The sequence below is a fragment of the Centruroides vittatus genome, unplaced genomic scaffold, assembly GCF_030686945.1.
Source record: "Centruroides vittatus isolate TY-2023 unplaced genomic scaffold, ASM3068694v2 contig_884, whole genome shotgun sequence".
In the NCBI taxonomy this organism is placed as follows: domain Eukaryota; kingdom Metazoa; phylum Arthropoda; class Arachnida; order Scorpiones; family Buthidae; genus Centruroides; species Centruroides vittatus.
Window position 1 is genome coordinate 1,433,854 of NW_027122576.1, and position 63,001 is coordinate 1,496,854.

General features: G+C 30.4%; 2 protein-coding genes across 3 annotated transcripts in view; one reads left to right on the forward strand and one right to left on the reverse strand.

The window, feature by feature from the left end:
- The window catches only part of LOC136983678 (putative methyltransferase DDB_G0268948), a 9,554-nt gene extending 1,836 nt beyond the window's left edge, over positions 1–7,718 (forward strand). Inside the window, exons 2-6 of the mRNA XM_067280489.1 lie at positions 4,449–4,609; positions 6,814–7,033; positions 7,142–7,239; positions 7,310–7,447; positions 7,513–7,718. Coding sequence (XP_067136590.1) covers positions 4,449–4,609; positions 6,814–7,033; positions 7,142–7,239; positions 7,310–7,447; positions 7,513–7,606 — 711 coding nt within the window. The 3' untranslated portion in view covers positions 7,607–7,718. The remainder of the gene's footprint in view (positions 1–4,448; positions 4,610–6,813; positions 7,034–7,141; positions 7,240–7,309; positions 7,448–7,512) is intronic.
- Positions 7,719–11,084: 3,366 nt separating this feature from the next.
- On the reverse strand, positions 11,085–58,411 carry LOC136983669 (apoptosis-stimulating of p53 protein 2-like). Of its 2 annotated transcripts, XM_067280477.1 has the most exons (12): positions 58,081–58,411; positions 56,074–56,353; positions 45,737–45,930; positions 44,975–45,664; positions 44,416–44,780; positions 40,527–40,568; positions 33,573–34,228; positions 31,906–32,111; positions 30,817–30,950; positions 30,567–30,736; positions 22,825–23,021; positions 11,085–12,630 (listed from the first exon to the last, which is right to left on the reverse strand). In XM_067280477.1, exons 1-12 carry the CDS (start codon positions 58,087–58,089, stop codon positions 12,595–12,597), a joined length of 2,979 nt encoding a protein of 992 aa, XP_067136578.1. In that variant the 5' UTR covers positions 58,090–58,411; the 3' UTR covers positions 11,085–12,594. The 2 variants fall into 2 exon arrangements, with proteins under 2 accessions (XP_067136578.1, XP_067136579.1); XM_067280478.1 differs by lacking the exon at positions 40,527–40,568.
- Between the last annotated feature and the right edge of the window lie 4,590 nt (positions 58,412–63,001).

Sequence of the window (63,001 nt, forward strand, 5' to 3'; positions counted from 1 at the left end):
TGTACAATTTACTCGAAGTCTAAAGTTATCGAGGAGGAAAGTTTGTCAATGGTAATTAACATGATAAACGTGTCATTAATGTGTTTAATGCGTGTTAAATGTCATAAAAGTGTATTAGAGGTGTGTTAACATTGTGTAAGTGAGGTAAAAATTTTTTAAAGGATTTATATGTGGTTCAAATTTGCGTTTAAAAGTGTGCAAATGTGTGTTAAACGTGTTTAAACGTGCGTTTATAGTGTGTAAATGTGTTTAAAAGTGCAAATGTGAGTTAAATGTGTTTAAACGTGGTTTAAATGTGCGTTTATAGTGTGCAAATGTGTTAAACGTGTTAAATTTGTCATAATCAAATATATGTAATAATGATTTCCGACACGAAAGACAACGTGAACGACACATGGAAGGCTAGGTGGCCGTGGATCGCAGGTGCCAACCTCTATGGGGACGCTGCCTATCGTAGATGAAAAGTCGAGAGATGTGAATCGTAAGACTGTAGTTTTTAATTAACAGGAGTAAAATTTATGTACAATACAGGCAAATTTTGTTCGAACCACTGATGTATAGAATCTCGTAATTCACTTCGTCCACGATCGATTGAATTTATAGGTAGTATGATGACTTTTTTATTTTTCGTTTCTGGTCCAAGAGTAGGAAAAGTAACCAAAAGCAGGGGAAAAAGTGAGTAGCAAATTTACGTTTTAAAAATGTTTTAGTTTTAAAAAATATTAAATATAGGCGCCTTTATGTTATTGTCGACGGTCGCCATCTTGTTTGCACATTTGCGTGTGCAAACAAGATGGCGACCGGAAGCGCCTCCATTTTGTATACCTAGGCTCACATTAACCGCAGATGGTTAGCTTTAATAATCAGATTTATGAAGAAAAACTTTATACTTGCATACTTCGTTTGTATCTTTGCCCAATTTGCACAATCCCATTGCGCATAATGCAGTTATTCAAGCTACTGAGCATGGTTAAAAATTAAGACAGGATCAGCGCAATTATTCGAAATATTACAGGTTCTGAAAAGTAAAGAATTTTCAGTCCTGCCACTAATAGACTTCGTATTGATTATTAACAATCTATAACATGCCATAACAAGCAAAAATTTAAAAACCAAATAAGTAGGCTTAAAATTAATAAATACAAATGTATTCTGACAGCTTATGAGTTGATTATACTTTGTATTTGCAAAATTTCCTCAACCTTGACACAAAATAAGAAAAAAGTGAACTTTTAAGAAATTTGCGGGATTTCCCGGGTTAAAAGCTGTGATCCCGGGATCTAGTTAGAGAAACCCTACTGTTGACTTTGCGGATTTGGTGCAATCCAGTTCATAGTGTAATCGAGATTAATTAAGAAATACTTAATTCTTATTGCAGTATTTATGAAACCGTGCCGGTACTTATTCTGCAACTTGAACACTAAGTTTACGAAGATCTGTGATTTGAAGGTATGTTTTATACAGCATAACCTTTTATTTTTTATATACAGTAGTGAACCGAAAATCGGAATCAATTGGGGACTGGGGTTGTTCAGATTAGGGATTTGTTCCGATTACGGTTTATGTACGAAAAAATATATTAACCTGTCCGATGTTCAAATTTTTCTCTGTTGCGTGTCGCTTCCTGTTGAATTTTTCTCCGTTGCGTGTCGCTTCGTGTTGAATTTTCGTCGATTTTAAGCCTAACGAAAATTTTTTATAATAATCGAGGCTATCGTATCGTTAAAAATTATTTCTGCATTTTGTACAAACAAAATAAATATATTGAAGAATATAAAAACATGAAAATTATACTTTAGAAGTAAATTTAGTATCAAAAACGTTCGATTCAGCACGACACAGTCCGACTGAAAATCGTGCCGATTACCGGCGATTCTGATTACCGGGGTGCCGATTTACGAGTCTCTACTGTATTTCAATTTGTAACCGTATACTTGTACTGTACTTTAGTTGGCTGAAGAGGGGCGTCAACAGCCCGAAACGTGTACAATCACTTAATACACGTATCAACTGAATAAAAAATAGTGATGAAATTTGCCACGTGTCCGAGTAAATACACTATATAGTTAGTGTTCAAGTTGCAAAATACTTAATTATTATTAAGCATGTATTGGCAAAGCCGTTTAAAACATTCCCGTAGATAAATACAGGCGCGTCTTGCTCTAATTGCTTTTCTTTAGAGTATTTCACTAATATCAAACTTTTCAATACCATCGTCTTTATTTTCTGCTTTTGCCCTGCTCTTAAGAGGACTTTTTTTTTTGGACAATTGCGACCATTTTTTAGACCTAATGGCTATTGCACTTAGGCATGTGCACTTAATAAATGGTAATGTAAATGTATTTTTAGGCTTATTCACGACTGAAATGAACTATAAATCGACCTTGCAACATGGCGGACGAAAATAAGTTTGCATTTAACATTGTATGCAGTCACTTGAATAGTTTTTGTATCTATTCATGGACAAAACAAAATCGAGTGATATATTTGCTTACGCAGGAGAAGAAACTAAGCGGCGTTTTATTAAAGAAGCTGTGTTTGATGGGAAAAGAGAATTAAATTTTGTGTGACCTTCGCAACGAGATAGAATAACAGAGTGTTAAACCGGTTACTAGAGCTGAGGCGAATTGAAGTGCGGCAGCCATGACAGTTTCGGTGGACTCCATCTATTGACTAAATTTAAGTTAATGATAACTGAAGATATTTTGCAACTTACAACTTACTTACTTACTTGTTAGATAAAATCAATGAAGTTGTTGTTTTTACATATACAATGTATCAAAATATATTGCGTAAAATTTATCATAATTCTATTATATTATTTCATAAAATTACAATTATTTATCAAAATTTTCTGGATTTTTAGAAAAATTTTACAAATAAAAAATTATAATTTTTATTAAGTGATAAAAATTTAATAAAAATTTTCTATTACTTAATAAATTAAATAATAAAAATTAATGTTAATATACACATATTGACATTATATTACATATTAAGCATAAAGTTTTACAGTGCAATGCAAAATATATTACACATATTGTATATCACATTTAAAAATTAATGATGTGTATCACTGTCCTTTAAATATAATCATTTTTGTAAACATTTATCTTAATATTTTACATTAGTTGACTGCAGTAACTAAAAATACAGTACTTATGTTGCCATGGGAGTATTATCAGCATTAAGATTTCCACAACCAAGATCAATATATCCTATTACTTCTTTCCTATCACAATCAACCTGTTTTTTGTCATTTCATCAATAATTAAGCAACATAATAGTGGATAGGTTGAAATTTTAGTTTCATCTCTGATTTTTATAAAAGAAAAGAATGTTCAGTAAAGCCAGAACTACCATCAATATAAGAAGACCATTTCTGTAGAGAAGGTAGCAGGTATTTTAATAAGCTGTCTTAGATACTCATGTGCTTTACTAGAATAAAAGTGAAGAGTTAAAGCCAACTTTTTAACTTCTTCTGATATTCGTTGTCTTCATTACCAAAAAGCTGATGTTTTAATAGATCACGAAGCAGTCCATTAACGTTATTTTCTATCATCATAGCATCGGATTTAGAAAGCATTTCTCTGAGCCTTTGAATAATGTTTTTGAATTGACAATCTTGTTTGAATTTTTTTTATTAGACTGTCTGCTACATTTAAGTTTCTTTTGTAGCTGTTCACATTTCTGTCTTGTTAAAATTAACATTTCACGCATCTTCTTTGTAGATGGCAAATATGTGTGATCATGAGAGACCGCTACTTCATATTCTATCTTTGCAATTTTTTTTTTACAGGCTTCTGAAATAGGGTCTTTAGATGTTCGTTTTCTTTCCGAACGTTTTATTGCAGGGATTTTTTGAAGATGTGGAGGAAATGAAAAAATTGTAGGAACAGAATTTGGTTGTAAATATCTTCTACCACTATTGTAACTGAAGCATGCTTCTTCAAAATGAGATGAACAAATTTTACTATTATTGTTTGATTTCCAACGATGGCGTCGCATTGGTATAAGCCATTTCTTAAGAAGAGATTCGTCAGCGAGTGGAAACCTGACAAAGAAAAAGCTTTATTTTAAATTTCATTATCACTCGAGAAATTATGAGGACTTATTAATTAAAATGAGAAATGTGTGTTCACTTGAATTCGCATCATTGACCGCGTATTCATGACACGATCCAATTGTTTGCGGTCTTAATTCTATTTTAGAAAGAAAATGTATCGTTCGTTGATTCTTATTATCGTATACCGAGCGTTATCACACATTTGCACTTTATCTACATGAATATCTTGTTTGTTTTTATTTTAAGAACTTTATACGATCTAACTTGCATAAAGTGTGCTGATTCTGTCGTAAATAGAAAGTACGCTGTAACCGATCCTCACTCAAAATTTAGTGAAGATAAATAATGTTTATTTTCCATAATGCATATTATTTTATTACAGATTACATCGCCTTATCGACACGTCTTGGACGTTGGATGCGGGAGCGGACAAAGTTCCCTTATCTGGAAACCGTATTTTCAAAGAATTACCGGATGTGATATCAGCGCTGCCCAAATAGAAGAGGCCAACAAGAGTAACACGTTTGACAACGTAAATTTTATGTTAGTTGTCCGTTAATTCTAATTTATTAGTCATTCTAATCATTCATTTCAATTCTAGAATCGAACTTTTAAATACAGTTTGAAATATATGTGTTATAGACTAAATGATTATGTCATTATGAATAATGACAAACAAAATCGGGCACTTTAATATATTCCAGGTTTTTTATCTCAGTATATCAAATTCAGAGGCGTAGCTACCTAGAACGTACTGTACAGCTCCAGGCTGACAAATCATCATGGCGCCAAGTTAGGAAGGGCGAAATAAAAACTTGTAAAAAGATTTATAAAAAAAATTTTGGATTTAATAATTAATCAATTAACTGTAGATTTGAATCCGTTCGACAATTATGTACACTTTTTAAGTGCTTATTACTTTCATATCTTGTCGCATCATCTGATAAAAATATTCTGGAAGGTTCAGAATTGTTACAATCGGCATATCCCTCCAACATTTCGCCTAGTTTTGGACCTCAACTATTTCGATTTAAAATGTGTTTATACTCAAGTAAGAGAGATTACTTCTACACGCGAAGTTGCCGAACTGCTATTAATTCACATCTCAGCCTCAAGTAGCTTTTCGACATTAGCGAGGTTGAGACTGAAGTATTAAACGCGAAAACGTGTACCGCTTTCCTGTGCGCCTAAAAGCCGCTTTCCTGTAAGCCTAAAAGTTTGACAATGACGTTTGGGATGTCGAGCACGATTTCACTGAATTTCCAAACACCATTGTCATACTTCTAGGCTTACAGGAAAGCGGCGCTGAACGTCCGACGTACACGTTTTCGCGTCTAAAACTTCGGCCTCAACATCGCTATTATTGCAGCATGCCTCATTTTTTTTTTTTTTTTTACTTTACCGGCGACGACAGTGACAACAGAACGAAGTTTTTCAGAACTAAAATTAATCAAAACGTATTTAATAAACAGCATGTCAGAATACCGTCTTAGCTCTGGCTACTTTATCAATTGAAAAAACAATAGCTTGTTAACTTGATCTGGAGAAAGTGATTGACCGATTTGCAAACGAAAGAGCGAGAAAACAATTTTGAAGTTTTTTATTTATATGTATTTGTTATGAAACTAAACTTGCATACATTTTGTCAATACAGTTTATTATTATTATTAGGTACTCCGTACTTAAAGAATTACATTTTGTTTTATTATTATTTTTGTATTTATTAAATTGAATATCTTATTGTTGAAATGCCTTGAATCTCAAAAAAAAAATTGTTATTAAGTAAGGTTTTAAATCGAAATAATTAGATATATTTTTTTAAAATTAAATGTTCAAAATAAATTTTGCGAGACCTTTTATGAGGAACAAGGGCGCAACCGACTCTACTTGCTCCAGGGCGCTGAATATGTAGCTACGCTATTGGTCACTATGAATACTGCTATCACTTGGTTGGCAAAGTGGTGATAATACCTTGAGGAGTGATTATTCAACATAAATTAGCCAATCAACACTCGCGTCTGAGTTGCGTGTGCGTATTGCGTTTAGTATTAAATTTTAAATCCGTGTGACTAATAGTTAACCTTGTGCGGCATTTTAATTTTACTTTTGTTTCTTAAAATAGTGTTTTCTTTGAAAAAGTAACGATCATGAAGCAGTTATTAAGTGATATGAAATAACTGCTTCAAAAATTGATTTAAACGAGTTAATAGCAGCAAAAGGTCAAAACAGTCAAATTTTTACAAAATCAGTGTATTTGACAATGATACAAAAAGTGAGAGATAAAAATGAAAGTGACTTCGAAGTTACCAGAAGGATATCAATGTTTATGTAGCTATGGCGTTGTCGGAGAAATAGAAAAATTAATTGTGCCTGTAAAAGAAGGCAATTTGATTAAATATTATGTTCTCACCGAAGAAATATTTCAGATATTGTATGATGACCATATTGCTACTGACCGGGGCAGCAGAAACGTATGGAAAAAGAATTAAGTACGAAATATACATATTACAAGGGATACGAGATATAATCATAATTTACTAGAACTTATGTGAAATTTGTCAGAAAAACAGCTAAAGCTAAATACAGGTGTTTTGTATAGAAAGTTCTCCCTGGTGGCAAACACAGTGCCAAAGTGTTGCATTGCTTTATTCGATTAACCAATAGAATTCAATCATTGCAATTCGTGTGCTATCCATGGGTGTCGAATTAAATTTTGCTATTAAAAACTTTTCATTCGATTTTTACAGTGTGTGCCCTTCAGAAGATATACCATTGGCCGATAATTCTGTAGACTTGTTATCCGTAGTTACCGCTTTACATTGGTTTGACATTGAAAATTTTTTTAAAGAAGCCAAAAGATTATTGATGAATAATGGAGTTTTAGCCGTTCAGTCTTACCACAGAATATTCAAAGTGATATTCGATACAGATGAGAAAACGGTGTTAGCAAACGATTTCATGAAAAAGGTTGAAAATTTTATTATTTTGATTTCACTAAATTTTAAATGTTTGCAAATAATATAAGAAACTTAATTTATGTATATTATTATAATTGTAATCTAATTTATACTGTAGTTATTTTTTGACAATTTACGAGACTATTGGTCTCCAAAGTTAGAGCTTTTAGATAATGAATATCGCTTGGTGAATTTTCCATTCGGTGATATTGTTAAGTAAGTAAACTCTTTTTAATTAAAGAAGTGTGTGATATTTGAAATTATATGTAAATGCATCCTCAAACAGACATTCCGGAATAAAAAATAGAAGTAAAGTTGCCGTGGATACACTTATTGGATTCCTTAACAGTTATTCTCCTTACCGAGCTTTCACAAATGATTATCCCGAGAAAGCAGAATGTTTAATGAAAGAATTAAAAGAAAAGTAAGAATTTGTTTATGATAGAATAAAATTTAATTTTATAATAAAATTTAAAAATAATTTTCTAGGCTTTGTGAACTGAATGGAGGAGAAAGTAAACCGCTGATAGTGGAACAAGACCATTTTTTGATTCTGTGCAGAAACTATAAAGATAATTCTTAATTATATTTCGTGTACTTGTTCACAATAATGTAATAAGATATACAAAATACAAAACATATCTCCTCGTTTATAGTTATTAATTAGAAAATAAACTTATGCAAGGTAAGCGTAATTTAAAGAAGAATGTATAAAAATAAGTGTAGCGGTCAAAATTTTTGTTGCCGTATCACGGGAAAATGCCTGAACGTATTTTAACCAAACTTCATATTTTGAATCTGTCTGTTCGGCAGAAGGTTTATAGGTACAGTACATATCATCTCAAAATATACATTAATTGAATTAAACTGTAACGGATTTCTGTTTATTTGTTTCTCTCTTCGCTAGATGGCGACACACGAATTAGTACTTCCTTTCAAGGGATTATCTAAAAGTTTTTGTTGGAGTTTACTATTATATTTGAAGCACTGTCATTAAAAAATAAATAATTAATTATAAAAATATTTGAGGCATTACAAAAGTGACGTCATTATGCTAGATGGCAGTACGTGAACATACGGGTAAATATGGCGGGGTTTTCGAGTAGTTACATTGTGTTCGTGATGCGTTAGGCGGTAAGCTTCTCCTTCGAACCTCTTCTATCACTATTAAATGGGACTCATCCTGACATTAAACATTTCTTAAAGAACATTAGGGGCGCGTTTGGAAATTGTAACCGGTGTTACCGGTAACACCGGTTACAATTTTCAAATGTGCCTTCTAAATGACAAGTTTTGGTGCCACTGAAATACTTGAAAGAAATTTCGGTAAATTTCGTGCCAACATTCAAAATTCGAGGACAGATATATCATTTAATAGCATACCATTATTCAACAAACTACTCATTCGAATTTAAATGCCTACAATTTCGTTAGTCTATGCTTTGCAATAACCATTAACAAGTCACGAGGCCAAAGTCTGAGAGTTGCAGGACTTGACTCAGATGCAATTGCTTTTCACAAGGCCAACTCTACGTTGCATGCTCATGTATTATTAGCTGCAAATCTCTGTTCATTTGTGTCCCTAATAGTAAAACACAAAATGTTGTATATCAGGAAGTTATTCAATAAGTTTATCTAGAAAATATTCCACATTTTTAATAGGTATATTATAAATCTGGCCTGAATCTGTAACAAATTCAATTCTCTGCAGATATATTCTTTAGGTAAGTAAATATAATTTTGCAAAATAAGTATCTCCCATCAACTATGGGTAACACAGCTAGTAATCAATAAAATTTGTGTGATTTATTTAAGGATTTTTAGGAAAATAATATTTTTAATAATCAGATTTTGATGTAAACTGAAGGATTAGTTTCAGATATATCAAATTCAGAATCAATCAATATTCATCTCGATTGATGTTCAGTTTATACAATAAATAATTAAAATTTTTACATGGTTATCCACATCAAAATTTTATCAGAGTTAAATAAATTTTAACAAATTGCAAAGAAAAACCTCAAGAATCCAAGCATTGGTGAGAGACAGCCAGATGGCCAAGACTTTATCTTACTGCTTTGGAATCCCTCTCTCCCCCTCCATCCTGTGGGCACTAAGAGGGTCTTTTTGGAAAGCCCATTATGGGTTGGCCAGGCCTACAATAGAGCGACTGGGTGTTGAGGAACAAAGCCTGACATATCCACACAGACCACTTCAAGAAATCCCTGGTGTCTCTCTTGACATGTCCTGATTCAATTCCAGGTCCTACAGCATGGTAGTCTGCCACCTCAACCACTCGGAAATCCAGCCCCTTTGTGGAATCTGCTATCGAGTCCAGTGAATAGTCACAGGAATTTTTTTATGGGCTATCTCTCCTGGATGTGTTCCCATCTCTTGTCACCTGGCTGCCTGTCACAACCACATAATGTTATTGTATGGTGCTCCAATTGTCATTGTAATTTAAATACATTTAATAAATTTTTTGTGTGTCAAGTAAATACAATTACTCACTTATTATATTTGCACATTTTCCTGTAGATTTTATTGGGCTGCAATTTGAAAAAATTGTAGACATAAATTTCCACTGTTATCCACCCATCTTTCCTTAATCTTGAGAATGGAGTTAGATACATGAAGGTTGAGACCAGATATGGAAACCTTAGAGGCAGGAAGTCCTGATTAACTATATACAAACTTCCAATGCAAATCAGAAGTGTTATTATTTCAATTCAAAAATTTTCCCCCAAAAGGTGTTTGTTAGATGACTGGCATGACTCTATTGTTATAGGAAAAGTATGACATATAGGGGCAAGCCACACATTCTCTGTTCTCAAGATTACAAGAACAAAGGATTGGATTTTCTTTTTAGTTATATTCATTGGCTGTAAGCATTATGTGTACGGCCAATAATAATTTCAAGATGGAGTAACATGTATCACTTGTGCTGTACCAGGTCAATATCCTTTCTATGGCTCTTCCTTTCATATTGTCTATAAATGTATTTATATACAGTATAAGTGCGTTAATTTCTCATTTTTATCGATAATTTACTAAATTGTTTTAATTTAAATAATCCAGTTGACAAAATGAGTAAAACTGAAATGATAATGGCAATTATATTTTTGTGTCCAAGAGTAAACAGCATTTTATAAATGACATTTATTGGGAAACTTTAAAAACATGGTATTTTATTGTAATTGTTAAAAATTATTTGAATCTATTGTTACAGGAGATAATTTAATTATATATTGTAATAATGTAATCTTTGATGGATTTAAGAGCAGCTAAAAAAAATCTGCTATTTTATAGAGTAGATAAAGACTATTTAATAATTTGATGATATATTTTTATTTTAAAATATTGAAATATGTCATTTTTAAATTGATTATACAGTATGATCCCCACTACATGCTCTATGTACAAGATAACCCAAAACTAAATTAACAGATATATATTTTAAGGTTATTTACCTTAACCTTAAAGTGTGTATCTTGTAGGTTTTGGAGCATCCTACACCTGTTAATGATTAGTAAATTTTTATAGCACCAGCTGATTTGGCTGAAATTTTTTTAAATTAAAGCAGTTTCAACTACAAAAAAGTAAGATTTTTAAATCCTTGTTTGTTCCTAGTTGTGGTTACCATTTTTATTTTATTTCCCATACATGGCTGTATGCTTCCTTCTGTCACTTGCTTATTGTTCTTCATTTTCTTGCCATATAAACCATATAGCCTTGCATTTTTAATAATCTACAGTAATACTTCTATTACTCCTAATAGAAACAATTAAGCTAGTAAAAAATGCAGTTACGTCTGCCAAATCTAACTTTGGTATATGACTAGTTTTGTCCTATTTGGTTGTTAATAGAAATTTTTTTTCATTGAAATAGTATTTGATTGAGGTCTTACTGTGATGTTTTGGCATCTCTTCAATATAAATAGAAAGGAAAAAAAACGAAAAATCATGAGATGAGAATCTTTAATTAAAGAAGGTAGGTGACAGCATTATTTCCAGGTGTACATAAGTTTATATATAGAGAGAACAAAATTAGAACAAAAAATGAACACTTTAAAAACTCAAATTAAGTTTTATTTTAATGACTAATTTTTACAATGCTTTGAACTCAATTTCGAAAAATACATGTTTAAACTGCGAGTCACTTCTTGGCAAATCGGTATGAAACACTAATGGAAAATACACTATTTACAGTAGAAATAATATGCTTCGGAATTATTCTATGTACACGATAAACAATAAATTACCGACATACCTAATAAGTGATAAAAATCTTCCTAAAATTTGCATAGCACAGTTAAATGTGATGTAACAGTATATCATTTTAAATGCAAATTTTCAGAAACAATATACACTTTGTATTCTGAACAATAAAGTAAATTGCAATAACACATTCATACTTTACCAACAAATTAATGCTTAATTAGATTTGGTTGTAATATAATTCTAAAATTTAAAATTATAATAAAGTTAGTTAATTTTTTACATGACTTATCTACATAATACCATTAATAGTAATAAAACATAATACAAGTAAATTACCCAAAATTATTGACATGTTTGATAATAATATTAAAAATACATTCTAGTTTTAAATGTAAATATATCATCAAATATTCTCAATAATTTTTATGTATTGTTTAATACAGTAGAATAGTTTTGTGTTATCAAATTGTTAGGCACATATATTTAATTAAATTTTAACATTTTAATAAAATTTTAGAATATTTATTCAATTGGAAAAAGTTCATTCACTCCCAGAATAATGCCAATTAAATTTCTGCACTCTTCTTATGGACGGATAAGAAACAATCACATATATTCACGTTCACTTTTTCAATCAAAACAATTGATCTTTTTTGTAAATTCTTCCAAGAAAAATGTAAATAATTTAACATCTTGCATATTGAGTACTTTGAATACATAGCTGCCATTTAAGTACACAATTGGTAATTATCAAAACATATTTCCAAATTATTTTACATGTCATAAATTTTCACATAACACTAGGTAAGTTTTGGTACTTGACTACTGATATTAGGTGTTGCAATATCGTGGCAACTTTTAACACAAATGAGTTGCATCAATGAGTATGTCTGGTAAAGAATACACAGCTGGAGCAAACTGAGACATATACTGTTTCATATGAAACAAGCGATGTCATTGGCTTACTTATCCAGGCAACTTCCCCAATGATCGTACTACATTTAATTAAACATAAAGAACTTTCTTGAACTGACATTACTACACCAACAACAGTCAAGTATCAAAACTTGTTACCTTTACAAAATATTAGTAATCTATTTACTAATATCTAAGTACTTAGAAGGGATGTAAAATTTTAAAAAATATAACTTTGTCTTATGCCACTTTTATAAAAATTTTATTTTTATAAAATAATGAAGTCATAAAGATATAAATTTTGTTCTTTGTAAACAATTTTAATTGAATCTTTGGCATTTATAACCATTTATTGCATAGATTTTTAGAAGAATCTGTATTGAAAAGTTTTATAGCTGCATTAATTTAAGACAATGCTGATTTATAATTGGTAAATTTATTGATTCTTCCTAGCTGTCACCCTCGGATATAACTGAAAAGAAATAAAAATTTAACAATAAAACTAAACAAAATATAAAATTGTTGTTACTTATATTAATTTTAAATAGAATAGTTGAGATATATCTGAATTGATTTATGTATTTAATTAGATATTATGTATACAGGGTGTTTCAAAGAAATGTGAACATTAATGTGGAAGTAATTTGTCATCTGTGTAGTCCATCATGTGCAAGAAATCAAGACTCACTTGTCAAATTCTCAAAAAAATATAGTACTACCACCTTGCCACACTGCTTATAGAACTTCTTTATATATACTAACATTTTTTTGAAGCACCCTGTATACATAAAAACAGTTTTCATTGAGAATGCCATTAACCAATCTCAAAACAGACAATGATTCACAGTACTAATGACCTAATATCAAGCAATTACATCAAATTGATAGATTTCAGATGCAAAGAGACTGGTTAGAACTATAAGCAGAGTTATGCAACATACCAAACAGTCAGTGAAATCAAAAATTCTTTACTTAAATGTTTTCATTTCTATACAACGGACTTTGTAAGGTTCAATTAAAAGAATATAGTATTAGAATCTTATAATCGAACCCAACAATGTCTGTTGTATATGGAGGAAAACATTTTTTTTAAGTAAAGGATTTTCGATTTTGCTAGTTGTTTGGTGTGTTGGATAACTGTTGATAGACTTGTGTACTTTGAGATAATTGAATCAACAATTATAACATCAAAAATTCATAACTTTGCCAATTAAGTTTAACAGAGTAATCAATTTACTATCCAAGATAATGTATTGCACTATTGTCTATGACAATGATCTCCAAATTTTTTTGATCGTGTACCCGTAAGACAAAAAAAATTTATAAGTTGTACTTCCTATAATAGAGTATATATATATATATAATGTTTTAACATGTTGCTGTTTACACGTTCTAAACACAGTACACAAATTATTTATAACACAACAACAAAACTATTTGTAATTTAATTTCAACACTAGTGAATAACATTCTGGCACTCCACAATTAATTAATAAAGGCACAACACTGGTTCTTTGCCAGCCACACACACTGGTCAGCAATGCTACCCACTCCAAAAGGAAAGCACACTTTTTCCCTCTCTAGGCAGGAAGATCTCTCCCCGCATTCCCAAGTCTATAGTTACACAACACACCTGACACGTGTGACAGAGCTGTGGACTGTACATCAACACTACGTAACATAAACACACGTGTTACAATTTTGTTAAATTGAATATCGAACTTAACAATATATATATACATACATACATACATACATACAGGGTGATCCAAGTCACAGAAATTTAAAAAAATTAATAACTCTCAAACTATTTACAGTAAGATGATGTGGTTTTCACAAACACTTAGAAAGAAGCAGGATGTTTTTAGGTGTAATAAAAATTTCAGTACCAAAATACTTACATTTCTTGCCATAGATGGCACTGTAGGAAACTGAAAGCATTTGTAAATTTGTTAAAATAAGAATAAAAAAATAAAAATGTTCTTAGTGTAAGTTCTAGTAACAACTACACAAATTATGTAATCTTTTCAAGCACCATCTATGGCACGAAATGTAACGATTTTAGTACTAAAATTTTTATTACACAAAAAAAAAATCCCACTTCTAAGCATTTCTGTGAAAACTGCATCAATTATCTTAGTAAATAGTTTGTGAATTATTAATTTTTTAAAGTTTTTGTGACTTGACACACACACACATACATTTGTGTGTGTGTAATCAAAAATCAAATTATTTAATTTATTTTAAACAATATACATATGTTTAAAGTAAATTACAAATTTACATTTTGAATTACAGTTACAGTATTTTGACTGTATAGGACACACACAGTACAGCACACCCCCCTATAACACAGTAGATACGTTCAGTGTTGTACAAGTAACTTAGATTTTACAAATATGTGAGCCATTCATGGCCCAAAGTGATTAACTTACCGTATTTTACGGACTATAAGACGCACCTTAATTTTTAAGCAATTAAAAAAAAAAAAAAATACCTATAAGACGCTACGGACTATAAGACGCACCTGAATTTTGGAGGCAATTTTTCGAAGAAAAAAGTGCATCTTATAGTCCGTAAAATACGGTACTTGTTATACTTAAAATAACTTTCTTTAGTAATGAGACTTAAGGCACTACATGACAACAATTTTTATGGCTGTTGAATAATAAATGTTTTTTTCACAAGAAAACTCAACTTTTCCGCCTAAAGTATCCATATATACATGTGCCGCTGGACGGCGGTCATCCAATCGGCGTCCTCGCTATGCTGGTAGCTCTCAAGTAGGTCCGCTGTTCGTCCACTATTGGTCCAAATCTAACCAATCCTGTCGAGACACGAGTCAGCCGTGACAATCTGTCTCATTCTTTTACCGTGTTCATAATATTTTTTAGAGATCAAAGGTCATCACACACCTTTTTAAATCAACATTGAGCCTGTATATATTCGTTACTAAATTTAATATTTTTTTTTACATTTACTAGTGTTCAAACATCAATTAAGCAATTGCTTCAATGATTCTATTTGTATTTTCTTGCTGGACATTAACAAGCACTATACATAGAACTAGTGTTATTATTATCCACGTAAACTAATTACATCTTAGTTTTCAATTTTCCAGTTTATTCCTCAGTTTTTCATATCTATTTTAACTAATCTGCTTATTTTTTTGGGAATAATCCCTAAAACATAACTTATGCCCTGAGAGACTTTTGTTCTTTTTGATTTTTTTTCCTACTGTATTTTTCATCTTTAAGATGAAATTCATTAGATTAAATACCCAATACATTTGACACCATTTTAATGCTATAGTCAGCAACTGTGTTCCTTTGATAGCACTGAATATTCATTATTTCAATAACCACTTCCAAATGTAATGTTAATGGAAGTTTTATTTTCATTTTATGTGATTTTAGAACTATTTACAAATACAAAAACTCAAATGATGCTAAAAACACAACGATAAGAAAATAGAAAAGTAGTAACTAAAATTATGACAATATTTAGAACCAATTTTATATTTCATTATTTGAGCAAAGATGAGATATAATTTGGAAATCATATTGAAAATCTATATGGCATAAATCTCAATTTAAAAAATATATATATAATATAATATAATATATATATTATGTTTAAATTTTATATATAATCGAGACAAGTTAATAATAATAATAATAATAATAATAATAATAATAAGCTCTCCCGTGGTCACCACCTGGTCGTGGTGGGAGAGCCCAGTAATTTTACTGATCCATAGGGCAATGCAGGCTGGAGCATAAGCTCCTGGTAGGGACACCCATGCCAGTAAGGTCTATGGGGAGAAATGAAGCTAAGAGTGACCACACCCACATTCTGTGGAGATATTTATTATGGTAATAACTAGATCAAAGTGTGATACCGGCTCGGACGTCGCCCGGGTTAACAAGGTCCGCGTTCGTGGGTTAGGCAGAGGCTCACGTTCGAAAAATAGGCCACAGTCTCCCTTGGTTACCGGTGGCGAAAGCAGCACCGGCCCAAGCATGGCTACTGCAATGCCCTCAACAGATGTGAGGAACAAACCCAACCTTGGTGTTTCTGTGGCAATGCATCCACAGACCACAAAGGCTGGAAAACCACGCCAACGGATGAAATGGACAGTAGAAATGAACGAGTTTATCATCCGTACTTACTACACCATCACAAAACTCGAAACAAACATGACAGCATACAGACAACAACTACACCATAGATTCACACAACAGTATCCTCACCTCACTGTCACCGAACAAAGGGTTGTTGATCAAAAAAGAACAATTATACACAACAACCTTATTCCACAAACAACACTTGAACTTATCAAACAACAGGTTGCTGATCAAATACATCAACAGACAGAAACATCTAACATTAATGAAGATCATGTAACCTGTCAGGATAATCCAGCAACAAGCATTGATAATAACACACATACAACAATTACCACTAATGATACTACAGACATTTCCTCATCCATCACTGATAACATAGACATGGATTTAGTTAATACACTCTCACATATATTTCAGGAAACACTCACTAAATATACAGGCACAGATCCCACACAACGACCACGAATACCAAAAATCAACACGTCAAAGGAAGTAGGAAAAACACTAAATTACGTAAACACTCACTTACTACCACACTACATTCATTCAATTTCTACACTCGCAGACATTCATACATTAGTTTATGCTGGAGCAGTCACAGTAGTAACACACCATGGGCTGAAAGTACAATCACAGACAAACACACAGAAAACAAAATTCTATCACAAGCCTGCCTGGCAGAGAAGAATAGAAATACAAATAAATGACATTAGACAGCAATTAGGCAAGCTGACACAATACACTAAAAACAACATAACACCCAAATTAAGGAAACAGCTCAAAAACATTTTCAAGAAAATAAAAACACACACAAAACATGAACATCACAACACACACATTACAGAATACATTGATACACTAAAACAAAAACTTGCTGCCAAAGCACGTAGACTCAAACGATACAAAACATGTACACTACGAAAACAACAAAATAAATTATTTACAAACAATGAAAAACTTTTTTACAGACAAATCAATAACAAAGCAAACACTGTTACACAGCACAGTGGCACACCAACAGAAGAAGAACTCACAACATATTGGTCTTCTCTTTGGTCCAGTGCTGTCACGCATAATGCTAATGCAGGCTGGATCGAGGAGGAGAACAGAAACTTGCACAACATACCAACTATGCCCTGTGTTGAAATAAGCATACATGATTTCCAATACACTGTTAACAGAACACACAACTGGAAGACACCTGGTGTAGACAACATTCACAATTTCTGGTACAAAAAGTTTACATCACTGCACCAGGAACTAGCTAAACATCTAACACACATCATCATCAATCCACAAGACATGCCAAATTTTCTTGCCCAGGGCATCACCTACATGAAACCTAAAAACAACAATACCACAGACCCCACACAATACAGACCAATTACATGTCTTCCAACACTCTACAAATTATTGACATCCTGTATCGCAAACAAAATATACAAACACGTTGAAGAACACGACATTCTAACAGAACAACAAAAAGGTTGTCGTAGAAACCACAGGGGATGCAAAGAACAGTTACTCATAGATTCAGTCATTCTACGGCAAGCACACAAACAACACAGAAACATACACATGGCATATATAGACTACAGAAAAGCATTCGACAGTGTTCCACACAGTTGGCTGCTACATATTCTACACATGTACAAAATACATCCATCACTCATTGCATTCTTTCAAAACACTATGCAGCACTGGAGAACAACACTACATCTCAGGGTTAGTAACACTTCCATACAAACAAACCAAATTTTTATTAGGCGAGGAATATTTCAAGGAGATTCCTTGAGTCCTCTCTGGTTCTGCTTAGCCCTGAACCCATTATCCAACATGTTAAACAACACGCAATATGGTTACAATATCAGACACGAAAAAACAACACAGTTTACACTGTCACATCTCATGTACATGGATGACATAAAACTTTATGCATCCACACAAAAACAACTTCATCAACTCCTACAAATCACACATTCATACACCAAGGACATACAAATGGAATTTGGCCTAGATAAATGCAAAACAGTTCACATAGAAAAAGGAATCCTGAAGAAAGAAGATTTTGCACTTGGAAATGGAGACATTATTGAATCCATGGAAGAGGGCGAGTTCTACAAGTATTTAGGATTCCAACAGGCCAAACTAACAGAACATACACAAATAAAGCAAAGATTAATTAAAGAATACCAAAGTAGGTTAAATGCTATTCTCAGAACACAGTTAAATGCAAAACACACAGTTAAAGCAATAAACACATATGTTATCCCAGTACTCACATATTCTTTTGGAGTTATACATTGGACTCACACAGATCTCGAGCAACTCCAAAGGAAAACAAGAACAACACTTACTAAGCATAAACAACATCATCCTAAATCCGCCACAGAAAGATTAACCCTTCCACGTAAAGATGGCGGACGTGGCCTGATTGACATAGTTAACCTTCACTACAAACAAATACAGTCACTGCGAGAGTTTTTCTACAAAAAACAAGAAACATCACAATTACATAAAGCAGTAACTCTAGCAGACTCGAATAACACACCATTAAACTTACACTCACATCATATGGACACAACACAACATATAAAAAGCATAGACACCATTAAGCAATCGTGGGCTCGAAAGGCACTCCATGGCAGGCATCCTTATGATCTGGCCCATGATTTTGTTGACAAAACTGCGTCAAACAGCTGGTTAGCTCGGGGATGCCTCTTTGGGGAGACGGAAGGATTCATGATTGCCATACAGGATCAGGTCATAAATACTAAAAACTACAGAAAACACATACTCAAAGATGCAACACTCACAAATGACACATGCAGAAAATGTCACGTCATGCCAGAAACTATACAACATATCACCTCTGGTTGCAAGCTCTTGGCACAGACAGATTATTTACACAGACATAATCAAGTAGCAAATATAATACACCAAGAGCTTGCAAAGAAACACAAATTAGTAGACATCCACGAACCATACTACAAATACATCCCACAGACAGTATTGGAAAACAACACGCACAAAATGTACTACGACAGAGCCATAATCACAGATAAAACAATTTACCACAACAGACCAGACATCACACTCATTGACAAACACAATAAAATCACATACATTATAGACATATCCATTCCAAACACTCACAATATACAAAACGCATGCACTGAAAAAATTAGCAAGTACACAGAACTCGCCCAGGAAATAAGGCATCTGTGGAGGATGGATAGGGTGCTTATTGTACCTGTTGTTCTCTCCTCTACAGGTGTCATACCACACATACTACACAAAAGCCTGGGCACATTGGAATTGAATAGAAACACATACATCACACTGCAGAAAGCCACTATATTGAATACATGTCATATTGTGAGAAAATTCCTGAATACAGACACACACACTGATACACTTCTTTAATTTCTGTTTTGGTTACTATGCCTTGACTCTGGTCCGGCATAGTACACAGCCACCGGTGTTAACCGAGTATATCTCACTTAACCCAACATAATAATAATATAATAAATTTCTGGTACAAACAGTTTACATCACTGCACCAGGAACTAGCTAAACATCTAACACACATCATCATCAATCCACAAGACATGCCAAATTTTCTTACTCAGGGCATCACCTACATGAAACCTAAAAACAACAATACCACAGACCCCACACAATACAGACCAATTACATGTCTTCCAACACTCTACAAATTATTGACATCCTGTATTGCAAACAAAATATACAAACATGTTGAAGAACACGACATTCTAACAGAACAACAAAAAGGTTGTCGTAGAAACCACAGGGGATGCAAAGAACAGTTACTCATAGATTCAGTCATTCTACGGCAAGCACACAGACAACACAGAAACATACACATGGCATATATAGACTACAGAAAAGCATTCGACAGTGTTCCACACAGTTGGCTGCTACATATCCTACACATGTACAAAATACATCCATCACTCATTGCATTCTTTCAAAACACTATGCAGCACTGGAGAACAACACTACATCTCAGGGTTAGTAACACTTCCATACAAACAAACCAAATTTTTATTAGGCGAGGAATTTTTCAAGGAGATTCCTTGAGTCCTCTCTGGTTCTGCTTAGCCCTGAACCCATTATCCAACATGTTAAACAACACGCAATATGGTTACAATATTAGACACAAAAAAACAACACAGTTTACACTGTCACATCTCATGTACATGGATGACATAAAACTTTATGCATCCACACAAAAACAACTTCATCAACTCCTACAAATCACACATTCATACACCAAGGACATACAAATGGAATTTGGCCTAGATAAATGCAAAACAGTTCACATAGAAAAAGGAATCCTGAAGAAAGAAGATTTTGCACTTGGAAATGGAGACGTTATTGAATCCATGGAAGAGGGTGAGTTCTACAAGTATTTAGGATTCCAACAGGCCAAACTAACAGAACATACACAAATAAAGCAAAGATTAATTAAAGAATACCAAAGTAGGTTAAATGCTATTCTCAGAACACAATTAAATGCAAAACACACAGTTAAAGCAATAAACACATATGTCATCCCAGTACTCACATATTCTTTTGGAGTTATACATTGGACTCACACAGATCTTGAGCAACTCCAAAGGAAAACAAGAACAACACTTACTAAGCATAAACAACATCATCCTAAATCTGCCACAGAAAGATTAACCCTTCCACGTAAAGATGGCGGACGTGGCCTGATTGACATAGTTAACCTTCACTACAAACAAATACAGTCACTGCGAGAGTTTTTCTACAAAAAACAAGAAACATCACAATTACATAAAGCAGTAACTCTAGCAGACTCGAATAACACACCATTAAACTTACACTCACATCATATGGACACAACACAACATATAAAAAGCATAGACACCATTAAGCAATCGTGGGCTCGAAAGGCACTCCATGGCAGGCATCCTTACGATCTGGTCCAGGATTTTGTTGACAAAACTGCGTCAAACAGCTGGTTAGCTCGGGGATGCCTCTTTGGGGAGACGGAAGGATTCATGATTGCCATACAGGATCAGGTCATAAATACTAAAAACTACAGAAAACACATACTCAAAGATGCAACACTCACAAATGACACATGCAGAAAATGTCACATCATGCCAGAAACTATACAACACATCACCTCTGGTTGCAAGCTCTTGGCACAGACAGATTATTTACACAGACATAACCAAGTAGCAAATATAATACACCAAGAGCTTGCAAAGAAACACAAATTAGCAGACATCCACGAACCATACTACAAATACATTCCACAGACAGTATTGGAAAACGACACGCACAAAATGTACTACGACAGAGCCATAATCACAGATAAAACAATTTACCAGAACAGACCAGACATCACACTCATTGACAAACACAATAAAATCACATACATTATAGACATATCCATTCCAAACACTCACAATATACAAAACGCATGCACTGAAAAAATTAGCAAGTACACAGAACTCGCCCAGGAAATAAGGCATCTGTGGAGGATGGATGGGGTGCTTATTGTACCTGTAGTTCTCTCCTCTACAGGTGTCATACCACACACACTACACAAAAGCCTGGGCACATTAGAATTGAATAGAAACACATACATCACTCTACAGAAGGCCACTATATTGAATACATGTCATATTGTGAGAAAATTCCTGAATACAGACACACACACTGATACACTTCTTTAATTTCTGTTTTGGTTACTATGCCTTGACTTTGGTCCGGCATAGTACTTAGCCACCGGTGTTAACCGAGTATATCTAACTTAACCCAACATAATAATAATAATAATAATAAACATGTCATATTGTGAGAAAATTCCTGAATACAGACACACACACTGATACACTTCTTTAATTTCTGTTTTGGTTACTATGCCTTGACTTTGGTCCGGCATAGTACACAGCCACCGGTGTTAACCGAGTTATATCTAACTTAACAAAAAATAATAATAATAATAATCAGCACAGAGCCCAAACAGTTAGGAGTTGAAAGTTGAAATTTGGTACAGCGGTTAGGGTATGTCATGAGAACGCACACTAAGAAGGGATTTTTCGATGGAAGTGCTATGTAACAATGGAATTGTTAAGAGAAAGTGACATGCAAGACGCAGGTGCAGTTTGTTTTGTTTTGTGGGAAATTGAACATATTTTTAGACCCATCTAAAAATTCTCTAATTAATCTGGAAACAAAGGGACCCAATTCTTGCATTCTGTGAAAACAGGTAAGGTAATAGTCTTCGGCGTCGTTACTTTTGCCCGAGCAACGCCAGGCCCACCTGCTAGTGTATATATATATATACATATATACATACATACATACATATACATACATATAAAATTTAAACATAATTATCATCAAGAATTATTTTCGTTACTACTTGAATTAATTTAGTTTTTGAAATATGTTATTTAAATTTATTCAATAATTTATGATAAGTTTCAACAATGAATTACTGTAAAAATTTAAAACATTGCTTTGTTACTTACTCCAAGTAAATTTCGAGGGACGTATCCTTCCTGATTGTTTAGCTGCGACCACCACCATTCTCTTTCTAATTCGTCTCCTTTTTTCAGAACTACTATTTTATCTCCATCTTGAAAACTCAGTTCGTCAGGATTTTGTAGTTCATAATCATATACTGCATAAACAACTCCACCATTCATAATGCCTAGTTTTTCTTGAAATACCTAAAATAAAAAAATATAATTTATTGAACATTTTTTTTTTCATTTATTATTATTAACTGGCCTGTGCACAAGATTTTTAGAAAGTTAGGGTTAAAGAATATATATTTTTTTATAACAGATACACAAAGTAGATAGAATAACATGTAGACTATATTGTAAAAATTAACATACTAAGACAAAAATGAACAAGTAAAAAATTGTTATATACAATATACTGTTTTGTTTAATTTGTTTTAATTCTTCCCAAATGGAGGATTAAACCCTCCCATGTGCACAACCTTCATTAAATATAAGATAAACATTAAATCAATATAAAAATTGCTTCTTCAGAATTTATACTTTCATTATTCCTAGATCCTATCCTTAGGGAATGAAGTTGAATTACAGGAATCAAAAAGCATTAGGAATAATGACGATATAAAGAAGCAGTTTTTGTAAACAGAATAATATGGGAGGAAATTTTTTGTGAGAAGTCATTAAATCAATATTTTTATCATTTTTGCTCCATTTAAAAATTTTTGTATCAGTTTAATTATGTTCTTAATTATCATTCTAGATCTAGATGTTTAATTAAAAATATACAGTTACAGTAATGACAGTTTTACAGAGATATAACAAATACAAAATAATTTGTATTAAAAAGAACTGAATAAATTTAAAACCAAAATTATCTAAGGTGTACAGACAACAGCAACATACTTGTATCAGCAGAGGAGTAAAAATTGGTAGAGTTTAATGTATAAATAAGTAAAATTTTTATAACCCTACTATATTTGGTTATGAACAACGATTTTAATCAAATTCTTCCAATACATATAAACTTAATTGTAATCTGAAAATAATCTTGCTTTTATAAGGAAGAAATTGTACTGTTGTTCGGCATTAGGTTTATTTATTTGCCAAATTAAATGCAAATATTTTTGACATTTCAAAATGTCTTCCTCATACAAAAAAGAATATATAAAATTTGAATATTGGTTTTAAATCTCTTTACCTTAATCAAACATAGGAGCATTTTTTAACCTAAATGTGTTAGTTTTTGCATGGGTTATAAAATTTTCAGTTTAAATTTAACACAAATACAGAAACTATTCTCAATATATAAAATGTGAATAAAGAATAAATAAAACGCAAAAGTTGATAGCTAAGATAAGGCTAAGTAAAATAAAGTTAAAATAAAAAAAAAAACCTTAATTTTTATTTAGGTTTTATAAGTTTTTATAGTGTTAACCATATGTCAGGAATTTAAAGAGTGGAAAAGTTGCAGGGTTTTACTAAAGATAAATATAATAACTCCCAGATAAGCAATGTTCTGCAATCTAAACATCGCTTGAGAATGGAAGTTTGGGCCCATAATCTTATTTCACTATTTTCTAATATGTTTGTTGCAATATCAGTGGAAGATATGGTGTTTTTTAGGGTTTCTCATTTCCCTGTCTTTTGCTTGTCCCGGGATCCCAGGACAAAATTAATTATTTTTAAGATATTTTGTATATCATGAAATCAAATGATATAATTATTTTTCATTTTTTAAAGTAATTTAATACATTCTGTAACCTCCAAAATCATATTAATAATGCTGTGTAAGATATATATTAAAAATTACCTTTGAATTACGTAGAAATTTTCACAAATAGAAAAAATTTATTAAAGTTTGCTGGAAACTGCATATAAAATCAACACAAAAATGCTTTTTGAATTGAGTTAAAAATTTAAAAAAAAAAAAAAAAAAAAAAAAAAGATCAAACTTCTAACTTATAAGGTAATTTTTGTTTTTTTTTTTTAAATAAAATATAATATAAAAATTTATAATATTTTGTAAGATTTTAAAAAGCACAGATGGTCAATACTCCAATCACTCAATCTAATTCTTATTTTAGTAATGAAAAGTCTTACTACCGAGAATGCCTTTTCCGATTCAATTGATGTGATTGGAATTGTGTTTAATGCATTTAAGAGAAGACAGATATTATGTGTTTTTTTACCTGTAGCCTCAAAGATTTCTATTTCGTTTGAGATTGTAGTACTTCTTTTGCTTTCTAGTATTCTTGATTTGTCTTCCTCAGCTGTGGCTTCTTTAATAGCAGCATTGAGCTTATATCTTGATAATTCGGCAGTTTGTTTGGCTTTAATAATCAGGTTTATGAAGAAAAACTTCATACTTGCAGACTTCGTACTCATTTGTATCCTTGCCAATTTGCACAACTTGGCGTTACGCAGTTATTGAAGCCACTGGGCATAGTTAAAAATTAAGACAGCATAAGCACACTTATTCCAGATATTACTGGTAAAGAATTTTGAGAGTTCTGCCACAAATAAGCTACGTATTGATTATTGATCATTTGTGACGTGCCATAACAAAAAAAAAAATTTAAAAAAACTAATAAGTAGGTTTAAAATTAATAAATACAAATGTATTTCTGACAGTTTATGAGTTAATTATACTTTCTATTTGCAAAATTTCCTCAACCTTAACAAAAAATAAGAAAAAAGTGAATTTTTAAGAAATTTGCAGGATTTCCCTGGATAAAAAAACAACTGGGATCCCATTTGAGAAACCCTAGTGTTTTTAGCATCATCCCGATGTTCATTTAAGTAGGTTGATAACTTTCTAGTTGTAGCACCTATGATCTTTGTTCCCCTATGCACTTGCTATAATGGGATTATATAAACCCCTGATTTCTCCAAAAGGGAAAGAGAATCCCTATCATTACATAGAATTCTGCAGAATGACAGCTGAGGTTTGATGGTTAGTGTTACCCCATGTCTTGTTATAAGCTCGAGCTATTCATAAAGTTACAGATCCTAAGTATGGGAAAGGTTTTGCAAATATTAGCTTCTTGTTTTTGTCATGACTGTAGGATGGTGAGTGAGAAGAGAGAATTGCAGGACCAGGTTGTTGTTAAATTTAAATTTGGAAATTGCATAGAGCTGTAGTCTGCAGCTCATCCTGTATCAATGTTGGAGAAGAGAGATACAATTATGCCCTATGAATCAAAGCAGAGGACATTCCATATTTTGTTTGAGGAAGACATTTTGAAATGTTGAAAGTACTTGCTAAATGCAAGTCCTTTCATTTAATTCAGCAAATGAATAAATCTAACACCAAAAGACAGTACAATTTCTTCCTTATATTTGGTGTCCTAAATGAGCTTATAAAGTTTTACAATCTTTCTTTTAAATATGTTTGGTCATTAAAATTGGGTTGTTTATATATATCATACTATGGTAAAGTTTAAATTCAGCTGGGAGTATGACAGATCATAGATAATAAAAGACATCCCCAATTGGCACAACAGCAATTAATCTGTTTGGGTTTTGGTATACAATTAATTAACTTTAGGTCTTGAAGCAAAGACTAGACTAGGTCTGAGTACATAACTAGTAACAGTAAGCAGTTGTGGGTTTGAGTCCCATTCTGGGGCAAATTTTTTATGTAATTTTCTAAACTATCTAATTAAAAAATTCAAAATTAATTTCTGAATAGTTTAATCCTAGTCTGAAAATAATCTGGATTTTAAATATATTTTATTATAATAGATAAATAAAACTCACTTACTGGAGCCTGTAACTGGTGTGAAAAATAAACAAACAAATTCAAAGAAACAAACGTTTATTTTTCACACTGGTTACAGGCTCGAGTAAGTGAGTTTTATACACACCTGGTGTGCATGAGGAAGTTGTATTATAATAGATATTTAATGAGTATGTGTTTCATATATTATTAAACAAATTGTTAGAATAAATTATTAAATTTTTATACAATAAAAATTAGTTTTATGGTATGCCATTTTTCATAAAAATACAATAGATTTTTAGCAGACTTTTATCAAGAAGATTAATGTTGCTCCAATGTTTTTTCCAATTCAGCAACTGGAATGATTTTATCATTCCAGTTGCTGAATTTTTTAAATAAATAAAAACTATGTAGCAAGGTTTCCCCAATGATTCCACTGAATCAAAAATTGAATTATATTAATAAAGTCAACAACTTCATTGCAATGATGTGAGATAAATTTATTAATTAAATGTTTCTTGAGATTTATTTATACTTGCTTTATATCAAATATTAGTTAAGGAATCATTACATAAATTCCAGCAACAAGTTGCTTAACTTTCCTGGCAACATTTAAAACTGCATATGGTGCCATCTGTTATATTTTATTTAAAAACTTTTTATATTTTTAATTATTGTAAGTTTAATTTTGAGGGTAGGATTGAGTTTTATAAAAAAATTATAAATGCTAATTAAGGAATAAAATCATTAAGTCCGACCCTACTTGAGATATGACACACAACCCCCTCTATCTTCTCACCCCTTTAACTTTAACCACTGAAAATTTAATAGCATCAATCCTCCTAATACACAAAAATTTCTTGAAAAATTTCAGAAATTTTGAAGAAAAAGCACAGGAGTTATTAAGCCTCAAATAGGGTAAACAAAATTGTTACCCCAAACAAAAACTAACATCCATACATACTGAAAAAAACCCAAATTTTTTTGCATCTCTCAACATTTCAAGATCCAGAGTCCAAAAATGTAAAAATCTTGGAGGCCATTTTTTTTTACCGATTGCCATACATTTCTTCTGTTATATATAACACACTAAATCAAACAATCATCATAATTAATCAGGATATAAATTTACAATTATTATATAAATAGCAAATTTATAGCTTGATTAATTATGGTGATTGTTTGGTTTAGTATCAATGTATCAGGCTTTGGAAAGTTTATTATATATATATAACATAGCTGAGAAAGTAAAAATTGTCAAATAAAACAATTTGAAACATTCTACCAATTAAATCAACCTTATCTATAAGAATTTTGGGGATATTTATATAACAATAATGAATGCATATATTTCCTATTTCATTCCTTAAAAATTTCAAATAACAATATCAGTAATGCAATTAATTTTTGAATTTAGAAACTCATTTATAAAATACAAACAATTAAAAACAAATACTCAAAGACATTACTTAAAAGCAACATCTTCACATTTTTAATTCTTTTAAACCAATTTTTAAATTAAAAATTTAAATTCAATAAAGGCTATTTTTAGCTTTTTTAAAAAATTACAGCACATTAACTTTCTTGAAGAATTTCTAGACTCATTGAATGTAGCAATAAATAAAATAAGTAACTGTAGGGTTATATGTTAACTTGAATTTGTGTGTGTCTGGAAACAATCCAACCCAAAGTATTAGAATGGCATAACCGGGAACATAGCCAATGCGTAAAATTTGTGGGTTCAAATACCTCTCCAAATGTATTTTTTTGCCAGCTAGTTATTTTTAAAATTAATTAAATTAGATTTATTGCCAACTCTTAGCATTGACAATTAAATAATTTATTTCATACTGCCTTATAATCATTAAAAGAATCTATCAGTCTAATTTTGTCTAAATTAACAGGAACGGACTATATAACGACAACCCTCCATAGCAGTGGTCAGCAACCTTTCTGACCTCATGGATCAGTAAACTCGCAATTTTCAATCCTGCGGACCACTGTTGTGAATTTTTTAAACAATGCAAAATCTGTAGAATAATGATCACAAAAGTTCAATTTTACTATATTAATATGAAACTTGTTTGTTTAATTATAACAAATTAATGCATGCCTAAAGTTCATTGCTGCTTGTTTGAAATAAGTTTATGGATTCTTAGCACTTTCCACAAAGGATGACAATTGCACTCACAATATTGTTTGTTGTTTATTATTTATTGATAACAGTCATTTTGTATTTGGTTTTAAATTCAAATAAAAATCCCCAATGAGTGAAAAAAGCAACTAAGCATTTTGCATTTCTTTTGTAATACTTCGCGTAACCTTCAGTTGATCAATGTCCAAATTTTTCCACAGACCATGCAAATTATCTCGCAAACCATCAATGGTCCACGGATCACCAGTTGCCAACCACTGCTCCATAGCACTTGGCTGACTATCCCAGAATTACATTAAAGTCAGTTAAATGCCACAGAGGACGAGTGCATAATCCTCAATTAGTATAAAGAATGGTCAATATGGGTATTTCTTCTAAATTAATTGGCCTGGAAGCATAAATTATTGATAAAACTTAAGATTACTAATTAACCTGGACACTAGAGTTTCTGAAACGGGATCCCGATTGTTTTTTGACCCGGGAAATCCCGCAAATTTCTTAAAAATTCGCTTTTTTCTTATTTTGTGTTAAGGTTGAGGAAATTTTGCAAATAGAAAGTATAATATGCAACTCAAAACTGTCAGAATACATTTGTATTTACTAATTTTAAACCTACTTATTAGTTTTTTTTTTAAATTTTTCCTCATTATGGCATGTCACAGATTGTCAATAATCAATATGTAGCCTATTTGTGACAGGACTCTGAAAATTCTTTACTTGTCAGAATCTGTAATATATGGAATAATTGTGCTTATGCTATCTTAATTTTTAACCATGCCAGTAGCTTCAATAACTGCATAATGCCAGGTTGTGCAAATTGGGCAAGGATACAAATGAGTATGAAGTATGCAAGTAAGAAGTTTTTCTTCATAAACCTGATTATTAAAGCCAAACGAACTGCCGAATTATCAGGATATAAGCTCGATGCTGCTATTAAAGAAGCCACAGCCAAGGAAGACAAATCAAGAATACTAGAAAGCAAAAGAAGTACTATAATCTCAAACAAAATAGAAATCTTTGAGGCTACAGGTGAAAAACACATAATATCTGTCTTCTCTTAAATGCATTAAACACGATTCCAATCACATCAATTGAATCGGAAAAGGCATTTTCGGTAGCAGGACTTTTCATTACTAAAATAAGAATCAGATTGAGTGATCAGAATATTGACCATCTTTGCTGTTTAAAATCTTATAAAAAATTTACAATAATATTTGGTATTACGTTTTATTTAAAAAACAAAAGTTACCTTTTAAGTTAGAAGTTTAATCTAAGTTCATTTTATTTTTTAAATTTTCATCTCAATTCAAAAGCATTTTTGTTGTTGTTGTATGCAGTTTCAAGCAAACTTTAATAAATTTTTTCTATTTGTGAAAATTTCTACATAATTCAAAGGTAATTTTTAATATATATCTTACATAGCATTATTAATATGATTTTTGAGGTTGCAGAACATATTAAATTACTTTAAGAAATGAAAAATAATTATATCATTTGATTTCATGATATACAAAATATCTTAAAAATAATTAATTTTGTCCTGGGATCCCGGGACAAGCAAAAGACCGGGAAATGAGAAACCCTACTAGACACTCAAATGCATCGGACAATCAATACTTGACATCTTTGTTGTTGTTATTAAAACTGAATAATTTCACTCTGAAAATAGCCCTACATTTGGATTTTATGACTTGAAATCATAGTTTAAGGGCATAAGAAGTAATTCCAATTTTAATTCAAATTTTGAAATTTTCATACTGGCATTTCATCTTTGACAATTTGGTTATATAGTTTATAGGTCTATGAATGTGTCTTAATGTTTTTTTTATATAATATCCTCAATTATAGTAAACAGTATATTTTTAAACTTACTATAAAGATATTCAGAACAACCATCAAAGCCATCTTCATCTTCTTCACATTTTTCAGCAGCTGTTTCATGATCACTTAAAGTAGTTGCAAAAATACAGGCACCATGCTCAACTAAGTACTTAACCATTGGAAGATTATTACAGGAAGCAGCACAATGCAGTGGAGTCCTAAAAATAAGGAAGAATATATATATATATTCCAATAGAATTTATGCAAAAACTATTTAAAGGGCCAAATAATTTCTTACCAGCCATCACTATCCTGAGTGTTCACATCACATCCTAATTCAACTAAAAATGTGACAATTTCTAAATGACCAGCACAAATGGCATTATGTAATGCTGTGATTCCTTCATCATTAGCAGCACTTGGATTAGGAACCTAAAATGTTTCAGACTACATCAAGTATTTATTTTCAAGGATTTCAAAACATGTTTTTTTTTCATTTTGAATATGTTTTTAGTTTGAATAATTTATGTTTGTATGTATGTTTATAGAATGTAAATTACTTTGTCCTTCAATGTTCTATCATTGCTTAGAATTGATAATTCTGCATGTAAAATTTCACTTGTTTTGCCTGAGGAAACAAAAGACTTGACCACAGGGGGTTAAAAACTAGTGGAATTAGCCAGATGGATCACAAAGCACTTATTTTTTATTAGATTAGCAAGCAAAGTAGTAGTTTCTATAGTATTTTATATACGTACAGTTATATTTGTAAGATGTATATACTGTGTATCATATGTAATTAATTGAAATTAATATTATTTGTATTAAAGATTAATTTGTCTAGAAGTTTGTTTTTAAAAGTCAATATTTAGTGAATTATCATTTAATATTTATTAAATTACTATGAAATTTATATACAAAAGTAAAAAATAATATTTTAATGTTGAAAAAATTTACAAAAGTTAGTGCATAAAACAGAAATGACAATCATCCAAGGACTTTTGGAGTTATCGTGATTTATTATGAGAAATGCTTAAATTAATTGATATTCCTGATGATGAGTCATAACTTGAAACTGCTTGAGCAATTGTTATATCTAGTTTTTTTGGTTTTTTTTTCTTTTGTAATTTTTCCTCTATTAAAATGTTATTTTTTGTTTTATCTTACTTATGAAATTGCATGTTAGTTCACACATGAAAGCTTTTACAACATAACAGAGCATTTCTATTGACTATGCAATCAATTATAGAACCTATGTTACATACAGTGTTTTTCATTTCAATTAGTTATTGGCTAATTATCAAATATATTTTGAAAACAGTTTAAAAGATATTTCTATGACTTTATTTTCCATATTACCATTAAATCTATAAATAAAAATAATTACCTCACAAGCAGTTTTCTTAACTAATTCTACTTCTCCCTCTAATGCAGCATCTAATAAGAGAGCTAATGGATCAAAACTAACTCTTCTGGGACTTTTAGCAGAATCTTTTGTTTTCAAATTGCCTTTCTTAACACGCCTTAAAGCAACGGGTTCATGTTCGTTGGTAGAAATTTCTTGGGAAGAAGGTTCTGTTATGGCTTTTGGTTCTGAAATATATTATATAATTTATAGTTAATAAAATATCACTAATTAAATCTAAAAATTCAATTTTATTTGATATTATTAAATGGATAAAATAATAAAGATTACATTGTTACAATAAGTAACTGAATCTTATTAAAATTCTTCTAACAATTGAATTTAAATAAATAATAAAATATGGAATGTAGACTCAGTTATCTGAATTGATCTACCAAGAATGATAAAAACATTTATAGTTTATCTATGTTCTATCTTAAGAATATTTTATACTTTGATAATTTTAATCTCAGTTGGCTGTTTCTTTTGATTTGAAATTCAAATAGCCTCGAGTTTAGAAATTAATCAATTAATTTTTATAAGTGATCAATTCTAACGCAATTCTGTATTTAGCAGCGATCTCCTAAAAAGTATTTGAGAAAACCATATTCAGAAATTATAGATAATATCTTTCATTAACTTTTCTTATGAAATTAAAATTAATTTGTGAAACAAAGTATTTCCTAGTATAAGAATGAAGCTGATTTTATTATTTTACATACACTCAAACCTGCTTTTTGTGTGGTCTTTTTTTGTGCGATTTTTTATACGTGCAATGTGTTTTGTGCAATTATTTTTGTGCAGTATACCAATTTGATTGAAATTCATATACCGCATACAAAAAATCACACAAACAAATCGCACAAATAAAAAATCGCACAAAAATAGACCGCACAAAAAGAGGTTTGAGTGTACGTAAAGGAAAACTTTACATATCCCATTTTCTTATATAGAATAAGAAAATATCGAGTAAATTTAAGATTTTTGTAGCTGCTTAAAAATATAAATGCTCATAACTTCTGATAAGTACTGTACATCTTTCAAAACAAATTCTTAAGATAAAAGTTTTTTTTTATGTAGAATCAATATGCAATAAAAGATGGAGGTTCCTATTTAAGAAAATGAAGTTGATTCCATTTTTACCAATTGTGGCCACTATCTTGTGGTCTCCTTGAAGTCTAATATTTTTAGTTCAATGATTTCTTTTGTACATCATTATAATCTATTTTAATTTTGTGACATTTTTGCAAGAAATTTGAAGGTTATAAAAAACAGAAAATGTTGTGTTAAATGATGTTTGAATTTTCTAAGCTTATTTTTTCCATTTTATTCAACTTCATATATAGCTTTATAACTTAGCAATGGTGGCAGCATGATACAAATTCAAGATCCAGCCATCAGCTCCATTCTTATTCTTAGAAATATTACAATTTAAGTATTCTTTATACAAGGTGGTCAAAAAGTAAACTAACTTACATATATATTTTAACATTATTTTAAAAACAGTTAAAACTTTTTCAATTAACTAACTTTCAGACCAATCTATAAATTCTTCATGCTGAACTTTATTTTATGGATATTGTAGTTGCTAAGTGGATATATTGTTGAATATAACATTTAAAACAAGTAAACGAATAATAAAATCTTACCACATGTATATGATAAATTGCTTGGCGGAACAGTTTCGCAACCGGAATCACCATCCCCTTCAGTTCTAATGTTATTTTCGTTGTCCAGATTAATAATGTCATTAAAATGACTAAACGGTTCATCTTTTTCTAATTGTGTTTCTGTTAAATCTGTTTTATTATTTTCTTCGTCCTTCTGTTTTTCTTCCTCTTTTTCATTATTTTCAAGTGATGATACAGTTTCTATAACTTCTGATAATCTATCAGTAATACTTGTCACAGAACTATTGCTATTGTTTTCTCTTTCTGAAGCATCAATAGAGGTATGTTCGCTTTCAGTTGACTGTAGATTTAGAGAATGGTCATTTTTATGATGTGTATGCTTATTAAATTGAAGTAAAGAATGTGATTGCAAATTTGATTCCCCTGTTCGCTTATGTGAAGATAAAATAGGAATACTACTTCTAAGACGAGGTGGTTCGACACCAATGGGTTTCTTAATTGTCAGTGGTTTTGGCTGAATTGGTAGTTGTCCAATTACTGTTCTTTTTTGACTCGAATCTTCTCTTAAATTTGATGTTGAATTTTCAGAATCATTGAATGAGCCGTCATCATGCTTTGGTTGTTCCTTCTTATCTAAATGACTATTTTTAGTTATTCCTGATCTCAAAGAGTATCTAAAACAATAAAACACAAATGCTAATTTACTTGAAAATTTTCATTTTAATTTATAATTGCATTATTATTAACTAAATCTAATAATAGAAAACTGACTTTATATCAGACAATCAGTGTCTGTAATCAATATGTATATAGTGAAGAAAACAAATTTTAATAACTTAAAATGCTTTATGACAGAAACTGATCTAAAAATATCGGTATATGCTAAGTTACTTTTATTCTGCTAATTTTAAAGCATGGTAAAATATGGAGAGATTTTTACATTTGAGCTTTTCCACAATATATATAAGAACTTAGAATGTTATAATGTTATATAGAACAAAGATAAATAGATTAAATAATATATTATTCAATGTTTTTTTCATTTAAAACAAATAAAATATTCTATTAAGTTCATATTCAAAATTTTCATGCTTTCAGTGTAAATGCATGCTATTAATACAAAATCAAAATATTCAATATTTTTTTGTGAAAAATAGCTCAAGCTGAATTATTTTTCTGGTTTGTACATTAACATTTATTTTCAGGATATTTTATATAAATTAGTTCATCAAAACACAGCTGAAAAAAGGTTTATGCATTCATGCTATTTAGAATTCCATTTGTTTTCCAGAACTACTAATATAACATCTTTAATAGACTGTGTAATTTATAAATTAATTGAATTCTCCTGAAAAATATTCAATTACAAAATCACTTATATTATTTTAATAGTGCTTTGACTGTATTTCAAGGCTTGAAAAGTAAGACTTTGAGGAAAAATTAGGATAAGTAGGACAAATTTAAAAATAGCAAAGATCATCATTTAGAGAAGGATGTTCAATAAAATATTGTGACAGTAGCAGTCTACAGTACATATTTCATCATTAACAAGGAAAGGAAAGATAGAGTTAATAAAACAAATCGAGTTATATAATAAATTATTTTTTTTAATGTGAAAACTTCCTACCAAAAACACTGCCATTCATTAGTTACAAGAATAATAATCCTGGATAGGTTATGTCCTTTATTTTCAATAACATTTACAATTAGTGAATATGTAAAAGCAATTTTTAAAAAATACAAAAAATGAAAAATGTTACTTACAATATCAAATTAAAAATTTATAATAAATTATGGTAAGAAGCACAGTCAATATTTTTTTTTTAATTAACTTTTTGTGCTATCAGGTTCATTAAATATATGATTCAATATTGCTTTGTTTTTTCTATTTGTTTCTGTTCTGCACTTTTATGAAACCTTGAATGTCAATCAAAGTTGAAATGATAAAAAAAGAAATAGATTTGTGGATTAGATTCTAGACCAGTAAGCAAGAATCTGCTCCCATAAAACAGGGAAGGCTGCAAATTTTATAATGTTTGCTTTGTAGAGGAAGCAAAATTTAGAAAATTCAGAGCCTAACAATTGCCACTGTATCTTTTATCTTGTATACATTAAAATCTTGAAATCATCTTTGGATGGATGACTCCAAAAAACAATTGTTCCTTAAAATCAAAGTTTAGTATAAAAACTAAACTAAATTCAAACCTAAATTTAATTATTTTTAGTAGTCTCGAGAAGTGCTTGATAAAAATGAACATATAATCGGGGTCAACATTAAATCAAGAAATGTTAAAATGGAATTTCGCTATTTATCAAAATGACAATAATAAACTCAGCAATGTACTACTTTTATTAGAGCTAAAATTATTTAAAAGCAAATTACTTTAGAGCAAATAAAAACAGTTAATTTACTGGATATATTGGGCCTGAAGTTAATGTTAATTAAATATCAGTAAACATCCTGGTAATTTAATGAAAAATTGCTACAACAGCTTAGAAAAACTTGAAGCAAAACTCTTCCCCTCATGATCTTCATTGAGGCTTGATTAAATACTAGAAAAATCATAGTTGAGATTTACAAATTAAAAAATTAAATTTCTAATTTAAAGAAATTCAAAGTTTACCACTTAGTGATTACAAGATCTTGCATTACATATATGAATATAGGAAGGCAGAATAAAGAATAAACCTTACATATGATTTGTTTAGAAAAAATTGATCCTGTACTAAAAGACAAAAAAATAGTACAATTAGGACAATTTCTTAAAATGGAGGATATTTCCTACTTTTCTACTAAACAGCAGGAAAATAGGATGAATATGAGGCCTGTTACAATGTTACATGTATCAAGTAATTCATATAATAAATAATGCTTTTATCATCATACTGATAACAAGACTAATTATAAATTTAAATTTGATTAGATTTATTTATTAAAATTAAACATTATTGTCTTTTTTATTTAGATTTGGTATAGTTTTTATCAGTAAAATCATTAGTTAATGACAATTAACTTACAGACAGTAAATGTTAAGTTTATTTTCTATTAATATTAATGTGAAAATCAAAATTTAAATATGCTTTTAAGTTTAATATATATTCATATTTTGACTATGGTATTATTTTTAAGAAAATCAACTGGGCAGTGAGGGACAGGGACTGATCCAGGATTTATCACTCCTCTGAAAATTTCCTAGGTTTTTCAACCTGCTTGGATCAATCCCAAGTTCCCAGAGCAAGCTTTAACACTGTGGCCATCCAGTTGGCACTAAAATGGCCTAATTTATAATTATATGAGAAATTATCATAATAAAGCCATCAAATATCAAGAACTACTATACAAATAAATTATTTACTAAAGAAGACAATAAAAATAAATTCTTCATAGAAGTTTTTTCTACATAAACATGTGATAGACATTTCTATGATATTTTTCTTATCATCAGATTAAACAAAAATCAAATTAAAAACTTTGAACTCATTAAAAGAACTCAAATGTAAATGGTACTTTGAGTTGTTATAAACTTGTTGGCTTCTTTGAGATAAACTATTTTTCAAGATAACATATCATCAGATCTGACAAGTTTCCATAAAACAGTATTTGAATCAACACGAAATTGCTAGTGTTGTAAAAATCATTTCAACATTGAACTGCCTCAATTTGAATTATTTTTTCTGTATTTTGGAAACTTATTGGATCTGATGATTGAGATATTGCTATCTTGAAAAACATTTTATTCTTAATAAATCTAACTCCTTTGTTTTTAGCATGTATGGATTTTATTTATGCATGTGGTCCTTAACGTCTGAACCTCATTGGCTCCTTGCCAGTTTCATAAAACAACTTTTTTAAAGCGTATGAATATAAGATTCTTTACGTAATTAAGATACTGATTATTTAACTTTTCAGTTAAGTATAGAAAAGATGCATAATTAATGTTTATAAAAGTCTTTTGTATAAAAAAAAAAGTATAGAGTTTATTTTTTTCATGAAGGAGTGAAATAAAATACACTGTTTGTTTATTTCTAAATAATTTTTATAATATAAATTTACTAAAACACGTCCTAAAATAATATAATATACTATAATTCCGTTGTTAGACTACACGATCTTAAATTGTCAAATATGCCATACATCTAGCATATGTGATTATTCAATACAACTACATACATTTTAATAATTCAATAAATAATCTATTCATATACAGTGTTATTATATCCCTAAAATGTTAAAATAATTTTAAAAGTTTGATGTAAGCAAAACTAACTAAATATATCATTAATATGATTGTATAACATATATATGACTTTAAATTAACAAAAACATATAAATTATAATTAATGTACTCCATTATATTGATCAATTTTCTGTGTTTTTCCATATTAATATACTTTAAAATATTTTTTAAAATATCTTTTAGCCTAAAAATAACTTTTAAAGAATCAGATTTTTTATAATAATCAGTAAAAAATTGAAATTATTTAATCAATAAAAAAACATGCAGAAACATGCTATAAGTAAAAATCACACTGTACATTTTATAATGAATTAGTCATAACTTCATAACAAATATGCAGGATGAATCTGAAATTTTATGCTGTATAATTAAGAGTTGATACAAAGCTAGAATAGAGGTAAAACGATATGTTAATTTTTAACAGATTTTCAAACTCCAATTCTGTTCTTTTTCTTGAAAACGAAATTTTAAATAATGGCAAACATTTTTAGACTGTTTTGATGTATCTTTAACATCAAGTGAGAAGGTAAATCAAAATAATTCAAAAACTTAATATCTTAGAAAATGAACTTGTCTCAAATTAAATATTTTTATTCTAAAAATTATAGATTTTTCTTTAGTCACTAGTTGATTGTTCTCCATTTTATTCTCCATTAATTTTTATTTCTCAAGCAATATACCATATTTATTCTAATAAACAACAAAATGACAAGATAAAAAAAAGTTATAGACAGCACTCTCTAATAATAAATGCACTGTCCATTGGAGAAGGATAAGGCTTATTGCAAATTGAAAAATGTTGTATATTATTTCCATGTATGTTAAGAGTGATATGACTGAATAAGAAAGTGTGTGTTGAATGTTGCATTGTTGCTCAAATAATAATAAAGTGAAAAATTACCAACTTTATTCCATTAATAGTTGCCCTCTAACAGTAAGCACACACTAATAAACAGTAGAGTGGCAGACTGTAAAGTTATAGACAGCGTGCTGTTTATTAGAATAAATACGGTATTTAAAACAAATTTTCTGCAAAGTCCAACTGTTACATTAAAGATATTAAAGTACAAGTAAACCATAATATTTTTGGGACAAAGGCTGATTTTCTGAAGTCATTCAATCCAACATTTACTTTTAAAAGTAACTGTTTTATTGAATAAACACTAAAGATGAACTTTTGTACTCTTTTCTTTTTTAACTCTTTCTGCCCTGTGGGCACTAAGAGGGCCTCTTTAAGCTTTAAGCAAACCCATTATGGGTTCGGCTAGGCCCACAATGGAGTGGCCAGGTGGTGAGGGACGGGGCCCGACATATCCGGACGAACCATCCCCCGAAAAATTCCTGGGGATTTTTTGACCCGTCGGGATTCGAGCCCGGGCCCCCCAGAGCAGTAAGCTGCCACCTTGATTGCTCGGCCATCTGGCCTCTGAGCTTTTGTACTTGTAAAATATGATTCATTCAATTTTTAGTTTGATAGAAGCATTTCAACTCTCAATTTTCTACAACTTAAAATTTTACTTTTTTTTCTTCTGTTGTTAAGGTTAGTTCACCCAGACATTTGCTAGTGAAAGTAAAATGTAAAAATCAATTTTTTTTCCCCTCAATGAATTTGACTCACTAATGTTTGACTACATTTTTTGCTATTTTCATCTCACAAATCAATTGCCATCAAAGGCAAATGTCATTTCAACAAGATGGCTGATAATAGTGAGCTGGTAATAATGCTGTTATCATGCATCCATTTATTAAAAAGGATTTTTCATTCTTTTTAATAAAAAGAAAAAATGGAGCATTATTTATTTCAGTCAAAAGTTGTTTCTTGTCATAGATTGCATATACTATCTTTGTTGCAGCCATATTGGATTCTCCCTCTCTCTTTACAACAAATATGCCTTTCTAACTGCTAGAAATATTTTCCACTAGTAAAAAAGTGGACTTTCAGTGCGATTTGCTAAACAGAAACATTGCTGGAAACAATGTCACTAATGATGTGAAATTTGCTTCACTTTTTGCATTTCACTAGCAAATTGCACTTGGTATAAACTAACTTTTATGCAGTGAACTAAGTCCAAAATTATAAATTAATCAAATGATAATACTGATTCATCTAGCTGTAACTTGCCTAATTAAATATAGATATAAATCAATTATTAATTAATTAATTTGAAATATTCTGAAAGAAAAGATTAATCCAGAGTGGGACTCAAACCTGCAATTTCTGCTTATCATGCAGATGCATTCCCAATTACAGTGAACCCTGTTAATGTGACCACTTGTGTAAGGTGACCATTTGAGCTGGTCCCTTCAGTGGTCACATTACAATGGTTTCACTGTACTTGGAAATACAACAGTGATAATTATAATTAATTGATTTAATTCTAATTATTAAATTTAATGCAAGACGATAACTTAATTGCCTATCTTTGCTCTATATCTACATATATAATTAACCAAGTTCTGGCAAGATGAATCCAGTGTTATCATTTCTTGTATTGTATCAAGTTTTATATAATCAGTATTTAATTAAGTGAATGTCTTTTATTAATATATAAATTAATGAAAAATATATTTCAGGTTTATTACATTGATTACATTTTGTTAATGATTTTAGCAGTGAGTTAAAAAAACAAAAGCTATGTTCTATTCAATTTTTATTTCTATTAATTTAACTTTTCAAGCAAATTAGACTTGCCATGCAACAAAAGCTCAGCTATTTTTGAATGAACAAATTTACCTTGGGAAATACTGATAGTAGAGCAGACGCTCCTTGTAGCCACTGAAGAAAATTGAAGATATTCAAATTAATTACTATCCTTATCTAATTTTATATATAGTATATAGTATCAAAATTAATTTTCTGTGACATTTTTATCATGTCTTAAATTTATATTTTAAATATTTATAAATACAACAATACTTTGACTCAGAGCTTTAAACCATGATAAAAAACTAAAAACTGTTTTAATATTTTTCAATTAATAATCTAATTTAAATAAGTGAATCAATTTTATAGTAAATTTTTACTCTACATTTTTTACTATAAAATAAAAAGTTTGTGTTAATACTATATTTTTTATATCTTAACTCAGATTATTTTAAAGTAATAAATTTTAATGTATGAATTAGATACAAGTATGTACTATTTAACAACAAAGATATATGCTGGAAAATGCACGATAATTCACTGGGATTGAACACTTACTTTGCTCAATACCTCATGATTGCATAGTCACATTTGAATAACATGTAATGTAAAACATACTTTGGTTGACTACTTTGTCATGAAATAAAGAATCATTCCATTTATGTATTATGCTCATCTTTTCATTTTATGTAGAGATATAACAAGTATTCAGTTCCAAGTAAATCACCCTGTACATTATTAAGTGATCATCATAAAATGCGCTTAGACAAACTTATGTTGTGTAGAATTGTTGTCAACCCTCAGTCTTTTGGGTTTAGAATCCACTTTTGGAAGCAGTTGTTAGTCTGAGTTAGGAATTCTCCGTTTTGAGACAGCATAACACCATTAATGCATTGTCTTCCCCGACATGGATTTACAACCAATACATTAGGATAACATTTAGCCTCTGTATTTCAAAATCAGTCTTTCCTAGCTAATTAACCTCATCTATAATATAAAGTTGGTAAGTATGATGTAGTCTACTACTCATATAAGCTAAACCTAACACAATGATAAGTATTTATATATCTAAACATAGAAAAGATATAATAAAATATGGTATTTCATGTTTTAAACTGGTTTAATTTATTGCAAAACTGGCAGACAGACTTAGCATTGCCTAGGTTAAAAAGCAAGTAAACTTTAAATACGGTTTGGATAAACTTTTTGGATACACCTTATGTACTTTTACATGACTGGCTGCACTGTAGGTTTTGTTTATACTTGTACATTAATTATGTTGCATGATGCTGCCTGTGAATTTTTCAGCTCCATTATAATTTTATGGGACATTCATTGTACATATGATTTGTTATTAAGCAGCACATACCTGTATCAAACTTAACAGAATTTAGATAAAGAGCATTCCTTCCACATACATTCAAAACACCTTTTGACATTTGTTCACTTATAAAATACTGATATCAAAATACTCTAATATAGGACAATAGAAATGGAGAAAGAAGTCTAAGATCATTCAAAATCTGAAGATACCAATATAGGATCATCTCTAAAATTCTAATCTTTGTCCTTCTAACCGATATCTTTCAGTTCAAAATATTCTATTATCCTTGAACTCTTCCAATATCAAATCATAATTTAAATTAATTTAATATACTTGCTAGATTTGTTTTAACTGTCAATTTCAAAGATGTATATAAAAATAACATGCCCACAATACAAATATTTCAAAAACATTAGGGATTTTGAAAATTGTAATTTTTTGAACATGTTGTTTGCTATTTTTTTATTCCTTATGGATTAAAAAATAAATCATAAGAGAGATAATTAAAATGAAATAAATTTGAGATTTTTCAGTGTTAATAATTTATTTGAAAGCAATATATATTTTCCAAGAAAGATGAAAATTACCAATTTAAAAATGGAACTTGATCATTTCAAAGAAAAACCATTATTAAATTATGTAAATTCTAACTTACAACTTCCTCCTGAGATTGTGTTATCTTCACTTTATTGACTACTTTAGCTAATTTAGTTTATAAATAAATAAGAAATTTATTTAAAAAAATAAAATTTTAAATATAACAATGAACAAAAAAATTGAGTGAAAAGAATTTGTAATATTTATTTGTTACATTTCAATTTTCATTCTTTTAACTTCCTATTCTGTTCAGATCAATGTAACCTATTTTTGTTATCAAGTGCTTATAAAATGATGATTTATTTGAAACTTTATTTGAAATTCTTTGACTTTTTTATCATTATCATTATTATTTTTATTTTTGGATCTGTTTAATCTTTGATAAGTTTATTACATCAAATATAAGGACATTTAAATTATGTATTCAGGCTAGTGTCATTATATAAAATTATACTGAACTTTACTGACATACCTGTAATTTGGTTTTACAAAATTACAATGTATCACAGACCCATTGATAAAATTCTTTCGTGTTTAGTCCTGCCATTTATATTAAATAACTGTGATCTGACATATATAATAAAAATTTATACAACATTGTTAGTGTGTGAATTGAAAAAGAAAAAATATTTATTTCAGCAGGTGGTGGTGGTGATAAAACTTTCACATATTGAAGATAACCCAAAAACCTAGTAGTTGGTATTTAGATATAAATATCAACAATTTTGGGTTATAATTATCATTAATAGTATTATTATTATTAAGTATTAACTTAATTATTATTTATATTTATAATATACTTGAATTAGCAGATGAAAAAATCAGATAAATAAATGAATCTCTAGAGTGATTTATTTATCTAATTTATCTCATGTCTGTAAATCAAACAGCATTAGAAATTCTGTAGTTATTAAAGAAAGTAGATTTCCATCAGAAAATAATAATAGAACGAAACTTGTTCTAATACTTTAAGCTATAACAAAAGCTTCCTGACATAAAATCCTAATTTCATGTCAGGAAGCTTTGTTGTAGCTCCAATTAATATTCTTTTGTTTAAATAACAAGTTTGAAAATATCAAATATGGAAGAAATAAAATTATATGTCTATTTAGTATCTTAGAAACAATTAGAAGTGTTTATATATTATATATAACAAGCAATAAATACTTATGCCAAAAAATAGTTACTATTACTGCTCTGAGTCTAAAAATAATTTTCACTTGTATTCTCATACATAATAATAGCATATCTGATAAATTGATCTAATTCATATTATATATTACAATAAGTATATTACATAATTATGTCAACAATTTTTATTGTAGTTTCTACTAATAAAACATTAAAAATAAACTTAAATGTTTTATGTTTTTAAAATTGTCTCAAAATATAATACCTATAAAATACGGAAATATTTTTTTTATTTTTAGTTTAAATTACTCTTTAACCTGAACAGGTCACAGATCTGAACATTAAATAAGAAAGTAGATACAAAAAACATGAAATTGAATGAATGCCTGATGATACTGTAATTGAAAGTCAATGAAAATACTCAGATCTTTATTGAAAAATGTTACTTTTCAAATAAATTACAAGATAACACTGGAAAAATAGTTTTATCTTATATTTTTGCTATGTAAGAGATATGTAAATAAAACCAACAACATATCTCTTAATTATTAACCCAAAATACTATTATACTACTATTCTCAGGAAAATTATCCACAACAAAATCATAGTTATGATCACATCATTACTTATATTTTAGATTTAATTATTAAATTCAATACCAAAGACCAAATTTGGGATTTATAATTTATTTTTCCAATAAACTGCAGTCAAATGCTATTAATATTTATCTAAAGTTGTTTCCAAATTATAGAAAAAATAAATCAATACTATTCAGAGAAAATAAAGCGATAATATTAAGCAAATATTTTTGAAATATTCAATTTAAAATATCTGCAGATCGTTTTATATAATATCAAACATTATAAAAATGATATTTTCAAAATTAATGATATTAAAGCTTGATTTTATAGAAAAAAAATTCTTTACCTAAATCCACTTGTATTTTCTAATCCAGAACTTTTAAGGACAGCTAATGCTAAATCCACATTTTCTTGTTTATCTCCAGAATTTCCATCTGTATGTATTTGCCTTGGTGGAGGAAGAGGTTTTACTGGTTTAGGAGGAACTATTGGTTTGTTTTGTGTAGATGAACTGCTCTCGGGTAAGAGTTTGGCATTTTCACTTTTTCCAGGTAATGATTTTACCCATGGAATTGAATTTGTGGATATATTTGAATTTGTTGTAATATAATTAGATTTCTCTGTTCTTTCTGTTTGATTCACACTACTATTGAATGTATTATTGCTTTTAATTGGACTGTAGGGAAGTGATGTTGCAGTATTGGATGGTTGCTGGAAAGTAAATATTAATCGAAACTTATTATTAAAGCCTAAATGGATTTTTTTTATCTTGTACAAAATAATATTAAAATATAAAACAACTTAACATCAAGCTTAATCATAGTACTATAAAGTGGCATCAAAGTGATGCCACTTTACTGCTCTGTATTAGAGTATGTTAAAAAAATAAAAATAATTAAACTTACATAATTATTACTACTTGTTATGACAGGATGAACGACAGCAGTACTATTACTTCCAGAAACAGGAAGTGGTGAGGCTTGACTTAAATTATATACAGGGCCATATGGGCGAGGAGTAAAATGGTTTATCCTAGATGATGGATAAGACTTATTTGAAGAAACGTTAGATGGGGAGATGTTTCCAGCAGGAACAGCTTTTGCAATGAGCATATTTCCCTTTTCAATATCAGGTGGCATAAATGCCACGGGTCTAGTATCCACTTTAGGTACGGTCGAATCAGGTTCATCAGGAGGAGTTCCATTTCTTACAGCAAATTTAGTATTATAAGGCAGTGTTTGATACTTAGGATCATTCTTATTTGGAAAAAATTCTTTGAAATCATCAATACTAGTCAATTTTGCATGAATATCATCTTGAGACCTTTCTTGTTCTTGGGGTCTCCTGACTGGTTCAACTGCAGCAACATTACAACTTAATGGTCTCAATTGTTTTGAAACACCTTGCTTAGGAACTGTGACTGTCATCTGTAATTGCTTGGAGAGTTGTTGATTATGTAGCTGCTTACGATGCAGTCTCTGTTTCAGTTCCCATATCCTTTGATCTGCACGCATTACTTCATCTTGACGTTGTGTTATAAGTTTCCTCTGTTGTGTTATTCGAGTGTTTTGTTGTTCAGTTAACTTTGTGTGATACTATGAAAAAAAAATTACACCATTTATAATATTTATCTCTAACCAACTCTGTAGAGTAAAAACTGTCCTTACCAACAGCTCATGCCGTAATTTAACAAGCTCTTGAGTCGAGGAAGAAATGGAAACATTATCATTTTTGAGTTCATTCAGATTTCCCTGCCTTAATTCATCCAACTGAAGTGTCAAATCGCCAACTTTTTGAATAGCTGATGACAATTCTTTTTCTTTCTCAGCAAACAAAAGCCGTACTGATTCCAATTCGGATGCTAAATATTAAGAATACATACAACAAATTAATACTTTTTAATAAAACATTAAAAGTAAAAACATATCACAAAGACAGTAACATAATTATATTTATTATAGATTCATTTAATAATTTACTACATAATATTCAGAAACTTAATATATATATATTGATTTGTATGTATACATTTTGAATCTGTTGCAATATATGTGTTTGTTTATGCTAGTAATTATCTAGGTCAATTTAAAAGTAATAGTAATTAAAATTATATATAAATGAATACGCTTTATTGGCAATAAAATTGTAATTTATTTTCATACGAAACTGATAGAAAAGAAATTAATATTTACAGCAAATTGTTTATCCATATTTTTCACATATTCGACTATTACCATTATATCCAAAATATCATTACAATAATAATATTTCAAGCTTATGTTTACATCTGATTATAGACTAATCATCAAACTAGAAGATGTAATAATATAAACTTAGATTCAGAGGTGTCAGAATGAAATTTGAATGTGGGGATAAAGTAATAAAACTCAATCAATAATCATGTGCCAGTTTTTAATGATTTTATTCTATAATTTTTCATTTTAATATATGATATAACTTTATATATAATGAAACAACATATTACATATAAACTGTACAAAACTTGTCAATATTTTTGTCATCTTTATTTTTATTGTAACTTGCATAGGAATATCTTTGTTGTAGAGTGTCTCATGCACCTACATAACCCTTTTAGAGTAAAATCATTTGAAATTTTATCTGTTAGTTGTGTTTTTAAAAGGGAAGAATAACAAGATTCTAAATTTTTTTTGTAAAATCTTCCATTTTATATTGATAATACGATACACTGAAAATATACTTTATACAGTTTCACAAACCAGGTATGGGAGCAAAATGTATACTTATGCACAGCAATACTTTGTAAGATATAAGCACTAGTAGAGTGATAACAAATAAAAACCAATGCAAACTTTCTTTTTGTGCTTGCCATGAATTCATACAATTTTAATAAACACATACATTTAATCAGTTTATTTATGTTGTAGAGAGTTAATAAGTAATTTAACACCCTCATACAAAGCAAACTGGTATATTAAAAAAGTGAATATCAAGTAAAATGATTGCTAATTTTTTTTAATTCTGTTTTTAAAAATCAACAAATAATAGTGAAATGCAATGATACTGTACTGTTTCACAGTAAACAGTGCAAAATTATTTATAATAATACAAATCTCAACTAAATGTAATCATAGCTAACAATCTGTTCAAACAACTTTTAATGTTCAGATTAATGTCGGTATTAAAAAACTGAAGTGATTATTGTTTTATATAATTATAGTAAATTAGTATTTCGTGGTATGCTAATTACATTTCTATTTGTGATATAATGTTGAAATTGGATTTAAATCTGTTTAAAATTCTTTCATTTACTTGGAGGAGGGAAGGAGGAGGGGAAATTGAAAGTAACTAGAACTTGAAGTAATATATAAAATTTTCAAGTAAAAAAACAAGATAGGATAATATATTTTTTAGTTAATGAATCATCTAGTTATTAAGAAAATCTGTAACTTTATGTAAGGAATTATACTTTCCAAGGTTTTTTATTTTTATATTTTAGATTTTGATTTCCACGGAGATGTGTGAATGTTTCAGTTTTAGAATTATGTTTTTGTTATCAGGAATATTTTGGAATTGTGGAATTTGCAATGTTATGGTTGATTTTTGCTTATTATTCTTGCAATAGATCATTTAAACTATTTAATAAATCACCTAATAATTCCAGTACTTTAATATCGAGTATATTAGTCTATTTATATTGTATACAACAGAAAAAAACCTATAAATTTGGACGTTTAACAAATTTCTTAGAGGCACAATATAAAGACCAGTGGTGAGGATTGTGATCACAGATTCCAGAAGCTTTTTGCTGAAGGTCACTCTAAGTGACCTTTATGGGTACGAATAATTATAAGTAATTATTTATTATTTATATAGCTATAAATAATATATGCAGTCTGGGATAATATTCAATAATTTTCCTTCCCAATATTGGAGGATAATGCCTACCCATGCTCTCATAACTCTGTCTATGATTCTAAGTGCACACTTTCAATTAGAATTTCAACTTTACTGAAAAAATTTTCTATTATCTCAAACTGATAAACGTAACAAAAGTTTTAAAGGTATTTTAAGAATATATTACTATTATATTTTTTAATTGTAATAAAATATATATAGTTTAAATACATTTAACAGATAAATGAGCTAATGTATGCCTGTTAATAAAAAATATTAGTCTTATTATTTAAGGTTGAATAAGTGATTAGTAGGTAAAAATATGCATATATAAATCATTATTAGTATAATTTTTGTATCTAGTGTTATAATTTCGACACAAAAACTTGAATTATTTATATTCTAAATGCAGTTTAACTTCAATTAATATGTGTTTTCATTATGAAAGAAAATACTTTAGCATTAAAAGAAAAATAATGAAAACTAAGACATGGATATATAAAAATAATGCATTTAGATTTATGACTTGTTAAAATAAACAAAGATACTTAACAATCTGATACTAACAACAGTATACATATCATAAATTTCATTATTTTTTATCAGTTAAGTTTAGAAATTCAGTCAAAGAGCAACTGTTTTCATCGCTAATTACTCTTTTTAAAGATGTGTTGGAGATACTGATATCTTATTTGGCTGTTCATCTTCTTTATTAATAATATAATAATCTATTCACAAGCCCATTCAACATATCTTTAATGTGCTTTAATCTTTCGTTATTCATTTACTAAAGTATTTTACTGTTTTGAAGTCTAAATGTCGTCATCAATTCAGTATTTCAACTACTTTCAACAGAAAAATGTTCATATTTTTTCTTATCTAATTTTTAATATTATTCAAAGCAATAAAAAATGTTACGAAGGTCTAAGCTGCCAAGAAAAATCAATTTCGTCTCAGAGCAACTTGGATATTTTTAAAATTACAGGAATGTTTATTTGTTCAGTATGGAAACTAATTTTTATTTTATTTTATGACATTAATAAGAATAATTTTTAAAAAAATTGAAAATAGGTCAAGTATATAACTCAATACTAAACAATTTAAAATTGGAACAGATGAGCACTTTTACAGTAGGTTTATCAAGTGAAAACTAGTGACACAATTTAAAAATTTATATCAAAACAAACTAAAAATAGGAATAAAACTATCTTAATTGACAAAATATTAAGGTGTAAACTCTTTGAATAAGAAACCTATTCGAGATAAAAATATTCGTCTACTTTATTACAGAAAACTTAACCATAATAAATGGATAGCTGAATGGCCAAAGCAGTAAAGATGCCTCCCTGTCAGTCTGAATGAACGGGTTTGAGTCCAGATAAGGTCAAATATTTTTATGAATGGATTGACCCAGATATGTCAGGTCTAGGATTGCCAATTGTTTGGAATTTTCCAAACTACAGAATTTCAGTTATTTTTGAAAAATTGTTCAGAAACATTCTGAAAAACAAATCAGGAATTGGAATTGTTTTTTAGCTCATCTGTGTTTTTTCATTAGAAGTTGGCATCCCTAATTGTAATCTAAATTATTTTCATTCCTGCTTTGTTTTTTTCTTTTTCTGCCTGTCTCATTCTGCCTTCTTAGTGTCTTGTGGGCACTAATAAAGCTTTTTTTCAAACCTACCCTGGTTCAGCCAGGTCCACAATGGAGGAGACAGGGTGATAAATGACAGGTGCCCAATATATCCAGAATGGACTCCCCATGACAAAATTCCTGGAGTTGATTGCCTAGATTTGATCCTTGGTCCCAAAAGCAATAGGCTGATGCCTTAATAGCCTCAGCTATCCAGTTGTCTCATCATCACCATCATGAAGAGATGTTCCCAAGTTTGATTGTAAGTTTTCTTTTGTTCATTATTTTTTCAAGTTTAGAATTTGTTACTCTGAAAAATTTGGCAACTCTAGTTAGGTCCCATCCCTCACCATCCAGCTGCTCCCATTATGGGCCTAGCATTGAAATAAAGCCCTCTTAGTGTCCACGAGGCAAATTGAATTTTAAAAATAAAAAAAAACTGTAATAAATGAAATCATAAACAATAACCAGATTAATGTGTCATTAATTTTTTTAATTCACAAAAAATATTTTAATATAAATCTGTATTTAATATAATTAACCTAGTAATTATCAAATTAATTAAATTGATTTGGGCTAGTTAATCAATTAACTAACTCAAATCAATTAGAGTTTAGAACTTTATATTGTTGAATTTAATTTAGGCAGTTAATCTACACCAATTTTTAAAATTAGTTTCAAAAGCTATGTGTATGGGTTATAGTTATACATTTCTTAAAAAAATATGTTTAATGTCTGTTTAGTCTTGTTATTTATATTATTGTTAATATAATCAATGAAGAGTGAAGAAATATTTGTAATCCTCACATTATTAATAACATATTGCCTTTAAAAAGGAAATATAACTTACCATTTCTATAACAAATTATAACATAATAAATACTTTATATTCTTTATATATCCATTTATTTTATTCAATTTTATTTTGTCTCATAGGAAATTAATTATTAACTTTATAAAGATATTCTGACAGACAAGCATCATTATATTATTTGATGCAAAGCATTACATATTATTAAAAATTATGCATAATATACAGTATATCAAATAGAGTATTACAATAATAAAAGAAAGCTAGGATAATACAGTAGGAGATCACTAAACCCTGATAGTTTGAAATTCTGGTTAATCTAGGAAAAAACCTCTCTGAACAAAATATAATTATCACACTTACATGGGCACTCAGAATATGCAACGTATAAACCTTCAAAATACATTGGAACAGAAAATGAAAGCTAGTCTCCTGTCTCCTCCTTCCTATACAGTCATACACTTATTCATAGAAAGAGGTTAAAAACCCTCATATACATGAACTGAGTGTTGGTTTTTAAAAAACTAACTAATGTCTGTCATCCTGATGTAATAAAATAGATTCATCCAACTACAGTATATTGAGAAACCCCATGTTAATATCAAAATAGAAAATATTTCAAAAAAAGAAAATTTCATATAACTTAATCCAAAAAAGACTAATCTAAACAGATTCTACAATATCTTTCATAGATTTATATGAAAAATATATCCATTCTCATAAATTTTCCGTATTTCTAAATAATTAAAGCAAGTATCCGTAACACCGTCTTTCTGTAAATATTCAACGAATGTTAATATTTAAGACACTCAGAATTATCAAGATAGCCATAAGAACATAGATATATTCTCACAGCAGGTTTGATCAGAATTGGGCCAACAAGTTCAAGGGCTCAATACATGTTTATTTTACAAATAAACATTAAAAAATATTTTATTATTATTTTCAAATATTTTCAAAAATCAAGTTTTTATATTATTTACTTGTAACTAATTTTATCATAATTCGGCTGTTTTTAAATCAACTTCTCTTAGATTGAACTTAAACCTATTAATTAAGAATGATTGATTTTTGAAAAAACTTAAAATCATATAATAAACAATAATGAGCAAATTTATTGACGTCATGTTGTTTATATTTTCAATTTTGGTTTGCTTTTAGTTGCATTAGTATTAACTTATATCAAATTCCCTATTAGTTTACTTTTAATAAGCCACATATATTTTGTAAACATGTAATCTATATAAACACTATATTAGATTTTATTTTTTCCTGTATTTAAATTGATATTAAGCAACTTCAAATTACATCAGAGTATAGATATTTGATCTATAAAATAGGATTACAAGAAATTTAAGCTTCTATATCCTGAAATAAGCTTTAAATTTTAATTGCAATTTTTTTCATCCCAATGTATTTCTAGTTAATGTAATCACAAAAATAATCATGATATATATAAACTGTTTCTTATTAACCTTAATCATTCATACTAATTAAATATAAAAAGTTATTTTGAATAATTTAAATGTAATTTGTTTCAAAAACTTAGACAACATTCCAATGCAACTAGGTAACTATTTGGAACAAATCCATAGGAATGAGAAAAGTTCAGAATGACAACTGAACAGAAAAAAAGTTGAATATTAAATTTCATTCAAAGAAAAAAACCTTTTAAATTCAGATTTTATTTATTTTTTAAAAATCAACTAAGATAAATAAAAGTAATAAAAGCGTTAAAGCTTTTATGATTAGAGGATTGTCAAGTGTTTGGAATCTTCCAAATTATACAGAATTTTAAAAATGTTTTAAAAATTGCTTGCAAAGTGAAAACCGTTTTGAAAATATTCTGAAAAATGAATGAGGAGTTTGCTTGTCCCTTTTTTCTTGTGGGAAATTGGCACCTCTAATTGTAATCTGAATTACTTTCATTCCCACCAGTTTGCAGTTTTTATTCTATTTTTCTCTTTCTGCCCCATGGACACTTAGAAGATTTGTTTTAATCATACCTATCATGGGTTTGTCCAGGCCCACAATGGAGATGGCAGGGTAGTGAGGGACAATATCTGATACATCCAGAATGGACTTCCTCATGCTCATGCAGACTCCAGTCACTCATGAAACTTCCTGACATCTTGATTCTGGGTCCCCACAGTGGTAGCTGACATCTGAACTGCCTCAGTCATTCAGCTGTCTCCTCCTCATTATCATAATCATCAAAGGATGGAAAAAAATGCTGCCACCTTTGTAGGTTTTCTTTTCTCATCACTTTTCAAATTGGTTTCTTTCACAATATGTTTGAAATTTCTTACTTTGAAAGTTGATAACCCTAACTATTTATAATTCCTTTACCTTAGTTGTTTAATGTGATCAAATATATTGTAATTGCTAAATTCACAGTAAGTTCTACTTATTCCTGCTATCAAATCAGGATAATTAAATTAATTTTAATTCAAAATATACTAAAAATTTAACAACATAACAAAATTTATTAAAAACATTTAATATTATTTTGTAAAATATTTAAAAACTTTCTAAAAATTATATATTTGTTTTTAATTAATACATTTAGAAATTATATCTGAGAACAAGCATATTCAGCACACAACTAAGCAAAATATTGTAATTAACAACTGAAATTTTAAACTACATAACTTTTAGAAATCAACAATGTAATTTTAGATCTAGGATGATGACTTAATATTACATTTCTATAAATAAATATTTATCAGCTTATTAAAAAAAGTAAGGAAATTTCTTGACGTCAAGTTATATAAATTTTAAATAACTCGGCCTTCAAAATTCATTCGCAATTTATATAACCTTTTTATAAATGAATTCCAACGTAGACGAAGGTTTTAATTAAATACAATTAACATAAATGAAGCAATCTATTACAAAATATTCGAATTTATTCTTTAAACGGTAAAAAATGAACGGAATTTTTAAAAATCTATTTGAAACATTTATTAAATTGGACAAAAGTGCACTTTGCCTTAGAAAATAAGAAAACATTTTGCATAATAAAATAAATGAGTTCAAAGATTCTCAACATATGTTTGTCCTCTTTCAGTTTCTTTTAATAACCGCAAGACAGTTAAATCATTCATGAAGCATACAAAATTAATCCTCTTATCCATCCAATGTATATAAGGAAATGAAAGACACACATAATTTTAGCAATTCATTGTCATGTTAAATCTTATAATTCACATAATAAAATTCTGTCAAAAATCCAATTTGTAAATACTATTTTTTTATTTATTTATCATCTTTGTTGGATATATTTATCAATACAAATTCTGCTTGTTGAATTATCACAATGATAATAAGTAGGTTATTTGTAATCATTATTTATTTTATGTGCTATATAATCTTTATGACATCTTTATATATATTTTCGGCCAGTTATCGCACCTTAAATGTGGCGTGCAAAACATCTAGATCAAGTAAAAGCCATCTTGTTGACCGGTCAACGTATTGTAAGATACAGAAAAAAACAATTCATGCAGGAAGAATAATTCAGAATTTTAAATATTTAAAGCACCGAAATAACACGTGACCTTAAAATAGGTCAAGACGTCTGACCTAATGCGCGCCCCCTGTGAAATTTTAATTGATTTTAAAATATTATTTATTTATTTTTCAAATAAAATAAACGTTAATTTATCGATATTTTATAATATAAATTTATAATTCATTTTAAAATTCTAGAGATATTTTTATTATCGATTGTAAACACGGCTCTGTTTTATGTTATCTTTGCCGAAAATACCGACCGACTCGTTCCTATTCAGCCGGCGAAGATTGATATAAAAGTTTATATCTAGTCGCGGACCAGATCTTTCGAGAGGAAACTTGCAGACAATCCGAAGGCAAAATTCCAATGGCGTGTGTATCTAAAAGCGTTATTTAGTTAACATTTAATCTTATGTCAAGGTCTGAACCGCGCTCCATTCGGTGCGTTTTTATTAAAAGGCGCCGAAAATTCTATATTAGTATTACCAAGAACAAGGTGTAATTTACCGAACGGAAGTGGTTTATGAATGAAAAACACGCGGAAAATTTTTTTCATAATAAACAAATTACTACCTCTATCGAAAGAAATTCAAGTACATATATTTATAGGGAATATATACAACTATTTTTAACGTGTAATCTAATTGTTTCGCCTTATTTATCATAAATTTCTTTACGCAGAAGCGGTAAATCTTTTTAAAATTATTACTATTATATCTTTATTTAACGTTTGTTTGTACTAAAATGTACAAAATTTACAGTTATTTTCCTATACTTGAAGTTTGAACTGTGATAAAATGCAGTAAGGAGAGCGCATAGAATAGACCTGTTTTGTAACACGAGAAATGTACAGATGGCCCGCATACAAGAACGAGTTGGGAAGACGCTCGCTGCGTAATATGAGATGTGCACAAAGAACCTGATCGTCGGGGAAGATTCCTAGCAGGTCGAAAGTATTTACTTCTCGATCAGAAAAAAAAAAAAATACATGGCAATACAAAGCGCTTTCGGTATCTTTGAGCAGGTTTTTAAGTGAGATGTTCAGGTTTTAAAGTAAATCTGCTTTAAAGTTTATTTTAATTTGGGTATATTTTATTTCAAATTTTATTCGTTTTACTAAACAAAACACTTAATTCTTTCCATTTGGCACGATTATATACGCACATTTAGTACCATTAAAGAGGTTATTTTCAAATTTTAAAGGATTATTTTTTTAAAAAAATATTAAACTTTAAGCATTTTTTAAAATTAAAACTTGAACTTTATTGTTGTAAAATAATAAAGAAAAAGCCCGATTTAATTCCAGAAAACGTTTATAAAGTACGAGTTTCTCATACAGAAATTGATCTCCAGCTTTAAACAGGATCATATCTTTAAAATTTTGTTTCAAGTTTAACATTTGAGCATCATCCAATAAAATTGGATCCATTTTTGTAAAAAGATTTAAAAAATTTAACGTGTAGAACCGCATAAATTCGCTTAGTTAGCATATCAACAATTGGGTCAAGGTAAGACTTTTAACTTAAAAGATTTTTTTCTTTAATTTAACGAGTATTAAGCCCTATTATATATACGTGTGATATACATAAAAAAATTATATTTATAACTCGTAATTCATTAATAAGATCATATCGCATGGGAACGATACTTGAGAAGTTTGGGATAAACAGTAAAAATCTATTTTTTGCAACGTTAAGTTATATCATAAGACAAGATAGCAACTTCTCACGTTTTGCACAAGCATCCGGATTAAGAAACAGTATATTTTCTTAATAAAAAGATAAAAATAAAGCTTAATTAAACTAAATTTATGCTAATTTAAAATTAAATTTCCGACACAAAACAGCTTCCGGAACTCGTAGAAGATAAGGAGTTAAAAATAAAACCTAGAGTAATGCGTATATACAGTTAAACTTCTTTTAGCTTCCCTCTAAATAGCGTTACAAGTGAACATCCCCCATAAAATATTGGAGAACCTTTCAGTATCTTAAATTTTGCATTGCAAACTGCCAGTAGCAGACCCCCGCTACTATACGTAATTCTTAGCGTTTGAGGCACTTGGGTTTAGTGCAACACACTCCATTTAGTACCCATTTCTGAGTGGAACGAACGGAGGCACTAAATGGAAGTTTAAATGTATATATTTTACATACAATGGCGTTACTTACATAATTTGTTGTTGTTAGCTCTCTGCTGTTCGACTTGTCCATTGAGAGTCCTTAATCGACGCAATTTTAATTCTTGTGATTCAAGTTTTTCTTGAAAAAATCGTAGTCGTTCGTTTTCTGTCGTTTGTGCCTCTTGGTGATGTCGAGCCTCTTGCTGTTTTAGAAATTTCAGTCTTTGTACTTTGGCTATCAACAGTTGTTGTTGAGCTTCGATCTGTTGTTGTTGCCTGGCGGCTATTTCACGTAATTCTGATAATGTCAAATCGCTATTTTCTGGCAACTAAACGGTTAAAATAAAACAATAGGCGTTCAAATTAACTTCCGAAACACATAAAACGGGAAATTAACTTAATTAAATTTCGTTTACGTAACTGGATAATCGACCATTTTCGGATGCGACGACGAGCGCGTCGAATCAGTTTTACTGATAAATCATCCAATTTATTCATTTCTTTCGTAATGTTTAATGTTTTCGAAAGGTGAAGAAAGTAGACAATTAATTAGATTTAGTGGTGTACATTCTACATTTCAGTTAATCCGAATAATCGTCTTACTTTCTTGCTCACGGCGCGTCGCACTGTGAGGCCACGCGCCGGGAGCGACTACGTGCGCTTCGTCGCTTCTAGAAATCGACTAACAGCGATAGCAGAGAATATCAAGAACAACACCGAGTAAATATTGCAAATTCATATAAAAACATCCCGTTTATTAATATCACAAATCTGCAATTCGCTATCGATTTTAACTCGGCAAATTATTAGAATTAATTTCGTTTTTTAAAATTTCTGTAGTACAAATTGTGGCGTAGCGCGATTACACGCTTAAAAATAAATATTTTGCCTCTGTTAAAATCTTAAGTTACGTCATTACAGAAGAAAAAGGCCGATAACCTATTAAAACTATAATGAGATATGTGACGCGAGAGGCGAGCGTGATATCGCATGGCGTTTACATGAATACATAACGTGAGAGCGACGCGACTCCAGTTGCGCCATCGCATCCGATTAGAGATAAAACAATACGCGATTAAACAATATCGCAAGCAATTACGGAAACAATGAATGAAAACTGCAATTCAAGCATTAGTCTGCACGCGATTTTTAATTTTACTACAAACTTAAAATTTTCTTAGCTTAATCCTACGCGATTACCATACAATCGCGCGGAAAATCCACGCATAGAACTGGATTAAGGGATCCAATTTCTATGAAAAGGGCCGACAGGGGAGTCTTAGAGTCGCATCCCTATGTAAACAGATTAACAATAGGGTATAATTAATCCTAATACTGGTTTTAAACCGAACAAATGTTCGATGTAGCGGAGTTCAACGACCCTTTCTAACACACTAAAATCCAATGCATAACAGTCCGTAGTTACCATTTCGCACCAACAATGGTACATTTTAGTCCCTAGGAATGCTTTGTAACCAAAATAATACCAGTTCTGAAAGGATAGTTTCTAAAACTTGTCCGTCGACCCTCTTCAAACTCCGCTTTCATACATCGTTAGGCAACGGTCGTAGGGAATTTTCTGTAAGGACAACAACCCGACACCGATATAATCTGAAAGCTCAAACGGAAAAAAATCATCTTTATTTATTTATTTTATTTTTTCTAATTATAATTAACTAGGCGGCATTTTAAAGACTTCCCTCTAATTACATTTTTAAGTAGGTGATGACTGATAGAAAACCTTTACCTAGAAAATTAAGTTTAATGCGCGATGTGTATCTGCCAATGGTTTAATTAGTAACCTAAAAAAAAGTAAAATAAATAAATAAATTACAGGTCGCTCTACAACCTTTACTGTAAATGGCAAGTAGGACAAAAGTGATAAATAAATCTGCCTTGAAAAAGCCATTTAGGTGTACGTTATGACGAAATTTGACAGTAGATACATAACTCTATATATAGGTCTTTTTTAAATTTAACTACACGCGCCGGCTTAGGTATCAATTAACTTAACACTAGATTTTTTTCGGTAAAATGGCTGAAAATTTGGACTTACCAGCACCATCTCGCCGTTATTTACAGTTTGGAAAGTAAAATTAAACCGATAAAACCGACCACACCTCGCCAACACGTTAACAAAGACAGAAAAGTTTGCGTCAGGTTTCGGAGTCCAATGTACAGGAACATGAAAAGGTTTTGAGGTAGACGAATTCCTGGTCTAAATCTCCATCTCGTGTTTCCTCTCTTCGATTCCCAAGTTTTCTATACTCCAACACCCTCTTTCACCCTGCGGTGAGCGACGAACCACTCACTTCTTGGTCCAGCTCCAAACGGCGAGTAGACAGAAAGAGCAGAATACGCTCTAACCAAGCGGTCACGTGCGCGTGACGTCACGCATCGGTGTCTGTTTTTTAACACGAGGTGCAAAACAAGTTTACGTCTTCGCTCGTTTGGTATTGACGTTAGCGCAATTAACGTATTCGTTTGTGTATATAACTTTCTTTTTTTCTCTTATTTTTCCTTTCTGTGAAGTTCGTGTATAAACGTAAGGCGCACCCCTCTATTTAGAGCCGTACACGTGTTTATCGTACGCTTTCCGCACACGTGCTCTTACCGAACAAAATACGAGTTCGTCTTGTATCTAAAAGAAGCACGAAATTCTAAAAATGTCGATTTAATCATCCTTAAAAGTTAGAACCGAATCGAGTGGTGTATTATGCGATTTTTATCACGCCCCTACACCCTTTAATCGGGACCTATCTTTATATATATTGTGCGTACGCGCATACACCAAATTTGGTATACTTATAATGCCGTTAACAGCCGCTAGGTGGAGCGACTTATCGCCCATATAATAGACTATTCCATTGTTTGAGGGGGTGTGCGACGATTAACGAGGATCTTCGGTTTTGTGATTTGCGGATTTCCTTTCTTCCGCCGTTTGTCAGTTTCGTGACTGCTTTTCCTTTGCTCGATTGACGTTTGTGCCCGAATCTCGCTTATTGAATCACGTATATTTAGCGAAATTACTGTATTTTAGCTTTCATTTCTTTCCTTAGAAGAACTGCTTGCGTATAAACGCAACGAACCATTTAAAAGCCTGATTTTTCCTTAAAGGATTGGCCACTTTCTATATAACAACATTATTTCCCTTTTCTAGGAGGAGGAGCATCAAGAATGTGTTAGAACACCGTAACGAGATAGGGAAAATATGTGATTTTTCCAAACACTAAACATAATTGGAAGTTTCTCGATGTATTCTGTTGACAATTAACACGTGTGTGACAAATCTATTTAAATAATTATTATGGTTGTTTAAATGTCTCTATCTAATTTATTTAGAAAGTATAAGGTTCTAACAAATATTTGCTCGTACACAACATTTGTTAACACGGGCAAACAAAGGAAGTAATTAACTATTGTCTTGATAAATTCTGTATCGAAGAAATTGTTGTAGCTGAAAGGGTCTCGATAATCAGGAAAATTTTTCATAATCCTGTGAAACAGGCGGTAAAGGCGTCAGCCTGCTTCTTTGAGAGACCCGGATCGACCCCCAGGAATTCTTCACGGGCGGTCTGTCCCGGATGTCGGATTTCATCCCTCGTTATCCGGCCACCCCGATTCTGGGCCCGACAGAACTCACTACGAATATCATGTAAAAGCCCTATTCTTTATTATGCTTTCATACTTAGTTAATATATTGAAAAAGTTAACTTTTTTGGACTCCAATATGAATTACCTTAATAAAAGATCATCGAAGGCAATTCAACTTTGGTACTTTATTGGTGCTTTTGGTATTGATATTCTATTGGTAATTTTTAATTTTTACCTTGTAGACAGAGAGCTTTTTAATCATACCCAACAAGAGTTCGGCCATGCCCATTATGGGTTCGGCCAGGGCCACAATGGGGAGGCCGGGTGGTGAGGAACGGGTCTCGACATATCTGGACAGACCCCGGAAAATTTCTGGGGATTTAACGACCCGTCCGGATTCAAATCCGGGTCTCCCAAAGCGGTAGGCTGTCACATTGATCGCTCGGCCATCCTGGCGTCCCGCAAGGGCTGCTGAGGTATGAGGCCCGACATATAGAGGGGTTTGTCCGGCGCCATCTTTGTGATTTGTTTACGTTTTGTTTACGCGCGCTTTAGCCTGAGTTCTTGCGTTGTTTATTCTTCGCGAATATCACTATGGTGAATTATTGTGTAATTGGGTGTAATGCTAGTTTAATCAAAGGAACGTCATTTTTTAAAATTCCCGGCATTATTTGTCATCAAGGACCCCAAACCAAGGAGCTTTCACGACGAAGGCAATTTGCACGGCTCTCGAGAATTAACCAGAAAAATTTCAATACGGATAAAGTGAATATCAATACAAGTGTGTCAGAAACATTTCATTTCAGGTAAGCAATAATATTTTATTACTAGTTATCAATAAATGATTAGATAAACTTTTGCATGAGTGTGTGCAAGCCGGTTGCATAAATTCCATTGTTAAAATTATTTAACTTTATTTTTTTTGATATTAACAACCGCAGATTTTAGTTTGAATGGATAAAGTTAGGTGAAAAATAAGTTTCTTAGTCTCTGTTTGTAATAAATATACAGTAGAGTTAATATTAAAGTGTTAAGCAAAGTTAATCGCTTAGCAGGTGAGGAATTAGAAATGAATTTTGAACCAATTGTCCTGCCAGTCTAATTTACATAAAAAATACACACCAGTGGCGTAGCGTAGTGGGGGCGGCCCGGGCGGCACTTTTTAGGGGGCTGCAAAATTTCACAATAAATAATATCTTGCAAAAATTTGAACCTGTACAATACACAATAATGATGATTGTTCTTGCTGAAAAGTTCTTTAGAATTACTGTATATTTTAGTCTTTTATATTGAGATACCTAAATAAGGGGCGGCGAAGTTTTCTTCCGCCCCGGGCGGCTGACACCCAGGCTACGCCACTGATACACATCTTTTATTTAAGATATAAACCAATAATTTCTATTGTTCATTTACAGTTAAGTTAAATTAGTTTACATTAAATAAGTTCATTTACAGTTAAATAGTTAAGTTAATGTTGCTCACCAAAATAACTTAACATTTCTTTAAAATGTTTCTTTTTTACGATGACTTTTTTGCATTAGTAACAAGTAATCATTACATAGTAACCTTCAGGGATAGAAGTGCATTTAGATAGCCCTTCCGGAATTTCGACAACACGCGTGCTTTGAAAGTGAATCTAGGTGTCGCTGTCTTTAGTGTATAAGATTTCTAACGTCATTTCACTTCTAGATTAATTTCCTAACATCTTATAACTTTGTTAGGGGCCGCCATACATTACGTAAGGTATTTTGGGGTGGGTGGGGGTCAAGGATTTCTTACGATTTCTTACTCAGGGGTAGGGGGTAATAGATCTCGTCTTACGTAATATTCTTATTTTTGATCTCGTTGAGTGATGGAGTTTTGAATTTGGCTTTAATTTGGCGGTTTCTATTAAGAACGGTCGTTGTACTAACGCCATCAAGTGTGACGTGATAAAATAATAACGCTAGCAGACACATTTTTTATCATGGGAGAAAGGCCGTGTAGTTGTTTCTATCTCTTTTTTTTTTTTTTTTTATTTGAATAAGTGCACCACTCCTATGGGTGCATAACACTAAGTATACATAAACCGAAATACATGGTACAAAGTAAACATAAAATTAGTATTCGGTTTTTGGTGAAAACTAAAATGTGAAATTAGAAATAATCTTATCTTCCATATTTTTTGAACATAATTGTAAAAAGCATCAAACAGTGGCTTCTGAACAAGCTTATCGAATGGATATGGCCACCTAAAACTATGCGTAAAAATTTCTAATTTCAGAATAAGTCTATCTTGATCGTAAATTGGACAATAATAGATCATATGGTGAACGGTGTTTAAGTTTTCTGGAGAGCAAAAGCAAGAGGCAGTTTCTGCCCGGTTATACATGCTCAGTAAGTAGTTGAGCAGTAGCAAACGTTAAATCTCTAAGTGATGAGAACCTGCATTCAACACTAGGAAAATAAAGTTTTGTTATTCTACCAGTTTTACTGATAAACTATTATTGATTCCACTTTTGCCTAGCGTTGTCATAAATATAATTTTTAAGGCTGCTGCGTGAGAGAGGGATGCGAGTGTAGTCCTCCTTTGCAGCTGACTTATCCTCAAAGTCGGCTTTTTCATTTCCTAGTATGTCAGTATGGCCACGAACAAACACAAAAGTTATCTTATTTACAAGATTTTTAATATGGTGCTGGATATATGTGATTTTATTGCTATTGCAATTGGGATTTAATAGAGCTTTTAGGACAGACTAAGAATCACTGTAAATGTTGATAGACAGAGTTTTGTTTGGTAGTGAAGTGGCCCACTGAACAGCTTGGTAGACAGTCATCTTCTTCAGCTTGATATGTGGAGGTATCTGTACCTTCTAACATATTTTGAGCAAAATATGTCAGTTTGGAGGAAGATACAGATACTTGAGCCAACATGAAGGGTGCTTTTGACCCATTTGTGTTGATATTAATGTCTGCATGGTTATCCATGGAGGAAGCAGATGACATCAAATGTACAGTACCCTGGGGGTAACCTTGTTTACAGGGTGATGATCAGAGATAAGATAATTGCAATTTGGTAGCATTTGAACAGCCGTAGATAGGACTAGAGACTGTTGTTGAGTCTTGATGTTTGTAGTTCTGATGTAGTAGTTCAGAACCTTTTCTACAATACATAGTGGCAAAGGAAGGAGCTCTGCTAGAATCAGACAGGCATTAGTAGAAACATTTCTGCAGCACTTTGAAATTCTGATGGCAAACTGTCTTTGAAGAGAAGTAATTTACTTGCTACTCAATTTTCACTAGTTACATGATCCCAGCTAGAGGCCGCGTAAAGTAGCATCGGTTGTGTTGCCCCATTATATAGAGTTTTATAAGCTTTACGATTTAGTCCCCTGGTGCACCGA

What these genes read in the sequence shown, in the direction of transcription:
- LOC136983669 (XM_067280477.1), bottom strand. An exon ending in TAACAAGTAGTAATAATTAT is followed by an intron (nt 44,781 to 44,974) that starts GTAAGTTTAATT and finishes TTTACTTTCCAG; the next exon opens with CAACCATCCAATACTGCAAC. An exon ending in TTCTGAATATCTTTATAGTA is followed by an intron (nt 23,022 to 30,566) that starts AGTTTAAAAATA and finishes TATTTTAGGTAT; the next exon opens with TTCAAGAAAAACTAGGCATT.